The sequence below is a fragment of the Hevea brasiliensis genome, chromosome 12 (assembly GCF_030052815.1).
Source record: "Hevea brasiliensis isolate MT/VB/25A 57/8 chromosome 12, ASM3005281v1, whole genome shotgun sequence".
NCBI lineage: Eukaryota > Viridiplantae > Streptophyta > Magnoliopsida > Malpighiales > Euphorbiaceae > Hevea > Hevea brasiliensis.
Genome location: NC_079504.1, coordinates 5,924,205 through 5,985,152, shown reverse-complemented (window position 1 = coordinate 5,985,152; position 60,948 = coordinate 5,924,205). Strand labels below are relative to the sequence as shown.

Genomic DNA, 60,948 nt, shown 5'->3' with positions numbered 1-60,948 from the left:
AGCACCGGGTCCCAGCGAAGATCTCAAGCCGTATCTACCCGTCCTGTCCATAACCAACATCACCCCACACACACGCCAACTCACGCACACTGCTCTAAATTACCACAACAACATACATAGCACTTTAACAATTATGAATGCAACATAAAACATGCCTAGTGTTTAACTACATTGATACATATATTATAAGTGATGCATGGGTATACTTGAACATGTAATAATATCGAAATTACAATTAAAATTAATATTTTATTCACAGTACATCAATGACTATTATGGCTGCTGATGCAGAAAAATAACTGATCTCGATCACCTAATAATTAAATTATAAATTTATTAGTACTAAGTTAAGATAAAATTCTAAAAAGGCAACAGACAGCCTAATTCATGCCAGAAATCCAGCAGAATTTCCCCTATGCCTAAGACCTACCAAACCTGCAAAAAGTGTAACACCCTAGGCAAATCCCACATAGTAAAACACGGGAGAGATGCTGAGTTTATAAGTTGGTGGTTCGTAACCCCTAGTGACGCGTTTTAAAAACCGTGAGGGCTTCAGCCCAGAGCGAACAATATCACTAGTGGGCCGGGCCGTTACATTTGTGGTATCAGAGCGGACAATATCACTAATAAAATGTAACGGCCCGGCCCGGCCCACTAGTGATATTGTCCGCTCTGGTCAGCCCTAACGGTTTTAAAACGCGTCACTAGGGGTTACGAACCACCAACTTATAAACCCAGCATCTCTCCCGTGTTTTGCCGATGTGGGATTTGCCTAGGGTGTTACAATCCACCCCCCTTATGGGACTCAGCGTTCTCGTTGAGGTTTGCCCCACCATCGCTCAAGGTTGCATGCGGAGCGGCTCTGATACCACAAATGTAACGGCCCGGCCCACTAGTGATATTGTCCGCTCTGGACTGAAGCCCTCACGGTTTTTAAAACGCGTCACTAGGGGTTACGAACCACTAACTTATAAACCCAGCATCTCTCTCGTGTTTTACTGATGTGAGATTTGCCTAGGGTGTTGCAATCCACCCCCCTTATGGGACTCAGCGTCCTCGCTGAGGTTTGCCCCACCATCGTTCAAGGTTGCACGTGGAGTGACTCTGATACCACAAATGTAACGGCCCGGCCCACTAGTGATATTGTCCGCTCTGGGCTAAAGCCCTCACGGTTTTAAAAACGCGTCACTAGGGGTTACGAACCACCAACTTATAAACTCAGCATCTCTCCCGTGTTTTGCCGATGTGGGATTTGCCTAGGGTGTTACAATCCACCCCCCTTATGGGACTCAGCGTCCTCGCTGAGGTTTGCTTCACCATCGTTCAAGGTTGCACGCGGAGCGGCTTTGATACCACAAATGTAACGGCCTGGCCCACTAGTGATATTGTCCGCTCTGGGCCGAAGCCCTCACGGTTTTAAAACGCGTCACTAGGAGTTATGAACCACCAACTTATAAACCCAGCATCTCTCTTGTGTTTTGCCGATGTGAGATTTGCCTAGGGTGTTACAAAAAGGCTCAAATAACACTTCTAAATTCAACTCATATCTCATCATCATTATGTGGCCCCTCCTGGGCCCTTCAAACCAAGCAATACTCAAAACCTTAAAAATTAAGTTTTAGTCCATATAATTGACATTTTGTAAAAATCCACTCAAACAAGCTCTAAAAATTCTAAAATTTTGCCCTGTGGTCCTTAATAATATTATAAGGCTATTGCAAAATGAATTGTAATTTTTTGATCATTCACGAATATTTTATGAATTTTATTCTAAATCAATATTAGGCGAAAATGAGCAACTTGGAGTTCGGGTTTACCTATGCCAATTCTAACACTTGGAACGCGTCCAGAACGTTTGAAAATGCTAGGATTGACTGTAATATCGACCATGTTCTGAGACGGCGTGCCGGGCAGCTGGATCTAACTGAAAACGCAGTTTTGGCGCCAGTGAGCTATCCTCGATCCGATTGCACCTAAGTTAAGTCCAAATTGTATTAATAATTATTATAAAATTATTTTTAAACTTTGGGAATAGAAAAAGTTCAAAAATCTCACCAAGCGATCTGGATCGTTCGATTATCGCCCTTTTTCAAACGGTGTCCGATTGGAGAGAGACCAGTCCTATCTCGAATATCTCGTCGCCCTGAGTCCATCGGTGCCCTCGGATTTTCGATCCGACGGTCGGATCGTCGGAAAAGTGGCCGGAAAGCCACTGACGTCGCTTTCTCTCTCATCTTTCTCTCTCTTTGTTTCTTGCCGGAAAACTCCATTAAAACCGACGAGTCTTGGTCGAACAAGGAACTCAGTGCTGCCAGAAGCTCGTTGCTGGCGTCCCTTGTCTTCCCGTCATCGGAGATGGCCGGAAACGGCTTTGGATGGTCCTCACCGTCGCTCTCTCTCTCTCTTCGGTTCTCGTTGCCGCAGCCATCTTCCGTCGCCGTTTCCCATCCCTGGTGGTCACCCGGTCACGCTGAAGTCGCTAGGGTGGTCACCGGCAATCGGTCCCTTGCCGACAAGAAGAAAATGGGAGGGAGGAGGAGAGTCGGGGAGAAAGAGAAGGAGAGTTTGGGGGGGGGGGGGTCTGCTGCGTTTTTCAATTTCTAGGTTTTTTTTTTAATTACATTATTAGTCCCTCAACTTTTTAGGGATTTACAATTAGGTCCAAAATAACTTTTATTATGTTAAAATTTAATAAAATTCTAGAAATGATAAAAATAAATATAGTCTAGGAAAATTTAATTATTTTATTCTCATTTACTAAATTAACTTTAAATAATTTATTAATTATTACTTTATTATTATTATTTTTTAAAATTTTTGGGTTGTTACAATAAACAATTTTAGTAAAATTGATCTATTTTAGTTTTTAAACTTAGTTAATAAATAAATTTAATTAAAATTCAATAATGCTTAATTTATTAAAATTTACAAGTTCAATTAATTTTATATGTTTGTGAGTTAAGTTATTGAATATGTTAATATGCCGACTTGCGATTCTCATATGAATCGAAGCTCAAATTGATCTATTTGGTTTGCTCTCCTCTTACTTGGCCTCTCCTTTGCACATCTATGGTTTCTCAAAGAGAGTTTCAACTTGATTTAAATTATAGGGGTAATAAACGGTTATTTAATTTAAAATAAAGTAAAATTATTTTGTTATGAAAGATAAGGTGATTTAACAAAATTTTATAAATTTTTATAAAATAATTTTTTTCATAAAATAATTAATTATGAAAATTTTAATTAATTTAATAAAAAAATAAAATTTCTTTAATATATTTAATTATCATATTTTCCGTAATATTTTAAATTTTAATTAAAATAATAGATATTAAATGTGAAATATAAAATAAATATATCTTATTTAATTTTATTTATAAAATATTATATATGTTTTTTTTATGTGAAAAAATTTTATTTTTTTAAGTTAATAAATTTTTCATAATTAATTATTTAAAAAAATATTATTTTATAAAAATTTAATAAGATAAATTATAAAATATTTACTTTTTATTAAACCAAATAATAATAGAATTTACCTAAATTATACATCATGTTTCCTCATTCTACTTGCAAAGTATAAATTTCATAGTTTCTCTGTCAATGATCAATTTCTTGTAAGAATTTGATTGAAATCATACCCATTAATATTTGGTAATTATTTGAATTTGTTTAATTTTAAAATTGCTTTGGAGATAGAAAATTTGGAGAAAGAAAGCCATAGGAAAGAAACTAACATTAACTTACTAAGTCTAAAGTCAACTAAATATAAAAGTTAATTATATTAAAAAGTTTTAATTTTAGATTATATATTACAACCTTTAAAATAAATCAGATTTAATTGAATTTAAATCTCACAATCTTCCGATTTCTTTTATTACAACTGCATTGATTATTAACTTTTTTTTTTTTATTATTAATTATTGCTTCAAGTATGACAAATTTTAAAATTCCTCAAAATTTGAAAGACGGCGAAACTTACGCCCGTGGCTTTTAGCTCCCACCCACCCACCAGTAAAGTGAAGAACGCAGGTAACTGCAGACTCAGCTATATGGTACGATTCAGAATCCTCAATCTAATTCAAAATTAAATAACATTAACTTTAATCAGACTGAAATTAAAATCCGTTAAGAACTGTTCAGTTTAATTCCAAGCTAAAATGATTTTCTTTTTTAAATAAAAATTTTAAAAAGATTTAACCGTTAAATTGATTAAAATTAAACTAAATCGAAACTGAAATCAAACTAAAATACTAAAATAAGAAATGGAACTTGTGGTCTAATCTCACTCTCGGCTCTCCCTAGCCTTTTAACTGGATTCGGCCTGGTGGCCATCCTCAGATAAGGGAATAGGAGCCCACAGTGTAAATTGGACTTATGCATGCGCCCAATCCAACCTGAGTTCTTGCTTCTTGTACTCTGTGCCATTCTTTTTAATCGCTTCCTCTGAACTTCAATTTGAATAGGACTCTTTAACATTATTGAGCTAAAGCTTATAACTATTCTTCTGGGAGCCAGTATTAACTTCCCTGCTTATAATTGACATACAGCTAAGGCTTCATGCTCAGTTATGGTAACTATCTCTGGTTTCATTTGTTTCACTTCACCATTACCATTAATATCACCTGCAACTGGATGACCGATTTAACAGTATAAATAGCATCATGATCAGCTAAAAATCCTCTACAATAAAAAACTCAACGGGAATCATTTGTCATTTGAGCCAACTTCAAGCCCACTGCAATCTTTTATAATCAGCTAAACTATAATCAAAGCAGGGCATTGCATCCCTTGATTTGGTGGTGGTAGAGGACAAGCGGAGGATGTTGTCGATAAAATATATGGAGGTATATATATAAACAAGCTCCAAATTAAAGAGGATGAAAAATTCAAATTATCACACAATAACAACTTGGCTGGGAATTAGTAGAAAATTTTGGCAAAACACCAGCCTTATTGACAGTGGATTAATAAATAATGATTACACAATATGCAATTAGCCTAAAATCCACATTATCAGCTCCCACTACGTGAAACCAATGGAATTTATCAAAAGATCTTTAATATACACAAAGGGACAGAAAAGGGGTACCACTGATTCTATCCCACAAGCTCCAGCCCAATTGTCTCTCTGGACAACAGGAAAAAGATATGGCACAAATCAACAAGCTGGCATTTTCCTTCATTGTATCGTTTTAGTAAGCTTACACTTGGAAATGAAGATAGTAGATGAGTAATTTAGACTACACAATTTCAAGAGCTCAGCTGATCTCTGCTTCAGCACAGGATTACAACCACTTTGTATTACCAGAAGCAGCTTCGCCGCCAAACCTGCCTCCACAGCGAGTGCAGAGCATTCTTCTGGTGCAAGCTTGCAGACTGCCCACAATATCGATAAAGCAAGCTGAGTACAGCTCTCTGAAACTTTCATCAACAACTTCACCACATTCGGTATTGTGCCACTGCAATCCTTTAAAGCATTGCTTCCCTCTGGAATAGTTGAGACAACATCCAGAATATGAAGTGCTAACTCCAAACATTCATTATTCAAACTGGGCAATAGCTCCACTAATTGAGGAATTGCCCCAACGCTCACAATTGAGTTTCCAAGGGGTTCATGCGAACAAAGAGTCCTTAACAAACCAAGTCCAGCCAATACCCCATTTGCGTGTCTCTTATCTTTCACTAACCTCAACAATCCAACCACAAGACTCAAGCTTGACACATTTTCAAACTCGAAGTCTTTTCCTTCTATCAACATTTCAATCAATCTCGTACAATTAATCTTGGTCTCAATCGAACCTTCATTTAGTATATCCACCATTAAAGAAATTTTTGCAGGTTGTATCAAATTGGCTTTGGACACGAAATCAAGATCAAGATTCACAAGAATCCCAATTGCCTCGGACCCAACAGCATGAGTGGTGAAAGGACCCAACAAGTTGGAAACCAAGGCAACTCCACCATTATCTAGCACTGTTTTCTTCGCCGTGGCATATGCAGTGACAACCTGCCTAAGCTCTTTTAGAGCTTGAACTCTAGCTTGACCCTTAACCTTCTTCAGAGTGTCCAAAAGCTCAACAGCCCTCCCTTGCACGTCTTCGGCTCTCTTCTTCATAGCCAAATACTTCTGGGAGAACCAGCTATAAATCAGCTGCTGCAGAGTCCTATTTGGCGTTACCGTATCATCCCAGAGCTCTTGCATTGTCGTAGGGCAAGTATAGTGGCCAAGGGAGAACCATTTGAGGATGTTGGATCTCTCATATGTCTGGCCAGTGCAGAGCGTCACTGGGTCCTGCATTGGGTACAATGAGATCGGACATATAAACACGGATGGCACTTCCATCGATTCAAGTTCTTCAATCATCTTTTTAAGATCCAATTTCTCAGCGCCGGTTGTGGAAATCAACCCACCACCACTGCCACCTAAAATGCCATCTTTAACGGCAGTTTCCAGATCTAGCACTTGCCCACCACTAGCCAGAACATCTAGTTTAACATTTCCTTCTCTTCTACAACTATTAGGTAGATACATCGGCATTTTGGAATACCCTTGAGGAAGAAAGACTAGAACTACTAATTCTACTCAACCAGAATAGTTAAATCAAATCCAAAAAAGACCCTAAGACAGAAACGCTACCTTCTTCTGCAACAACAAAGCTCTCCTCTTTCTCACTCTTACTAGCAAGGAATTATCAACCCAGATCAGGAAAACAAAAAGAAGCAAGCAAGAAAGAAAGAACAATCAATATCGACAAAAGGACAATAATCACTCACAAACAAGCAATCCCGCTTCAGCTAAAATTTACCCAACAATGCACAGGATGAAAGAAGTATGAAAAGGGAAATTAGAAAAATATATGAAGAGAATTATTTGAACTGATAAGCGATAACCATTAACAATACCTACTTGTAGAGACACAGAATAGATTGGAAGAAGAAAACCCTTGTTTTTTTTTTCTCTCTCTCTCTCTCTCTCCCTCTACTGCTGTTTTCTTTCGGGGCAGGGTGGTGGAAGCCCCAAAAGAATAATTTCTTTGATAATTTCGCTTTAGTGGGTCACTCCTATACACTCCAACACGGCCAATCCAGTGAACTATTGCTCACTTTTTTCATCAGCCGAGTGATCCGTCAATTGAAAATACGATATTACCCACCTCAGATTGCCCCGACGAAGTTATAGATGCCCAAACTGACAAGGGTAAGACCGGAAATCTAGAATTTGACCGGCTAAAGTGATGATCGTAGAAATACGACTTGGGTTAAGTGGGACCCATTTTGTATGAAATACATTGAAATTTTAGGAGAAGGAGAAAGAAAGAGAGATTCAAGTATTTAACCGGATTGACCGGCTATAGCCCGTGGATGCATTCATTGTTAACTCTCATCGCCCTTTTATTTAAAAACTTTTATTTTATCCAATAAAAGGTGAAATTTCATCCTTCACGAGCCTGGTAGAATAATTATAATTAAAATATTTTAAATTAATTTATATACATTATATTTTTAAAAATTAAAAAATATTTATGGGCATAATTTAAAGGTTTATTTTAATCTTAACAATTTTTGTAGTTAAGGATAATGATAATGATTAAAAATAAAATACTGGGAGTAAAAAAGAGGCATATCTGGGAGAAAGAGGAGGCATGATTCCCCTGGGCACGTGTGAGCGAGGAGTTGGCAGAAGGAGCAAGCAAAGGTGCATCAAAGTAGTCAAACATAGACCTGAAAGGCAAAACCAATGCGTACGCATTTTCAAGAACCGAGAAAACTGGTCAAAAGATGAGCTGGCACTTTACGAAAGGCACGCTCTGCTGGGACCCCACCCCACGGGGCATCTAGTTTCCTCTCCATTAATTTATTCTTTTTATTTTTATTTTTTTCTCTTATTTTGGAATCATGGAATCTTTTCAAAGCATCTCTACTCAATGACTTAATAATAGTTGTATATATTAACATTTAATCATTTCTTTTCTAAAAGCATCCACCAATGAAAATTTAATTTATTAATATTTTTGTTTTTAATATTTTTATCCAGCCCAGATGTCATATACAGATTTATTTGGTTGACAGAGAGGTCCAGCACCCCAAAAAAAAGAGGTAAAAATAGATTTTAATTAAATTAAAATTTAAATAAACTAGAAAAAGTAGCAACCTTATGTGTAGTCTTGACTTCAAAGCCTCAATATCTATAAAGAGCCTCCTTGCGAAAAAGGATGTGCTTACGCCAAAAAAAAAAAAAAAAAAAAAAAAGAAAAGGAAAACAAATGGATTCCACGAAAACGATGCCGTGTACATCACCACACCTGCACCAACTTTACGCACACGAACAAACTTCACAACCTATGGATAAGGGAATTAGGTATTGTACAATGCACTTCACCTGTAACGCGATTCACGCCATACGATCGCAATGCAATTTTTAATTATCGTGCCAGCCGTTCGATAAAAAAAAATAATTATTTTATTTAATTGCGCTTGCTCTTGTGGGTGGGTTTAACCAATGGCATCACCAATTTCTGCTTTTTGACCATTTGACCGAGCTTGCGTGGTGCTTCGGTCTAAGGATGGGGTACCCACACCTAGGGGCTATTGATGCCCTAAAAGAGGTTTTTTTTTTTAAAAAAAAAAAATTTAAAATTTTAATAGGGAAAAATAATTTTCTGCAGTTTTTATCTCGAAAATCACTTATCCGATAACCGGATGTTAAGGGTGACTAAAGTTAATGACTGCACGTGTGACGCACGGTTGGCAAGGGTTGAATCACGGGCTCTAGCCGGTCATTCCACGTAAAAAACTTTTCTTTTCCTAAGTGGGTCCCCACCTTCTCGAATTCGTATGTCTACTCGTAGTAGGGTTTTATCACTTCAAACAATGGGACAAAATTTCTTATTCCTGTTTTGCCCCTTGTCTGTTGGGCCTGAATGTCAGCAAATACCTACGTGGGCCCCGACTTAAAAAGGGAATTCTGTAATTTTATACGTTGATCCACACAGATCAAATTAAATTTCTTTTGGTATTTCAAGGTTAAGGAAAATGTTGAAATAATTTTGTAAAAATAAAATAATTTGAGCAGCAATGGAGGAGGGTCATCTTCTTCCTCTCTCTTGTTCCCCTTCAGTGTGTGTCAATAACTACGTGGTTCTGAGTTAACCCTTTCATACATGTCTTTTTCTATTATCCCCTTTTTTTCATAATTATCTTTTCTTCAGTGCATTGCTTGGTAAATTTGGGCTGAAGAGCCAACTGTTCATGTACAAGTGGTCATTATCTGATTCCTGTCGCTTTTGATTGCTATTTCTTTCTGTCTTGGGTTTGCTTTTTAACCTGATCTGGGGTTGATCATTCCACTCTTTTCCTTTTGGAGCTTGAAGAGGAAGCTGTTAGTTAGTGTGCGTGAGAGGGAGACTTTGGTAATAGAGAAGAAGATTGCATCTTCATAATGTGTTGGCTGATGATGATGACGAAGATGGAGAAGAATGTAACTCTTTTGACTAGAGAAAGAGATCAGATAAAGAGCCAAAGTAAAGCACACAACGTAGAAAAGTTGTCCCCTTTGATAGTCATTGTTCCTTATTTTTGTCAATGAAAGAGAGAGGCCTTGTGACATCTTTTTTTCTCTTTTCCTTTCCCACACGTTTCTTGTCCCGTGGATGTGATTCCTCTTATTATTCTCTATTTTCTCTTTTGAAATCTCAGGCTCTTTCTTGGATTACATTTATATCTTCTTATTCTTCTTCTTTTGCTTCTTCTTCTTCGTCTGTTATAACTCGTCTCTGCTAGTACTGGTTTCTTCCAATAGAGAATTCCAAAATGCCCATGTATGTGCCAAATAGCCACAAAAGACTAGGAAACATGAAGCTAGATGTGAGTAGTGGAGGCCAAGTGCTAGATCTGGAAACCGCCGTTAAAGATGGCATTTTAGGTGGAAGCGGTGGTGGGTTGATTTCCGTCTCCGGCGCCGAGAAATTGGATCTGAAAAAGATCATTGAGGAGCTTGAATCAATGGAAGTGCCCTCGGTGTTCATATGTCCAATTTCATTGGACCCAATGCAAGACCCGGTCACTCTGTGCACTGGCCAGACTTATGAGAGATCCAACATCCTCAAATGGCTGTCTCTCGGCCACTATACTTGCCCTACTACAATGCAAGAACTCTGGGACGATGCGGTCACGCCAAACAAAACTCTGCAGCAGCTCATTTTTAGCTGGTTCTCCCAGATGTATTTGGCTGTGAAGAAGAGATCCGAGGACGTGCAAGGGAGGGTTATTGAGGTTTTGGAGACTCTAAAGAAGGTTAAGGGTCAAGCTAGAGTTCAATCTCTAAGAGAGCTTAGGCAGATTGTCACGGAACATGCCACTGCGAAGAAGGCAGTGCTAGATAATGGCGGCGTTGCCTTGGTTTCTTCCTTGTTGGGTCCTTTTACTACCCATGCTGTTGGGTCCGAGGCAATTGGGATTCTTGTGAATTTGGATCTTGATTTCACATCCAGGACAAATTTGTTGCAACCTGCCAAGATTTCTTTGATGGTGGATATGCTAAATGAGGGTTCGATTGAGACCAAGATTAACTGTACGAGATTGATTGCAATGCTGATAGAAGGGAAGGATTTCGACTCGGAAAACTTGTCAAGCTTGAGCCTTTTGGTTGGTTTGTTGAGGTTAGTGAAAGATAGGAGACATCCAAATGGGGTAGTGGTTGGCCTTGGTTTGTTAAAAACCCTTTGTTCTTTTGAATCTGTTAGGAACTCAGTTGTGAGCATTGGGGCAATTCCTCATTTAGTGGACCTATTGCCCAGTTTGAATAATGAATGTTTGGAGTTTGCACTTTGTATTTTGGAGTTTCTTTCAACCATATCAGAGGGAAGATTGGCTTTAAAGGATTGTGCCAATACAATGCCGAACATGGTGAAATTGTTGATGAAGGTATCTGAAAGGTGTACTCAGCTTGCATTATCCATACTATGGGTAGTTTGTCAGCTTGCACCAGAAGAATGTGCTGCACTTGCTGTGGAGGCAGGTTTGGCAGCGAAGCTGCTGCTTGTAATACAGAGTGGGTATAATCCTGAGCTGAAGCAGAGGTCAGCTGAGCTCTTAAAATTGTGTAGTCTAAATTACACAGCTACTATCTTCATTTCCAAGTGTAAGCTTACGAGAACAATACAATGAAGGAAAATGCCAGTTTGTTGATATATACATCATCCCTTTTCCTTTGTCCCAAGAAGCAAACGGACTAAAGCTTGTAAGACATGGTAGAATAGAGTCAATTGGGGTTTCTAAGGAACCCTTTTTTCTCTTCGTTGTGAATATCAGAGTTCTTTTGATACATCCTATTTGTTTCACTTTACAGAAGCTTCACACAATGTGGAATTGAGGTTAACAACATATGGTGTAGTTATTATTTGTTAATCCACTGTCTATAAGTTGGTGTTTTTCCCAATTCCCAGTCAAGTTGATACTGAACTGGTCTGCTCTTGTTTTCCATGGTGCTACTAGTTCTGGTCTGTGCATCTAAAATTGTTTCCACAGGCAAGAGCTTTGTAAAGCATCTGCAATGGTGATTAGAAGGGTTTGGATGATGAGAATACAAGCAATGTAGAGAGGGAAGTTCTTGTAAAAGCGTGTTTCTCAATTTTTCTGTCCTTAAGTTTTTAAGATTTCTTTTGGGAGGGAGCATATGTTTCAGTATCACCTTGTATCTACATCGTAGAGGCCTACATCCTATTGCCCTTATGACAATACACTGTGAAATCATGAATTCTTCACTTTCTTTATTTTGGAACTTTGTATATATTTTCAGACTTCATATCTAATTATGTTTCCTTTTTATTTCAATTCTTTTCTGATATCAAGTTGGACTAACTAAGTCCACTATAAGGAGCTTATCTTTTCTGGTCAATGGTTATCAGAATTTGTTTACAAATGGTAATGGAGGAGCTTAGCTTCTTTTGTTGCCATTGAATTTATCAATAACTTTACACTATTACTAAATAGCAATTTACATAAGAAACATTACTTAATTTATCAATTACTAAATTTTGTTTCAACAATATCATTATGTATAACAATCCTATAGCATAATAGTTAGTTAAGGAAAAATTTATTTGATTAAAATTTTTTTGTAATTTTGTGGGTACAAATTGAAATGCAAAGTTAAGGAGTGAAATTAACCTCCCTGCAGCAGAAATCCAAAGCAAATGAATCCTAGAATTAGGATCTGGTGGTGAAAGCCAATTCTAAGGAACCATCCAACCTAAAACTAGGCTTTCAACATCAATCAAATTTAGCTTTAACCTTGTTGGGTCTAGGTATATATGTGTCCATTCAAAATCGTGAAAGGCGTTTCAATGCATAGAAAAAGAATAGAAATAGATTCCAGGGGCCATGCATTCCACTTTTCTTGCCATGAATGCATTCACACGGACAAAAGAAGAATCAAAACAAATGAGTGGGGAAAGAAAAGCACAAGATCTTGTCAACTTGAAAAGCATAGCAGCCAACAAATCTTCATTCTTTAGAGGAATTGTCCAACCCCTTTCTTTTTATCAAACCCCAAATTACATCTCGCCAAAGTTCCAAAACATGATCTTCTAAGACTGATTTTTTTGGAAGTGAGAAAAAAAAAATATTAACCTTTAGATGTCTAAACATCATACTCTGTTTAGAGATCATGAATATGAGTCATGGTGCAGTGCTTTTTGTTAGCTTAATTAGTTTATTATGGGTAGAAAATTAATAGCTAGCTTTTGTGCCGTCTTCTTCCGATTGTTGTCATGAAATATGATTAAGACATGATATTGGGTCAGCAGAAGCAAGATTCCAAGAGTAATAGCTGTTCGATTTTCATGTCTAGTTGGATTCTCACTAGATAGACAGCACTACTGTACTTGGTTTCACGTCACACCTTTGTTTATATCTTTGAAGAATCTAGCACATTCATGTTGGTCTTGGTTCTATACTTTCTTCTTCTTATTCTTTTGGTGCATAAAGGGGAAAAAAAAAAGTAGCGTGGTGATTCTATAATTAATTCCATTGCAACTTCAATTTCTGCCTTTCTTTCTGCGAGAAGCCACTTGGTACCAGAGAGAAGAATGAAAGTAAGACTGTACTAGTAGAAATCCAAAGAGATTCTTTTCATTCTTGATTTCAATTCACTGAAGAGTTCATTTGCCAAATAAGTACTGTGTGGAGTAATAACAAGCTGTTCAGTTGTTCTGGCCACGTATTTTTGGATTAAAGCGAAGAAATGTTGCTCTCTCACCCTCGTTTTCTCTCCTCCTCCTCCTGGCAAAAATACCAACTAGGACACCCCTAGTTTATTCCCTGAAGTAAAAGCAATAATTACCTTCAGAGTGGATCATGAGGTAGAAAGAGTAACAGAATGGTTGATGCATTTTTTGCCTGAAGAAGGCTTTCAGCTGAGAAGTTGGAGGACGCCTCAACTGAGAAAGAACTACTGCCAGCTTTTTTCTTAGTATTTCATTGACAGTGCATGTATGCTTTGACATACCTGTAAGTTAAAAAGCAATTCCTAAAACTTGAGCACCATGTTCTATAACTGAGTAAACTACTTTCAGAAAATTGTTAATTATGTGTCTAGACTTATCATGTTTGCCTAATCCATGCTGTTGCATTCAAAATAACCTAATACGATAATGATGACACAACAAAGGATTAGTCCAAAAAAATTCCCCGAAGTTCTCCTTAAATTATACTTTGGTTCCTGCTGTTTCAAAAGTAACAATTTTGGTTCCTATACTACCATATGCGAAAAATACAAGATTTTGATGGACTGAAATGTTTAGCAATATAAAAATTTCAGGGACTAAAGTGTGGTCTAATTTAAAATGAAAGGGAGTAAAGTGCAATGAAAAATTCATAATTTTTTAATAATGGACCAGAGTGTAGAGTCATTAACAAACCATAGGGACCAAATAGCTAATTTTGAAATAGCAAGAACAAAAACACACAGGTTTTGTATTTAAAACTATAACAAATCATAATCCATTCCCAAAACTATAAAATCAAAATTTTAAAATATTCATAGCAGCTTATTTTAACTTTAATGGTTTGAATTTATCAAATATGATATGCCTAGAAGTTGCCAGCAAAAGGAGAGAATAATCATCTTTATATTATACCTGGAATGGAAAACCTGAGTTGCTCCCAAAAGTTGTTGGAAGACTAGCAGTCATTCATTTCTGTGGTGTGCTTGCAAACCTTGCAGTTGTCATGAAAACATTGGCCCTGCACATCTTTATTCATAAGTTCCAAACCTTCTTCAATCCTCTAGCATACAACAATAAATAGCATACTATTTTGTCAAGTCATTTCACCATTAAAACATTAAACATTGACATCCACCTTCTCATTGCAGGTCATGTCCATTTGCAAACTTCAGCTTTTACAACAATGAGCTAATTAGAACTTGCCCATGAAATCTTTTTTAGGAAACAAAGTTCAAAGAATAAATTCCAACAAAATTACATTGAATGCTAGAACCAAACAAATAGAGAAAGAGTCTTACTGGATATTAATGCCAAGGTAAAGAAGTTCAAATAATTTAAAAGGGTATTAACCAGAAAAGAAATATTTCAGAAAATGGGTTCAATAAAGCCTTGATAGCCTTTGCTAAATACCAGCTGTCTTAAGCATAACATGATACTGGTGATTGATTTATCTGATAAGTATATTCATAAGCTCAGATTATTTTCTTGAAATGCTTTGGCCTTCTGCACAGGCAAACAGGAAGCAGACAAGTTGGATGAGTTTTTTGCGTGTCAACTAGGACTAGAGGACAGATTGGCTCAGTTGAAATTTGAAACACCAAAGGAACTGTGTGAACAGTGACGATGAAGATAAGGAGGGGAGGAGAAAATGTTTGGGCTCTGTAGAAGAAGAGGAATTTACTTGATGAGGTTAGGCATAAGAATCATAAGAAGCAAATAACGATGCTTCAAATTCATCTCAATTTTACTGGTCCGTTTGTACCTAAGGATAAAAAAAGCTGTACTTGTTTTGTTTGTTGTTGTTGGGTATGGTAGCTGAAATTGCCAGAGGCGTTTGTGGCAGAGTCAACAGAGCAAATCACCTAGAGATGAGAGTTGCTGAAATACTCAATTTCATTTCAAAAGCTAATTGCGATCGAAGGATTCATAGACGAATAGAAAAGAGGAAAAAACAAACTAATTAGATGTTAGGATTTTCCTCTTTCTTTCATTTTTCCAGGCCTCCTCGCATCCTTTCCCAGTACTCTCACATTATGAACCTGCTAAACTCCTCTACAGATCCATATCTTACAGTTTACTCACAGAGCTCTCTTTTAAATGGGAACAATCACGGAAGCAGATAACATATCAATTCCATTTTGGCAAGAGAGAGCAGTCCAATTCAATAATAATCTGGCCAGGGATTATTGAAAATTTTGGCAAAACACAGCTTATAGATAGTGAGTGGATGAGAATAATTAATGACTGCACAATGTGCAATCAGGCTAAAATCCAAGTTATGATGCTGCTCTTATATATTATCTAAAACCAATAGAATGTATCAAAATTCAAACATGTTTTAATATACACAAGGGAGAGAAAAGAGTACCTTTGAAAATCTGACTGGCTCTATCACATCCGATTCCACTAGAACCAATGCCTTCACCTCTTGGGAACAGGAGTAAACGAGAAGGTTTGAATCAACAAATTGGCTTTTTCCTTCATTGAATTGTTTTGGAAAGCTTACACTTGGAAATAAAGATAGTAGCCATGTAATTTAGACTACACAATTTCAAGAGCTCAGCTGACCTCTGTTTCAGCTCAGGATTACAACCACTCTGCAGTACGAAAAGCAGCTTCGCTGCCAAACTAGCTTCCACAGCAAGTGCAGCACATTCTTCGGGTGCAAGCTGACAAACTGCCCATAATATGGATAATGCAAGCTGAGTACACCTCTCAGATACCTTTATCAACAATTTCACCATGTTCGGAATCGTATTGGCACAATCCTTCAAAGCCAATCTTCCCTCTGATATAGTTGAAAGAACCTCTAGAATATAAAGAGCAAACTACAAACAGTCATTATTCAAACTGGGCAATAGCTCCACTAAGTAAGGAATTGCTCCAATGCTCACAACTGAGTTCCTAACAGATTCAAAAGAACAAAGGGTTTTTAACAAACCAAGTCCAACCACCACCCCATCTGGATGTCTCTTATCTTTCACTAACCTCAACAAACCAAACAAAAGGCTCAAGCTTGACACGTTTTCAGAGTCGACACACTTCCTCTCTATTGGCATTGCAATCAATCTCGTACAGTTAATCTTGGTCTCGATCAAACCCTCACTAAGCATATCCACCATTAAAGCAATCTTGGCAGGTTCTAACAAATTTGCCCTGGATGTGAAATCAAGATCCAAATTCACAAGAATCCCAATTGCCTCAGACCCGACAGCATGCGTAGTAAAAGGACCCAACAAGGAAGAAACCAAGGCAACGACGCCATTATCTAGCACAGCCTTCTTCGCCGTGGCATGTTCAATAACAATCTGCCCAAGCTCTCTTAGAGCTTGAACTCTAGCTTGACCCTTAACCTTCTTTAGAGTCTCCAAAAGCTCAATAACCCTCCCTTGCACGTCCTCGGATCTCTTCTTCATAGCCAAATACTTCTGGGAGAACCAGCTAAAAATGAGCTGCTGCAGAGTATTGTTTGGAGTGAGCGTATCGTCCCAAAGCTCTTGCATTGTAGTAGGGCAAGTGTAGTGGCCAAGAGAAAGCCATTTGAGGATGTTGGATCTCTTATAAGTCTGGCCAGTGCAGAGAATGACTGGGTCTTGCATTGGGTCCAAAGAAATTGGACATATGAACACTGACGGCACTTCCATCGATTCAAGCTCATTAATCGTCTTCTTCAGTTCCAATTTCTCGGAGCCGGCAGCTGAAATCAACCCACCGCCAGCACTGCCTCCTAAAATGCCATCTTTAACGGCGGTTTCTAGATCTAGGACTTGGCCACCACTACCCACATCTAGCTTCATATTTAGTTAAGTTGCAGGGCTGCGACTAGACTAGTGGCGTGGCACCTATAGTCTACAGAAAAAAAGAGAAAAATGCAATCCACAACAGTAGATGAAAAGGTTCTCAGTCTCTCACCTCTCAGCTCGAAATTTATGGAAAGGGTTTTCTTTCTTGGGGAGGGACCGGCTGTAGCCCGTTCGGCAACCGTGCACCACACGTGCACTCATTACTGGATAAGCTTAGTGCTTACTGGATATGTTTCTTCCTTTTTACTTTTATAAGAAAAAAGATGAATTATTCTATTGCTATAAGGAAAAAAAGTGAACGATAGCTCTAGATGGGGACTGAGTGAGTCGAACAAACGAGAGAGCTCTACGCTCTGTTTGGACGGGGTAAGAGAATGATAATTAAGGAGAAGGTAAACGATAACAAGAAGGGAAAAGAATAAAGCGAGTCCTAATAAAAAAATTTTATATTTAAAAAGAAATTAATCAATAAAAATATAAGGGTAGGTGATATATATTTTTTATATTAAAAAAAATTAAATAAAAGTAAATAATTATTAAAATTATAAAAAATTATATTTTATTAAATAAAATTTATTTTTTTATTTTTTTAATATATAAATTAAGATATTTTATTTTTAATTTAATGGTCTATAATTTATATTTTTTATTATTTTTTATAAATAAATTATAAAATTAATAAATTAAAATAATAATAAATAAATTAAATAAGATTTAATAAAAAATAAATTATTTAAAAAAATAATAATTGAAGTATAATAATTACAATAAATTATTAAAAGAATAAATAATTTAATAATTAAAATTAAATAAAAAGATAAAATTAATTTTTTTTTTACAATAATTCAAAATTTATGAGAGAATGAACGAAAAAATTAGATATGATCATTTGACAAATTTTAATTAGGATTAGAGATTTATTCTTAAATTAAGAATTAAATCTCTTTTATTTTACACATTAAATTAAATTTATCTTTTTATGGTTCTTTAAAATGAAATTAAAAACTGAGAATGTACTAATTGATATTTTAAAATATATAAATTAATTAATAAATAATGACAATGTCTAAAGATATGAGAATAATTTATTATAAAAAAATTTTAAAAAAATTGCTTTTTTATTCAAATAAAATTTTAATTGAAATTAATTGAATCTAACATAGTATTATTATATAATTAGAAAAGATAAATATTCGACGATTATAATATAAATATTTAATGTTATAATGAAGTTAAATTTTTATATTTTTTAAGATATATTTAATAATTAAATTGTTAATTTAATGACCTTTCAAATAAATATTATTTATATAAAAAAATTAAATTATATCACCACTTTTTTAAGAAAATAAAAAAAGATATTTATATAAAGATTAGATTGTTAGGTTATAAAATGGGAAGGACAACGATTGATGAAGCAAGCTAAACTCATCATTAAGATTAATTTTTGTTACATTTTACTTAAATTTTAATTTTATTATTATTTTATTTTATTCCATGATTTTTATTAGAAGCATTATCATTTTAAAAGAATAAAAAAAAATAAAAGGAAAAAAATTGAAAAAAAAAAAAGTCTATAATAAGAGTTGAAATTAAAGAAAAGAAAATTTAAAACAAAAGGAAGAAAGAGATCATAGCCGTTTATTTTAGGTCTCTCTTCTAGACCGTTGGATCATACTATATAAATTTCTCTAATGCCACAACAGCAGCCGACGTCCAAGAGAGACCTTTCCTCTCCTCCCATCCTCTCCACCTGAAACCCTACATTAGATCATAGATCCAACGGATTCTTCTCTTTCGCCGGCCAGTTTTTTCACCAACGGTGAGATCGTCTCCTGTAAAATCCATCGCTAGAGACACCACACATTAGCTATCTTTCATCTATCTCAAGAGACCCAAGTCCAATTTCCTTTTCTCCCTTAATCTCCGATCATTACAGAACCCAAACACCTCCTCATCCATTTTTCCGGCCACGGCAAGATCATTTGTTGCGAAACCCATTTCCGAAGTCCCAATTTGTATGCTGTTTATTACTGCCCTGCTGCCGTATCTCTTCGCTGACGCATACAAAACCATTTTAGCTTGTTTTTGCCTTCGTAATCTCAAATTGGTCACGAAATCAGGTCACCGGTAATTGTTATCTGATTCGTCACCAGCTTAGTCACTATACTTTTGCTGTGCTTCCTCCTTACAACGGTAACAGAGAAGCTCAAGCTTCTCTCCTCCTTGACGAAGCTGCATTCTGCTGTTGCCATCGCAAGATCCACACCAGGTATCATTGCTGGCTTTCTTTCTGATCGGACCTTAAGAAGCTTCTATTCGGGTTTGTCGATCCTCTGAGATTGATTATATCTCATTTTGGACTGATTTTGAAGACTGGATTCATGCAGTTTTTAAGACAGACTTGTGGCTAGTAGAGGGGTTGTTATTTGAAGGTTATTTAGGATTGAGATTTGGAATGAGCAAAGTGTAAATCTTGTTGCATGGGAATGCAGACAATGGGATCTCAATGTGATGGTAGCAGTGATGGAAAGCAGACTCAGTTCCAGCCGCTGGCACGGCAAAATTCCATGTATGGTCTAACTTTGGATGAGGTTCAAGATCATTTAGGTGACCTTGGGAAACCTTTGAGCAGCATGAACCTGGATGAACTGCTCAAGAATGTATGGACAGTTGAGGCTAACCAATCCATGGGTATTGAAGTTGAGGGCACGCAATTGGCCAATCAAACTGCTTTGCAGCGTCAGGCAAGCTTATCATTAACTAGTGCTCTGAGCAAGAAGACTGTTGATGAGGTCTGGAGAGACATTCAACAAAGTAAAAACAATGGGGAAAAGAAGTCGAGGGAACGGCAGCCTACTTTGGGAGAGATGACTTTAGAGGATTTCTTGGTAAAAGCCGGAGTTGTTGCTGAAGCATCCTTGGAGAAAAAGGATGGTGATCCTGTTCTTGGGGTGGATACAAATATAGGACCACAGTTCCCACAACAACAAGGTCAATGGATGCAATACCCGCATCCGCAGTATCAGCATCCTCAACAAAATATGATGGGAGTTTATATGCCAGCTCAGCCAATGCCTCAACCACTTCATGTGGGGGCAGGTGCTGTAATGGATGTTTCGTACCCTGAGAATCAAGTGCCCTTACCTTTACCTTCACCTTTGATGGGAACATTATCGGATGTACAGACACTTACAAGGAAAAGAGGCACGCCAGAGGATATGATGGAGAAGACTGTGGAGAGGAGGCAGAAGAGGATGATCAAGAACCGGGAATCAGCTGCCCGTTCACGGGCAAGAAAGCAGGCTTACACAAATGAGCTTGAGAACAAAGTTTCTCGCCTGGAAGAAGAAAATGAAAGGCTGAGGAAACGAAAGGAGCTGGAAAAGATGTTGCCTTGTGTCCCCATTCCTGAACCAAAATATCAGCTTCGCAGAACAACTTCAGCCCCATTCTAACATCGCATCTATTTCCTGTCCTGTGTGGAAAATTTGTAGATGTAAATGTGTTTCTGGCTTGTGCTGGCAGCTGTTTATGGCTTGTGCTTCTCATGTGAGAAATTTCTTGTATCTACTCTAAAAAAAAAAAAAAAAATTTGTTTTAGAGTTTTTCTGGTACACTTGTGTAGCTCTCAGTGTCTTTTTTTCCTTTTTATAAAAATATCATTGCGAGTTGCGACATTTTATTGTGCCATCTCTATCTCTATCTCCACAAACAACATGGAGTACTCGACCTGCAGTGCTCATTCATTAACATTCATTGTGTTTAATGCGCAAGAAATTTCTCCAGTATTTACACAAGCTGGCCATCCTTACTATGTCCTTTCCATCTCCATAAACAACTTCGATTGCTCATCAAAAGCATTCCCCCTTGCAACGAAGTCTCTGCTGCAGCACACCACTACCAATTACAAATATTTATAGGAAACTCAGGAGCTATTACCCTTCGCTCTCAATTAAAGGGTGCAATGCGTCCCATGTTTTAGAAATTTCTCTATTTCATAAGCTGAATGACTACCATTTGTATCAATAAGTGGTTGTTTTGTACCAAATAGGGATCATTTTTTAAAAAATTGTAATTGTGAGACCGCAAAGGGAAATTTAAAGTTATCCGCTATCTTGTTGGAGATTTAAAACAATTGAGCTAATCTATATATATATATAACTAATTAAGTGATGTCTATGCAAATATTATTATAATAATTTTAAAAAATTATTAAAATTAGAAATTTAAAGATGTATTGATGAATGAAAAATAATGAGGGAGAAAATTAATATTCAACGTAAAAAATAATTATAGCTCAATAGAAATGTTTCATTCTAGTTTTAACATTTAAAATTATTATTATTTTTACTACTTAATTTAGATAAATATTAATTATTATTCAATACCAATAATTGATGGCGTTTAATATAATTAAAATTATAAAAAATATAAACAAATAAATATTTATATTTTAATAGATATTAAATATTTATAAATTAATAATAAACTATAGGTGATTTATCGTATATTATATAGTTTGGTGAATTTCATTAAAAAACTTTATTCATATTATACTATTCAGATTGATATTTAATTTTAGATTTAGATAATAACAGGTAAAAAAAAAAATTACAATAAAATAATGAATTAAAAAAGACACGAAAATTACATTAGAAAAACTAAAATTTTCAATTATTAAGATTACTAATTAACTGAAATTTCTTATCTTAGTAACAATGTAACACCCCTGATTTTTTATATATTATTATTGGGCTTCGTGTAGTATCCTCAATTCGCGGAAATTCGACAGTTGTCCGGATCTGTGAATTTCCGCCGATGCGAACTACCCACTGGAAAAGTCTCCGAATTGGATCGAGGTTTTGGCTACCCCACCATTGTCAGGCATCCCGAGCGCGTTCCCGAAGTCGGAATCGGCAAAGGTAAACCCGAACCTTATTTTTTCGTAATTTTCTAGTGCTTAAATATGATTAAAAATCCATAAAATATTCGTGGTAGCTTAGAAAATTACGATTCTTTTTGCAATAGCTTAGTAATATTTCTAAGGACCGCGGGGCAGAGTTTTATAATTTTTAGAGCTTATTTGAGCAGTTTTTGCAAAAATGATCCATTATAAGGACTAAATTGAAATTTTACATATTATGATGAATGATTGATTTGATGGGCCCAGGAGGGGCTGTGTGATGTGATTGAGTTGTGGATATATGGATTGTGGATATAGAAGTGTGTTTTGAGCCCTTTTGCAGGTTGGGTAGGTCCTAGGTATAGGGGAGATTCTGCCGGATTTTCGGCACGACTTAGGACGTATTGGGTCTTTTCTTGATTTGTATTGGGTCATTTGTATTAAATAATTGTAATATAATTGTCAGGTGAGCCGGGACAGCCTTCTTCCTCTGCCCAGCCGCCACAGTGATTGCCGTCAAGTCTGTGAATAAAATATTAATTTTAATTGTAATTTCGATATTATTATATGTTCAAGCATGCCCATGCATCACTTATATGCAAATATTTATGTAGTTAAACTCTAGGTACGATTTATGTTGCATTCATAACTGTTAGCGTGCCATGGATGTTGTTGTGGTAATTTGGAGCAGTGTGCGTTGGCGTGCGTGTGATGTGGTGTGGACTATGAATAGGAGGGGTAGACACGGCTTGAGATCTTCACTAGGACCCAGTCCTTCGGGGTAGACACGGCTTGAGTTCTTCGCTGGGACCCCGATTTGGTTATTAAGTGGAAGTCCGAAATGAGTTCTTCACGCACCGAGTTGGATTTAAGAGAGTCAGATAGGATCACTCCCATATATTATGATTGATGTTACAGTGCGTGAGTGCTTCAAATTACCTTTTGTTGTTATGATGTGAAAATATGGTTGTCGTTGCATTTCACTCCACAAAGTTGCATTAGTTCTAGATAGTTATAGAGATTATGGTTAAAATTGATATTTTACTCTCTGAGTCGAACGCTCACTCCTGTTCAATATTTTTTCTCAGGCTACAGGAGGATTTTATTGTGGTTAACCTGCTTTTCTCCTTCGCAGGTTGTTTATCAATAGTTTTGTAATTTTATTTACTCCTAGAATTTCCACATGTGTTAGAAATATTTAAATGATTCGGGTCTGTAATATAAATTGTCATGTGGACCTGTAAAATTATATGCATGTTTGATGGATTGGATAAGGGAGCTGAGCTCCCATTTATTTTTATGCCGATATGAGTATGTGGAGGGTGAGCTGAGCTCCCCAATTGATGATATATTTTGTTTACAGGTCGGGTGAGTCAAAAACTCCCCGTTGAAAGGTTCACTTTATGGCCGGACTCTGTCCGGTTGGTTTCTTGAAATTGGGCCCAAATGGGCCTTAGAGTTGGGTTAATGAACAGTTAGGCTTATTACGGGCCTCAGGGGCTTTAGGCTGGCCCAGGTCCTAGTGCCGGTCCGACCCATAGGTTGGGTCGTGACAAATGTGGTATCAGAGCTTAGGCTCTAGATTCATGGGAAAGAATATAATTGGGAGTGTAAAAAAGAGTCTTGTTAGGATGTTACATGCGGAGCATAGGATTCTGTTTTGTCTTTTCTGTAATTCTTTGTTTCTAGATTCTGCGTTATACCTCGGGAAATATAAAAGTACCTCAGTTAGTGTCTTGATTTTCGTGGAGTACATAGAAATGTGAAATAGAGTTAGCAGACATGTTGAGGTCTATCATGAGGATACGTACTCCAAGAAATGCTATGTTTCTGTCTGTATGGGTTTAAATGGTGTGCCTATTTCGTGCAAGGCACGAGTACATAAAGGTGAGTCTTGAAAGTACAGTTGCCCTAGATAAAGATGAGGATACCACTGCTGGCAGTCATCAGTGGGTGACCCAGTCAGAATAAGTTTATGATAATAGAAGATTCAAGAGAGATAAGAAATTAGGAGACCTAGTCGGTCAGGACGTATCGTAGTAACTATACAATGTTCTCGATGTCTGCTCTGTAAGCTGCAGATTACAGTACCGACATGAGATTATTGTGTAGAGCTACGTACTTCCCTGTAGTGCTTATGATGAGGATGTTGCAGGCAGTCTCTGTTTTGGTGTAGTAATACCAGAACAGAGTTTTATATCTGCAGAGGAGTTGGGAACTCCTGGTTAAGAGTCTAGAGCTAAAATATCGAAAGGTCACAGTTGGGTGGTAACTAGAGTCAGTGACTCAGTTACCCTAGCATGAGCTAGAGTTACAGTAAGAGTTGCCATCAGACCAGAGGTTTCAGACTAGTTGCAAAGTAAAGGTGACACCTATAGAGTAAGACCATCTAGTTTTCGGTATGGAATTTTGGATGATTTTTTGCAGTATGACAAACATTTTGCTTAGAGCTTAGTGAGAATAGTATACCTTGTGTGTATTAGTATGGAATAAAGTACAACCCTACTACCTAGGGAAGGTCGAAACTATGAATTAATGATTCACAGAGCTATAATATGATAGGAGAGTCATTAATTTGACATGGTTTGGGCAACGTGGTAAATGTAGTACCTTTGTTGCAGCAAGTTAGGGTATAGTCCTATCTTTTCAGAAGGGATCGAAAGTTATTATTAACAATGGGGACCAACAAAATAGTGCCCCAGATGGGACTGTAGAGTGTGGTAGAGAGTAGTTGGCTCGGGTATCCTGGAGAGGATACAAGTCCCATTATAGGAATCATATATAGTCAAGATCATGATGGATGTAAATCCTTTAAATTGGATGGCAGGTTTGGGTGCCCGGAATCTTAAGTATTGGCGAATTGAGTAAATATAGAAAAAAAAAATAATAATAATAACAAATAAATAAAATTACTGCAGAATCAGTTCTCGAGGTAGTAAGGATATTATGTAAGCTAAAGGATAAGAATAGAGATCCTACAATAAAAGTATGACTGTAATTTCCTGAGTTCCTTTCTAACTTCACATTATTCAAAACAATAGTATAATCTAATTATAATAGTGTTAAGAGAAATAAATTAGCGAAGATAAATTATAGAAGGCCAATGGATAGAGGAAGTGCAGAATGAAGGTTTGGATAATTGATTACAGATGCAATATAATCTAAATGCCAGTGGAAGTACTAGCTAGAGTGGTCAAAGGACCAAATCTGAGTAGCACAGATATGTGATAACGTGGTAGAGACTCAAAGATATAGTTAGCAGTGCACAATTTGTCATGTTAGGAAGAAGAATGGAACCAGGATAGAATAGTTAAGTTCTATTTTGGATAAGAAAAAGGAAATAAATGAAAGGACAACCTAAAGGGCGCGAATAAAAAGGAACGAAGTTAAGATATAGGGTAGGCTAAGTGTTATTCTTGGCAAGGAGAATGACAATGATGGAAAACCCAAAATGGGACCACATTAGTAAGAACAGTGATGGAGGTATGGAATACAATAATAATGAGTAAAAGCTAGAAGGTGTGCGATGATATTGTGGACTATCTAATTAGGCAGAGAAGAAGAAGTTAGTAAGTAGTAAATTTAATAAAAATTAATCTAAGGGATCAAAAGGTATGATGAGAGGAAAAGAATGATAGATAATGACACAGAGGCTTTAAGTTATACTTTTGAGATAGTGACAAGTTAGTTAGAGGTTCATTATGAATGTCAGGAAAACATTTTTAGTGTGATCAACAGAATCACTTTGTAGTGAAGCAATAACGACATGACAACAGTAGGGGTAGAACGAGAAGTGACAAGTCTGGGTGGTTATAAATCACTAGAAAGTTCAAGGATCAAACTAATGACCATAGATAAGATTAGAATTAGTGTTGGAAGAATCTATTAGTAAGAGAAATCTTTCAGGAATCAACAAAAGTTAAGGCACAATATAAACGATGATGGATATGAATCAGAGGTCGAGTATAAGTAAAGTTAATAAATTATTAAATATTATGTAAGTAAGGACAATTGTTCTGTAAAGATTTCATGCATATGACATCTTATAGGTAGAGCACAATTGTGCTAGGAGATGATGAAATTTTAAGAGAAAGACCAAGAAACATAGGTTAAATGTTGTTATATGGACAATCCGGTGTAGTTGAATATAAGAGGACATTTTTCTTTCTATCCAAGTTTAGCTTGTGCTATTGGTTCTAGAGAGCTGTATAAGGAACAAAAATTGAGGCAAGGAGACCTAGTTATTTGAGATTTTAATAGGCACCAATTCATATACAATTTCTGATATGAGAATGACAAGTAAGTGCATACCTAGTGTTAAGTATGAAAGGACGATCGAGTAATGACAGAGTTAAATTGAGTTAGCTACTAAGGTTTGCGACTGTTCTAAACTATGAGCTAGATGAAGTACTATTTATGGATGAGTTTCAATAGATGAAATTGTTACTAATGGGAAAAGTTGAGGCTGGAGTTTGGAAAGCTATGGGCAATATATGTGATTATATTAAGGAGAATGAACATGTGAAGTATCTTGTTTAGAATTAAGGCATGGCACACATTTTCCATAGCCGTGTTAGTTCAGATGGAACTTATAGTTCTGGGGCTCATATCCATCCAGGATAAGCAATTTCCTACTAAGGCTGGTAGGGAATGATAATATTCTGATAGTTAAGTTGGGAAAAGGGGTTACAAGGAAAATTTTCTATGGTTAATTACAAGTGTTACATAAGGTGAAGAATGTGCCGGTAGGAGTAAATCGTAAGGTTAGAATTCCTGAAGTAATAGAACTAGTAATCAAGATAAGACTAAGAAACAAAATGAAAGTTAAAGTTGATGATGGGATAGACATCTTTGAAGGAAAATGTGTAAGGATGAGATAGGACTAAAAATTAAGGAATAAGTACAAAGAGTTGAAAAGATATCAACAATACTAAAAATAGGAAAAGGGAAGTGGATAAGATCCAAAGGACAGAAGAGAGCTCGATAGAGTCGCTTATAATGATGAGGATAAGGAGTGTCTAACCACGCCCTCGTGTTAACACTACCTATGAGCGGTGAAGGATACACCGTGTAATCGTGGACGCCTTGAGTTGGCCTAGGGTGTGTTTTGATGCGGAATGGAAAAGTAGTGGCTTATGCTTCAAGGCACCAAGAGGCATGAGCGTAACTATCCCACCCATGATTTGGAAATGGCGGTGTAGTCTTTGCACTAAAAACTGGAGACACTACCTATATGGTGAAGTGTGCGAGATATACACCGACTATAAGAGTTTGAAGTACATCTTCCAACAGAGGGATTTAAACTTGAGACAGAGGGATTTAAACTTGAGACAGAGGAGATGGATGGAGCTCGAAGACTATGATTGCACCATCCAAGCACCACCTGGGAAGGCCAATGTAGTAGCAGATGCTTTAAGCGTAAAATCTTCTCGCGCTTGGCACATTTCAGCAGAGAAGAGACCGTTGATTCGTAAAGTACATGAGTTGATGGATCAAGGTTTAATCCTAGATCTTTCAGATGAGGGGTCTTGTTGGCTCATTTTTCAAAGGAGGCTAGACTTGCGAGATAGAGTTAGAGTTTCCCAACACGAGACCAACAATTAATGAAGATCATAGAAATAGTACAGGTGAAGGTGGTGAGTTTGGATTTGCCAATGATGGCGCCCTAGTGCAAGGTTCTAGGATATGTGTGCCCAATGTGGACAACCTCAGAATGAAATCATGCGAGAGGCACACTATACACTGCATGCTGTCCACCTGTGTTCCACCAAGATGTACCATGATGTGAGAGATAGCTATTGGTGGAATGGCATGAAGAGAGGCATATCAAACTTTGTGTCCAAGTGCTTGACTTGTCAGAAGGTAAAGTTTGAACACCAGAGACCGTCAGGGAAGTTGCAAGAGCTCCCTATCCCAGAATGGAAGTGGGAAATGATTTCTATGGATTTTGTGACTGGGTTGCCTCGTACCACGCGAGGATATGATTCGATATGGATAATTGTAGACCGCCTAACCAAATCAGCTCACTTCTTGCCTGTGAAGACTACATATTCGTGGCACAAGACGCCACTCTACATTCGAGAAATAGTCGATTGCATGGAGTTCCGCCCATAATATCTCATGAGGGCCCCGATTCACTTCTCGGTTTTGGAGAAAGTTGCAGAGGCACTTGGCACAAAGTTGAACTTCAAGACGGTTTTCCACCCTCGCATGCACGACAAATTGAAGGACAATCCAAACACTGGAAGACATGCTTCACATGAGTGTTTTGGATTTTGGAGATCAATGGGATGAGCAGCTAGCTTTGGTGGAGTTTGCCTACAACAATAGTTATCACTCCAGTATAGGGATGTCACCCTATGAGGCACTATATGGAACAAAGTATAGGTCTCCTCTGTGTTGGACTAAGTGGGGAAGCAAAGGTGCATGATGTAGACCTAGTGCAAGACACTTGTAGATAGTTCCTTTAATCGAGGAACGATCAAACTTTCAAGAGGCGTAAGAGTTATGCACTTGCACGGAGGGATGTGGAGTTTGCGATGGCGACTATGTATTCTCAAGATTTCTCCAATGAAGGGAGTCATGAGATTTGGAAAGAAGGGCAAGTTGGCACCTCGGTATATTGGACCTTTTGAGGTTACCGATAGAGTTGGAGCAGCTTGCTCACCGGTTGGAGCTACCACCCAACCTTTCTCACGCTCATCCCGTGTTTCACATCTCTATGCTCAGAAATACATTCCCGATCCTTCTCATGTACTACAATGGATGTAATAGAACTAAAGGAGAACTTGACATTTGAGGAGCAACTGTAGCCATAGTGGACTACCAAGTGAGACAGCTAAGATCAAAATAGATTCCTATGGTTAAGGTTTTGTGGAGGAGCCACAAGGGAAGAGTGCACTGGAGTCGAACGGGACATGCGTAGCAAGTACTTATCTGCTCAATGTGTAATCATGTACTTTATTCTCGCTTTGTGTAAAATTCGACGAATTTTTGTAAGGGGAAGAATGTAACACCCCGATTTTTATATATTATTATTGGGCTTCGTAGGTATCTTCAATTCGCGAAAATTCGACAGTTGTCCGGATCTGTGAATTTCCGGCCAGACAGACCAGCTACCGGAAAAGTCTCCGAATTGGATCGAGGTTTTGGCTACCCCACCATTGTCAGGCATCCCGAGCGTCCCGAAGTCGGAATCGGCAAAGGTAAACCCGAACCTTGTTTTTTCGTAATTTTCTAGTGCTTAAATAGGATTAAAAATCCATAAAATATTCGTGGTAGCTTAGAAAATTACGATTCTTTTTGCAATAGCTTAGTAATATTTCTAAGGACCGCATAGTTTTATAATTTTTAGAGCTTATTTGAGCAGTTTTTGCAAAAATGATCAATTATAAGGACTAAATTGAAATTTTACATATTGTGATGAATGATTGATTTGATGGGCCCAGGAGGGGCTGTGTGATGTGATTGAGTTGTGGATATATGGATTGTGGATATAGAAGTGTGTTTTGAGCCCTTTTGCAGGTTGGGTAGGTCCTATGTATAGGGGAGATTCACGATTTTCTACACGACTTAGGACGTATTGGGTCTTTTCTTGATTTGTATTGGGTCATTTGTATTAAATAATTGTAATATAATTGTCAGGTGAGCCGGGACAGCCTTCTTCCTCTGCCCAGCCGCCACAGTGATTGCCGTCAAGTCTGTGAGTAAAATATTAATTTTAATTGTAATTTCGATATTATTATATGTTCAAGCATGCCCATGCATCACTTATATGCAAATATTTATGTAGTTAAACTCTAGGTACGATTTATGTTGCATTCATAACTGTTAGCGTGCCATGGATGTTGTTGTGGTAATTTGGAGCAGTGTGCGTGCGTTGGCGTGCGTGTGATGTGGTGTGGACTATGGATAGGACGGGTAGACACGCTTGAGATCTTCGGGACCCTGGCCTTCGGGTAGACACGGCTTGAGTTCTTCGGGACCCCGATTTGGTTATTAAGTGGAAGTCCGAAATGAGTTCTTCACTGCACCGTGTTGGATTTAAGAGAGTCAGATAGGGATCACCCCATATATTATGATTGATGTTACAGGTGCGTGAGTGCTTCAAATTACCTTTTGTTGTTATGATGTGAAAATATGGTTGCTGTTGCATTTCACTCCACAAAGTTGCATTAGTTCTAGATAGTTATAGAGATTATGGTTAAAATTGATATTTTACTCTCTGAGTCGAACGCTCACTCCTGTTCAATATTTTTTCTCAAGCTACAGGAGGATTTTATTGTGGTTAACCTGCTTTTCTCCTTCGCAGGTTGTTTATCAATAGTTTTGTAATTTTATTTACTCCTAGAATTTCCGCATGTATTAGAAATATTTAAATGATTCGGGTCTGTAATATAAATTGTCATGTGGACCTGTAAAATTATATGCATGTTTGATGGATTGGATGAGGGAGCTGAGCTCCCATTTATTTTTATGCCGATATGAGTATGTGGAGGGTGAGCTGAGCTCCCCAATTGATGATATATTTTGTTTACAGGTCGGGTGAGTCAAAAACTCCCCGTTGAAAGGTTCATTTTTATGGCGGACTGTCCGGTTGGTTTCTTGAAATTGGGCCCAAATGGGCCTTAGAGTTGGGTTAATGAACAGTTAGGCTTACTACGGGCCTCGGGGGCTTTAGGCTGGCCCAGGTCCTAGTGCCGGTCCGACCCATAGGTTGGGTCGTGACAAACAATTAGAAATTTATTTATTGCAAACATTTTATATTATTATATAATAATTTTTAAGATTATCAATAATATAAAAAATTAAAAATATTTTATTCTTTCATTCATATTTCTAGATTAATATATTTTAAAATATTATATTTTAAAATAAAATAAAATTACAAATAAATTTGATAATGTTCAACTGGCATTTAAGGTTTATGATGCTTTTTTGTTTTTTTAACATTTTCATTTTTCTAATTTATATTTTTTTCTTTTTCTTTTTAACTAGAAGATCCTCATCGTTTATGGAGCCTTCATCTTCACTTATTCTCTTTTATTTATTTAGTTTATTTTTTTTTTATATACGAATAATGTATAGAATCCAGCTAAAACGATTTTATCGATACCCAATTCAAAATTCAATAAATTTTATATGCAAATCATGTTAGGAAATTGTATTTTTCAAAACTATAAATTGAGGTTTGATAAAGGAAATTTATCCTACAATACATATAGACAGTTATTTAATGGCCTGCTGCGAGAAGGTAAATATATTTTTTTTACAACTTTTTGGATTCTTAAGATAATATTTTACAACGTAATTATTACTTCTTTTGTTTTATTTTAATAGTTATTTCAATAATTATTTTTTATAATAGTAGTTTTGAGACAATTTAATAAGTTAAAAATAAAATAAAATAAAATAATTTTTTTTAATTAGCTCATGTGAAATGGAGAAAATCTTTCTAATTTATCTATTTTTTTATTATTTTTAATTGGATTTTAACTTTTATATAACTAGGTACAGAAAATGAATGAAATTTTTTTATTGCTATTTTTTAGTAGGTCATCATTGATTTATATTGGGATCAAAATATAAATTTTTTTTATATAAAACTAGTGAGATTATTTGATCCCACTTGTCTAGCGTTTGAATCTCTTTTTGGTATTGTGGTTGAGAATAAAATTATTTTTTTGAATAAAAATGTAATTTTAGATGTTGTTAAAAATAATTATTTAAAAAATTGTATTATAATTTTAATATTTTTATAATTAAAATTTATTAAAATTAATTTTAAATTAATTTTTAATATTATTTAAATAATATATTTAAAAAAAATAATAATTTTTTTAATAACAGTTTAATGATAACAATAATAATGTCGAAAAAGCTCTTTATTTTTTCCTTTCGATGGCTCGAACTCCTTTTCTGTTGTGAGTGCAGTTTCCCCTACTCAAGGCAAGGGGTGCTCGTGATGTCGTGGAGAAGGATATTTCAAGAGCCCTTATCGCCAATTGTTGCTTCTAGCCCGCCGGCTCTCTTAGGCCAAGAATGCTAAAAGAGCTTTATCCTTCGTCTCTTCTACAGCTTACAAAGAATGTTTTGCCGCTTGATGAATTTGTTGAGATTCCTTCTTGTATTTGGAAGACTGGGCTTAAAAATGGTGGTTTTTGGCTTTGAGTTTCTTATGTGTAGCTACCTTCTGCAAGCTAAATGTTTTGCTTCTTTACTGTTAGGCTAGTGGATTTGGGCCATTCTAGCTATGGGCCTCTTGTATGAGATGTTTTCTATGTAATGTGAGCTCATTTGTTGGGTTCGTTCGTTATTTTAAGTGTAGTGTTGTGCTGTAATCCACTTCTTTAAATCAATGAATTTACTACTGATTATATAAAGAAAAAAAAGAATCCCACTTTGCCGCCCCTATCCGCAGCGCCACCCCACGGGGCAGAAAGTGCAGCAAAGTGCTTGATAAATTTTTGTCGCCAAAAATGTGCGTCCCGGTTGAGAAGTAGAAGGACAAAAAGGCATCCTCTATTAAGTTCGCTTTCTATCTCTATTAAATATTTTAGGTCTTGCAAGAATTTTGAAGCAACCTTGCATGGCCATGGATAGCCTTCTAGAGCTAACCCATATCCAAAATCTTACGGAGCTCCAAACTGTGTTTCACCATCTCCATAGCCAACCTCTTCCGGAGATTCCACCATTGGGCTATAATGATGTCTCATGAGTCACGCCACCTAAAAAGAAATATATTTGAAATCAAATATAATTAGCAAAGTATTATTTTATTTATTTATTTGAGTGTCTAAAATTAGGCACGTCTACTATAACCGGAGAAAATGATTCTCGTTTATTATTAATAATTAATTATTATTTTAGTGTGTATTTTTTTTCCTTGTTATTTGCATATTCCTCCACACGCGTTGCCCTTTGGAGTCGCAGTTGATGTTTGACAACGATTGAATTTGAAAGAAACATCCTTCCTAATTGGGTTTCATCCAGTGGGCGCCTCTTGGATTATTAATCATTTCATATAATCACTGGTTAATAAAAATAATTGTTATCTAATCTAGCTCCGCCGTGTCATTCTTCTAGCAGCTTCAAATTAATCAATGCCTTTCCATCTTCTTCTAGCATACTTTCGTGGAAAATCAAAAGAAGACAAACACTACGCTACTGACCATTCTCAATTCAACTCTTCTTTTTCTACTAGTATCTACCTACAAATTTTCTACTTAATTTCCTATTAATAGCTTAATTCTCTCATTTTTATATAATTCAGTAATGGGGTAGTTGTAATTGCTGGAGATAAGGTTCCTATATTTATACGTAATTACTTTTTATTTATTTATAATTTTATATAAAATATTTCATATGAAATCACTTATAATTATCTTATTTTAAAACCTATTTATTTTTCTTTTTGTTAATCTCTCGTCTGCGTTTTTCTTTGACAATTGACAAAATGACGTGTAAAAAAATTTCAACCAAGCAATTAATGCAAAAGGCAAAAATAAATAAATAAAGTGTCACTTAATAGCTGTCTTTGAAAGTCTACTTTCCAGCTCATCTTGGTGTGACAAATTATTCATCTCTTTAATATATATATATATATATATATATATATATATATAAAGATAATCTTGTACTCTAAATTTATAAAAACATAAAATTCATTTAAAGTGTAAACAATATAATAAATATGATAATTATTTATTATGTTTAAAATTATTTATTATATTTAAAAATTAATAAAAGTTAATTATTTTTTTTATTTTTATTAAATATAATAAATATTTATATAACTTTTTAAAATTAATATTATTAATTTTTTTAATTAAATCAATTATTTATCATATTAATATTCATTTCTTCATATTTTTTAGAAAGAATAATTAAATAAATTATTAATATTTTTTATAAAAATGAGATTATTTAATTATTTTTTTAATTATTTATGAACATAAAAAATAATTAAAAATATTTTAGAAAAAAAAAATTGAAAGGTTATTGCACATGGCCTCAAACTTCCCACTACTAAATATATATGGATTTTAAAAATATCATTAAGCATAAAATTAAACAAATCATTAGCAATTGAAAAAATCATTCATATATTCAACGCAGATATTCCAACATCAGAATTTCTTTTAATTTGCCTCACTTAAAAGTTAAGCTTCGGCATAAACAATTATTACCAAAAAAAAAATTATGTATATATAGAGAGCAATAAGATGAGTCAGCAAAAGCAAACAGATAGGAGTGGATAGAAAAAAAAAATAAAAAAAAAATTTCAGTGTCAGCACAATTTGTTCATTTTTCTAATTAACTGAGCCTATTCGCACGTTGTTCTTATCTAAATCTTAAAGCTTTCCAATCCGGTGGGCTCTTGAAAAGTCTAAACCCACCACCCTTCTTTGTGAATGCTGCTTCTCAACCTTCTTCTTCATATTAATTGATTCTTAAACATGACCCAAACCCACATCCATTAACAAAACTTTACCTCGTCTGTCTTTCTCTCTCAAGGTTTGTCAACCAAGATTCTTTTGTAATTAGGATCTTGAATTCTTGATCAATTCATCTTCTTTCCAAATTTCAATCTTTTTCTTGTGTCATGGGGGCCAAAGGGCATAGCCAGAGCAGGTTCATGTGGATCGTAACGATCCCAATAAAAGTATTGGGCAAAGCCAGGGATCTCTACGTGAAGAGCATGACAGGGTGCGCTGCGAGAGCCAGTTATGGCCACTCCATGTCGATGCCACACGGTCAATTGCCCAAGAGTTATAGTATGGGGTCATCCATGTCCAACGACTATGACGATTACAGAGAGCTTATAAGGGCTGCATCCGTGAGGAGCCTTGGTCATAAAAATGAAATTGACATGTTAATGCAGCAATCGAAACAGTTGCCCAAGAGTTGCAGTGTTGGGATGGGATTCATGGGAAGGATTGACGAGGCAGCATCTGAAGAAGAAGGTAGTAGCCATGGTGCAAATAAGAAAGCAGCAAAGGCAGAGTTGTATCCTCGAAGCAGAAGCTATGCTGTAGCCAAAACAAGTGTTGCCTTTTGATTGATTTGATGAAAATTCGGATATGGGAAAAGCTGAAATTTGTAAAGAGCCTTGCCTGCCACCCCCTTTGGCGTCTGGTTTGGTTCTTCCTGACGCTAGAAGGCGTCTGGTTTGGTTCTTCCTGACGCTAGAAAGCGTCTGTGTAAACATTATTTTAAGCGTTGTGCAGCATTTGTTTCTTTTCCAATTCAAATCAACTCCCAGTTCAAAATAATAAACATTCAACTATGTCTACCTCTAAATTTAGACTATAGATTTAATCCCTTTGATAAAAATATTATGAATTTTATGTAAAAAATCATAAATATAAAATTTAACTATCATCTTAATAATTGAGAGAGACTCTTTAATTTAATAAATTAATTTTTCTCTCTTAATCTTTCTTGATTTACACACATAATTTTAATAATAAAAGACTTAATGATTCTAATATGTATAACCTTATGAGTAGAAAGAGGATCGGTGTATATATATCTAAGATTTAATATGATATATTCATATAGTATTCTTATGTAATTAGAATTAATATTTACTTTAATTAAAGTAATTTTTATATAATTAAAATTTATATTAATTAAAATAAATATTAATTAATATTAGGTCATATTAAAAAAATTAATTTTGACTTATATGATAATATTAGTTACTAGACAAAATTTTACATTTTAGACCTTAATAAAAGTATTACTAAACCTGACTATAATAGTAATAATAATAATAAAGATTTTAATTTAATAATATTTGAATCATTTCAAAATGAAAATTCCAATTATAGGAAGAACTAATTGAATGCTCAAGATAAAATTGGAGAAAATTTGACCATCTGACCGCGTCTGTAATCCTTGGACAGTGAAATCTAACCAAACCGCAGGCGGCCGAATTTTGAAGAAGCAAGCAACTAAGCCCCTTGTCATTTTGTAAAATATGAAAACAATTGCTTTCTTATTTGTTTTTCCCTCTTTCCTTTGAATGATTGTAGTTGAAATTGGCTCATAATGTGGAATGTCAAAATTAAGGATAATATGTGACTTAATTATTCAAAATCATTCATAAAAGCTACGACTTGTGAAATGTGAATTTAAATCTCATATTAATTTAAATTTGCAATAAAACTTACCCATTAGCATTTTCTTTCCTTATTCATCATAAACTTAATGTGGTAAGTAAACATAAAATAAAATAAATAAAATCTAATAAATATTGTATGCATTTAATATAAATTTGAATTCATATGAGTACGAGTTTAATAATCGTTACATTAAATATTTTTATATCGACATGTGTATAAAATTAATTAAAATATGTATATAGAGTATACAAATATATCTATCTATATAAATGTACAAAGGAGAGGAAAACATTGGCTTTGTCAAAATTATTCTTTATTCTTAAAATTAATTATAATATATTTTATTATTTAAATTAATTTTAAAAATTATATAAAATTAAAATTCTTAATTTTAGAGTTAATATAAATTTGAAATTCTTAGCCTTATTTATGTTTAATTTCAATTAAATATAAAATTCTATAAAAAGTAATTAATTAAAATAAAAATTTAATAAATAAAAAATATTATTAATCTATCTATTATTTACAAAAATATAAAAAATAGTATTTATAGCAATAGATAAATTATTCATTGCTAATTTTTCATCGCCAATATGCATATCAAAGATGTTAATCATATAAATTCGTCATTAATACTATTTAGTGATAAAAATACGTGTCACTAATAATTTTAGTAATTAGTGCCTTCAAACATTATCATCGCTAATATTTTAGCAACAGAAAAATTGTCATTAAATTCATTATGATGTCAATTTTATAATATTTTATATTGCTTCTAATAACTTTTAACAACGAATTATTTGTTGCTAAATATCTAACAATTTTATTTTTTTAATATTACAATAATTAGTATAAATTAAAATTTTAATATTATTCTAATAGTAATTCTATTTATACTAGAAAAAATTATAATTTTTAACATAATAATTCTATAATTATAATCCTATAAGTATTATTAATTTATTTTAATAAAATTAATATATATATTTATAAATATATTATAATTCTATATATATATTTAATTAAATAAAAATTTAGCATCAACTATATATTAAAATAAAAAAAATTAAATTTTTAATCGAATTTAAGTAGATAAACTATGTTATTGGTCATAAATTTATAATCTTTTTTTAATTATTTATATTGATAAAAATATATCTTTAATCAAACTTAAAATTATTTTATATAATAACAAATTTTATTTATTTCATTTTTATTAACAATAAAAATAAATAATTTTATATTCTCAAATTATTCTCCAATATAATAAACTAAAAAAATAAATTTTATTGAAAACTTTAATAAAATTATTATAATTGCAATGCAATTTTACTAATTTAGGTAAATAGAATAAAACTAACACTAATTTTATAATTTTAATAAAATCAACCGAAATTTTAAATAAAACAAAATATTGCTTAGAGTTTTTTTTATTAATTAGCCCTATTTCCAAATTAATTTTATTCTTTATATTAATAAAATATTATAATTTATAAATATATTAAAAACTTTTAAAAATACTATTCATAAAACTATATAAACTTTATTTGGATAATTAATTATTTAAAAAATAAAATTTAATTTTATGTTAAAATATGATAAAAAAAAGTCATAATATCAAAATTAAATGCCTATTCATTTCAAATAAATATGACCCCAGGAGTTACAGCATGGGGTCATCCATGTCCAACGACTATGACGACTGCAGAGAGCTTATAAGGGCTGCATCCATGAGGAGCCTTGGTCATGAGAATGAAATCGACATGTTAATGCAGCACATGTAATGAGGAGCCACCAGAACCACTTTCATTGTTCAGAGGTCCCATTACTAGAGCAAGGGCAAGGGAACTTCAAAATCTAGTCATTGAGCATTGGAGGCACCAGGAGACAAATGCCAATCACATTGAACCATCATGTTTACTATTGGAGACCAAGTGGATCGTTCTTACCCAAATAGACAATATGCAGCACGGCGCCACGTTATCATCCAGGTGAGCCACGCATCACCCAAGTGCGTGCACTGTAGGGGTGGGGGGCGTGAGGCGTGAGGCGAAATATCATTCATTAAAATTATATAAAATGTACCAGGTAATGCCTAGGAAAGATGGTGGAGTCACAATGGTCTCACTTAAGTACCACCTCCTCAGACAGCATTTCCTAGACATGCACTTTATACAATCCTAATAGAATCAAACCACTGGTAAGTACCGTCTTCCCATAACACTACCACGGTACTAAGGATTTATACCACGAAGGCATAGATAGACAGGAGTCGCCACCCGGGTAATAACCGGGACATATTCAGTGTTTCTTCCGAGGGTCATGGATGGCAACTTACTCCTTGCAGAGTTTCCACAACCGTCATTACCATAGCCCAATGTCTAGGTTCGGGATAGTAGGTACGTAAGGGGAAGGTGTTAGGCACCCCTTACGCCTGGTCTAACCTCGTTAATTCGAGTGCCAGTCCTCTACTAATGTTTCTAGAAGTCTTGTTTATTATTCTTTTATTAAACTTTATCCTAAAAATGCAATTATAATCCTACACACGCAAGTAATTCACAAAAAGATTGTTGTTTACACACAATTTTCATGCACAAGTAATTCCTATCTATGGGGTTGCTAATTATTTAAATGATATTTACCAGATGACTAAAATTAATTTTTTATTGAGAATTTAATTTATAAACAAATTCAATTTCAAATAACCCTATGTTTCTATTTAACCTAATTAATTAATTTTCACCAAGTTACCCTAAGGATAATTGAACTAAGTTAATTATGTACATGTGTAATTTATTATAATATCACATAAGGCCCAAACAATCACAACCTAATAAAGATTTCTAACATGCAAATTCATTTTACAATTATCAAGTATTAAATTAAATTTATTTACATGCCAATGTTAGTTTAATTTACAAACAAGATTAATTTTAATGTACAAAGTATTTATTTAAATTAATTACATGCAAAAGTCAGTTAAATTAAAAACAAAGTTAATTTTAATTTACCAAATAAAAGTTCTATTATTACTACAATTTCATGCCAATGGTTATTCGATAAGTTTAGAGTTACTTACCTGTTGGTAAATGCAGTTGCCATTGGGGCAAGCTACCCTTAAAAAAGGGTCTTCTCTTCTAGTATGGCAATGATATCCCTGGCTTACTCCCGTTTAGCTCCATATAAGCTCCGCACAAATACCCTCTTTGGTACTTACCTTAGGGCTCCTTACCAATTTTTGTTTGTAATAAAAAATAAAGAAAACAAAGAAAAATAACAAAAGTACGAGAGACATAAACTAAACATGTGCAGAGTTGTGTATCCCCTCAAATTAAACATGATTACATGATCTATATGAACATATAAAATAAATTGAAGACAAAGAGTATAGAATTAAAATATTGTGTGGCATAGATCTTAAAAAGAAAACAATAAAAACTGACCTTCCAGAAATCTTGTATGAAAATCTTCTTGAAGAAAAGAAAAAAATAAAGAAGAACTCAAAGAGTCTTGAATATCTCTAAATTTCTTATAGCTCTGAATTTTCTCTTCCTCTTTCCTCTCATCCCCCCTTCTTCCCTTCTCTAGTAGGGTATTTATAGGGTTTTGGGAGAGAGGTGTGATAGGGTTTGGAGTCTTAGGGTGATAAAGTTTTAGATGACTTAAACAACTACGATTGCAGAATTCGAATAAGACTAGGATATGGGTAAGGTGTTTCAACCAATAGGAAGACAGGAAAAAATGACAGGCACCAATAGGGAGTGAGGAAGAGGTGTGGTAGGGTTTGGAGTCTTAGGGTGATAAAGTTTAGATGACTTAAACAACTACGATTGCAGAATTCGAATAAGACTGGGATATGGGTGAGGTGTTTCAACCAATAGGAAGACAGGAAAAAATGGAAGGCACCAATAGGGAGTGAGGAAGAGAGTGGGGCCAAAGAGGAAAGAGATATTTTGTTATTTTAATTTTTAGAAAATAATTAAATGGGTCCCATTTAAAATTCCTAACTAGGCTTTCTTAGGCCCATGGAGCCCAATTAAACTTAGTTAGATTCATTTAAGAACTACCCATATTAAATTTAAACAAAATAAAATTTTATTTAAATTTAATTAAATTAATTTCCCCAAAACTTTATTATTATTAGTATTATTTTCAAGATCATGCCACAAAATTAATAATTCAGCTCCATGCCTCCAATTACATCTTACAGTCATATAATTTTTCATCATCGGGTTTCCCACGGCCTCAATGCACATACTCATCACAAAATAAGGGTCTACATTTTGCCCCCCACTTTGGTGAAAGTTGAAATCAATGTGAAAGCATTGCTCAAGTTTCGTCAAAGTGAAACTCAAATTTCTAATAACTATGAAACATTGGCTTTGAGGATCAAGTATATCTTGCTCGGTCGACATACTCTATGTTATGAGACTAGCTATGGTCTCATAACAGTAATAACTGTGTCATGTGAAAAATGAGTGTATCTTGCTCTGTCGATACACTCTGCGTCATGAGACTAGCTACGGTCTCATAACAGTGATAACTGTGTCATGTGAGAATTGAGTGCATCTTGCTCTGTCGATACACTCTGTGTCATGAGACTAGCTACGGTCTCATGACAATAGCAACTGTGTGATTTGAAATGTTGTGGATTCGTATTTAGGACCGTGGTCCTAAACTACCTACGTATCCCCCTCATTATCCTGAGGAAGAATCAGACCCACTCGTAGTTCGACACTTAAAACTGTGGTGATGCATGTTCTACTACGCCTTACACACCTACAGGTGACATGTTGATGCGTGTTCTTCTACGCCTTACACAACTATGCCATATGCCCTAAACAACGTCTAAGGACTTACCAAAAAATATCTGTCATGAAATGTTGTGGGTTCGTATTTAGGACCGCGGTCCTAAACTACCTACGTATCCCCCTCGCTATCCTGAGGAAGAATCAGACCCCCTCGTAGTTCGACAATTGAAACTGTGGTGATGCATGTTATTCTATGCCTTACACACCCACAGGTGACATGTTGATGCATGTTCTTCTATGCCTTACACAACTATGTCATGCGCCCTAAACAACGTCTAAGGACTTACCAAAAAATATCTAATTCATGATTTGAAAAATTAGGATGACTAGGTCTCATAACTCTTTTTGTGATTTTTGTGCTTCTTGTATGCTACTTCCTATCATGGGCATGCTGATTTTGCTAGAGATTCTAAAAAAACTTAGTCCTCTGAGGGACCTCTTTTTACAAAAACTTTCTTTTAGCCTCCAAGTTTTTTAGAAGAATTGTTCACCAAAAAGACTTCCTTAAGGTCACAATACAATTTCTCTCGATTTTTCTTTTCTTCTCCCCTCATGGTTTCTGCCTTGACTCATTTCTCTTCCATGAACTCCATTCTCTGTGCCCTAACTTTTGCCTGAAATGTCCTTTCGGATTTTCATCTCAGCGGGCTTGTTCTAACTTTTGCCTAAGTGGCCATTCCGGGTTTTCCACCTAGCAAGCTCCCCCTTTTTTTTTTTTTTTGAAATTAGACAATTACCAGGACATTCATATCAAGCACCTATCTTGTCATGCTCAGAAGAAATAGATTAAATCAAAACAACGCAGTTCAATTACTTAATCATTTGATGTATCCCTCAAGACACAGACATTCACGATCATAATTAAATAAAACCCATTCCTAGTCAATGCAATAAAAATTTCTTTATTTATTCAGGTACACCATTACTCCCTCTTACATTTAGTTTTGCCAAATTTCTAACCTTCCAAAGTTAGAAATAAGCTTTATAACCTGTCGAATGGCCTTTTTAGGTTTTCCATCCAAATCTTCTCTCATCTCTCCTTTTGCCTAGACTGCCTTTTGCAGGTTTTCAATCTAGCTTTTTTTTTTCTTTTCTTTTCTTTTTTTTTTCTTTGACCCTTATTTTTGCCTAGACCGTCTTTTGTAAATTTTCAGCCTAGCGGGCCTATCTCACACAAAGTACCGTTTGAGCTTGTCTAAGTTGACTGGTTCTTGAAATTCATTCCCATCCAGGTCTGATATTCTTACAGCACCTCCTGACAAGATCTTTTTGACTATGTATGGACCATCCCAGTTTGGCTTAAACTTTCCTCTTGGATCAAAAGGGATGGGCCGAGCTTGTTTCAAAACCATGTCTCCCTCTTTGATCTTTCTTGGCTTCACCTTCTTATTAAAGGCCCTTGCTATCTTCCTTTGATAAGCCTGCATATGATACAAGGCTCGCATCCTCTTCTCATCAATCAAAGCTAGTTCTTCATATCTTTTCTGGGCCCACTCATTTTCCGAAATCTTAGCTTCTAGTATCACTCTCAAGGATTTGACCTCTAGCTCAATGGGTAGCACTGCTTCAGTCCCATACACTAAAGAGAATGGAGTTGCCTCTGTGGATGTTCTTGTAGTAGTGCGATAACCCCAAAGAGCATAAGGGAGTTTCTCGTGCCAATCCTTATAGGTTTCAACCATTTTTCTCGTAATGGTTTTCACATTCTTATTTGTCTTTCTATCGCTCCATTAGTCTGTGGCCTATATGGTGAGGACTTGTGATGCTTAATCTTAAATTCGTAATTAATTCTAAGAAATCACCTTTGAACCGGCCGTTATCTCGATACTATCTCATGGGGTACCCCAAACCTGCAAATCAAGTTCTTTCGCACAAACTTACTTATCCGCTTAGCCCCTACTACTTTATAAGATTCACTTCAACCCACTTGGTGAAATAGTCAATTGCCACAATGATAAATCTATGGCCATTAGAAGTCGTGGGAGAAATCTTCCCAATAATGTCTATGCCCCATATTGAGAATGGCCACGGTGAAGTCATGTCAGAGAGTTCATCGGACGGTAGGTGATTCAAATTCCCATGGATTTGGCACTCATGGCATCTTTTCACAAATTTAGCGCAATCGGTATCCATGGTAGACCAAGAATAGCCCAATCTTAAAATTTTGCTCGCTAATACCCTTCCGCTCATGTGAGGACCACACACTCGCATGTACTTCCTCCATTATCCGCTCGCATCGCTTTTCGTCACACACAAGAGCAATAGTCCTTCAAGAACCTTTGTAGAGTTGTCCCCACCAAAGTGAATCGAGTGGCTAATCTACGAATTGTAGCTCTATCCCTATTATTGGTATTGTGGGTATTCTCTTACCTCTAAATATCTTCTTATGTCCTCATACCATTTCATCTCATCTTCTAGATCTAAATGTGCTATTATTAACCCTTCATAGCATGGGATTCTACTCCTCATCAAGATAATCGGTGGGTCCGATCACCCTTCTCCCATAAGGATGCCAGTGTGGCTAGAGCATCAGCTATCTGGTTCTGAGCTCTAGGCATGTGCTTCATTGTCACTTTCTCAAAGCTAAATAATAGTTTCTTAGCATACTCCAGGTATGGCCTTAACTTTTCTTCTTTCAATTCCCATTCACCTTTAACATGTGAAACCACTAGCATTGAATCTCCGAACACATCCACTTTTTAGCCCCAATGACTATTAATGCCTCCAGGCCACAAATGCAAGCCTCATATTCTGCAATATTATTAGTGGTTGGGAAACATAGCCTTTTTGACATTAACAATTGTTCTCAATTCGGTGCTTCCAAAACTACCCCTATACCGGCTCCGCTCTTATTCATGGCCCCATCAAAGTACATTTTCTATGGCTGGACCTCTACTAGCTTGAGACTCTCATCCGGGAAGGCTGTTTCGACTTCTTCCCCTTCATTAACTGGATTTTCAGAAAGAAATTCGGCCACTACACGCCCTTTAATGGTTTTTCAAGTCTCATACACAATATCAAATTCAGACAGTAGGATCAACCATTTGGCCAATTTTCCAACTAGCGTCTGTACTTCAAATAGGTACTTTAAAGGATCCATCCGGGATACTACAATAACTCGATGGGTCTGAAAGTAGTGCCTTAACTTCTTAGTTGCCCATACTACAGCTAAATAGGTTCTTTCTATTAGTGAATAATTCTCCTCATAAGCAAGGAGTTTCTTACTGATGTAATAGATGGCTCTCTCCAGATTCTCTACTTCTTGTGCCAACATTGCCCCCAGGGCCATGTTTTCCACTGATAGGTAGAGGATTAGAGGGATGCTAGGTATGGGTGGTGACAAAATTGGTGGATTGCTCAGGTACTGCTTTATCTTTTCAAATGCCTCTTGACATTGCTCATTCCACACCACTGGCTGATTCTTTCTTAGTAGCTTAAAAATTGGTTCACAGGTAGTTGTGAGCCTAGCTATGAACCTACTGATGTACTGTAATTTGCCTAAGAAACCTCTAATCTCTTTTTCTGTTCTCGGGGCTGGCATCTCCTGGATTGCCTTCACCTTATCTGGGTCAACCTCAATCCCTTTCCTACTGATCATATGCCCTAACAGTTTGCCTGAAGTGACCCCAAACACACACTTGCTAGGGTTCAGTCTCAATTTATACTTGATGACTCTCTGAAAGAACTTCTCTAATGCCTCAAAATGTCTCTCCCTAGTTGGGGATTTTACTACCATGTCATCCACATATACTTCAACTTCTTTGTGCATCATGTCATGAAACAACATAGTAGCCATTCTCTGATAAGTCGCACCAGCATTTTTTAGCCCAAAAGGCATGACCTTATAACAATAAGTCCCCCATTCAGTGATAAAAGCTGTCTTTGCTTTATCTATCAAATCCATGAGGATCTGATTATATCCCGAAAAACCATCCATGAAAGAGTACATGGCCATGCAAGCAAAGATCACAACAAGCACATCGATGTGAGGCAATGGGAAATCATCCTTAGGAGTAGCCTTATTCAGGTCCCTATAATCTACACACATCCGAACTCGCCCATCCTTCTTGGGGACTGGCACAATGTTGGCTAACCACTCGGGATACTCGATTACTTCAATGAAATCAGCCTCAATGAGCTTTTTCACCTCTTGAGCTATCTTTTTTTCCCATTCTGGCCTAAGGCGACGCTTCTTTTGTTTTACTGGCCTCATGTCAGGGTCTGTGGGGATCTTGTGTTGTACTATGTCTCTATCAATTCCCGGCATATCTTTATAAGACCAGGCAAATGCTTCTTGGTACTTTATTAATAAGGCTATAAATTTATCTCTTTCTTTTTGGGTTAAAACTTCAGCAAACATAATGACTATAGGATCAATAGGTGTACCCAAATTAAAAGAGATAGATTATAATGCATTAACAGAAATAGATTCTAAATGATTATGAATGCCATGCGTGTAGCCATTAGGATGAACATCAAACAAGTAAGCAAAAGGACTAGTCATATTATTTATTTTTGCCTCAAAATTGTCATCAAGTACATCAGAAATAACAATATCGATTACCATCGTGAGCATTACAAAAGACAGACTCAAACTTAGGGGTGTAGGTCCAAGTGCTTGGCTTCCATGCAGACCTTAACTTGATGGCACTGACCTCTTGTTCTAATTCCTCAACATGCGGCAGCTCCTGGTCATCAGTCCATGCAATTGCGCCCTCCCTGATAAACTTGGTGGGCTTGAGTCCCTCTTCATCTTCAGTTGGCTGATAGCCCAGCCCATATCTAGTGATTTGTCCTTTTATTTCTGGAAAAGTCACTAAGCCATTAGCTCGTTTTCCCAAACCCATGCCAGGAAAAACCTTCATCTCTTTCATCATAGTGGCCACCCTAGGGTCCATCCAGTCTCCATAGATCCCAGCAACTTGGAAACCAGACAATAGTGGTACCGAACCACCCACTTGCAGCATAGCTACTTCCCCATCTCTTTCAGCATTGACAGTGATTACACCATCTTGGTGCGGGATCTTGATCTTTTGGTGGAGTGTAGAGGGGACTCCACCTAAGGGATGGAACCAGATTCTACCCAACAGTAAGGAGAATGTCATGGGGATGTCTAGCACAGTGAACTCAACTTCAGTCTCTATAGGCCCCACCTTAACCATAGTCTTGAATACCCCTATCACGTTTCTCTTTGAATCATCATAGGCCCTGATAACCAGATCAGAACCAGTTAGTTCAGACATAGAAATTCCTAATTTTGGCAAAATCTTCAGAGGGCATACGTTGATGGCTGACCCATCATCTATCATCACACAAGGCACTTTCCACCCTCCAACCTCGGCGGTCACGAACAAAGGCCTACTATGGTTTCTCCCCTCAGCTGGGAGATCATGATCAGAGAAAGTAATATGACCCCCATCTTCTATAAGCACAACTTTGGTAATCTCTTCTGGAGTTATCTCCGTGGAGACCTTGAGTACACTCAGGGCCTTGGTCAGTGCGGTTCTGTGTTTTTCTGATGCCAATAGCAATTCCCAGACCGTTACACTAGCCTGAGTCCTCTTCAATTGCCTAAGGAACTGATCATCCTCTTCATCTGTGTCCTCTTCAGCCAACACCTTGGCTTTCCCTCTCACATTGTCCTTCTCCATGGGTGGATCAGGATAATATCCACCACTCTTGGTCATGTGGCTCACCCTACTCTTTTCCTCTCCGTCAGAGTCAACCCAAACATCTAACAAACCTTCCTCATCACTGGAACTATCCCAAATATCAATTGTCATTACAGATCGAGGTTCATCAAGCTTTTGGATAGGTTGGATAAGGTTGAGAATTTGGTCAGGGTCAATTGAGGTGGTGGAAATCATGTAAAGTCCTGGTGGAGGTGGAACATTATGGTTGGGCATTGGGTTGGTGCGTGTGTTGGGTCGATTTTCTGGTCACTATTTTCTTAGCATCGATCAAGTCCGAACTTCGTGTTTTAGCCAAAACATCTATCGCTGTCATGGCCATGAGTTTGATGGAATTGGCAATATAGGTTAGCATTGTAATTGGGTGGCAGTGGGTTTGGTGGTGGTCTAGGTGCCAAGGGTTGGAGGAGACCCTGAGCTTTGAGTCGCTCGAAGACTTTAGATAGAGGTTGGTTGAATTGAGAGAACTTTCTAGGGGTGCGGGACATGGTTTGAACCTCAATGACTTTGTTTTCCCCAGTAATATTGCTAGCTGACTGGTATCCTCCCCTCTTGGGCTGATAAATCTTCTTTTCATTATTCAATACATCCTCCACTAATACCCCAGCATCATATAGCTGTTCAAAGGTAGCCAAGGGATAATAACAAAGTTTCTCATAATAACTAGGCTGCAGACTTTTCACTACCAATCGCACTTGATCCTTTTCAGCAGGCCTATTGGTCATCTTCATGGCCTTTTTCCTCCATCTCAATAGATACTCTGAAAAGGTTTCATTTGGTTTTTGCCTAGTGGTCTCTAAGTCTCTCAGGGTAACATCTAAAGCTGTATTATAGGAGTATTGTTGCACAAATCTCCTAACTAGCTCCTCCCAATCTTTTCTCACAGTGGCTTCTAGCCCATGATACCATGAAGATGCAACCCCTTCTAGTGACATAGAAAAGAACTGAGTGACTTGGTTCTTAGTCAAACCAGTTGTTTTCATGACTATAAGATAAGACCTGAGGTGGGTTTTTGGGTCACCAGTACCATCGAATTTAGCCAAATCAGGCATCTTGAATTTTTCAGGTAGATTTCCATCCAACTGGATGTCAAAGTCATTTGCATCTAATGACCCCATTCCAAAGAATTCAGCTTGCTTTTTCACACCGCCTCAAGTTTTTCCATCATCTCAAGAATAACTCTAATCTCCTCACTTGTCCCCTTTTCTTTCTTTTTGGCCTTGTCTTGCAGATAATCTTCTTCATCCCAAACATCATCAAAGGCCTTCTTTTTACTAGTCTCTTCTTCAGGCCTTTTCACCTGAACATCACTAGGCCCACCCATCTCTAACTTCTTCTCAAAGTTGGCCATGATTTTTCCTTCAAGCTCAGCCATCTTGGCATTCAAAGCTTCTTCAAGCATCTGTTTAAACATGACCTTAGTGTCTTCCATTTTAGCTTGTGCAGGTGTAACTCTTACCAATCTCTTTCCCTCCCTAACCCAAGTGACCTGATTAGAAGTCTTCCTGATGTGTTCTAAAGCTATGTTTACTACAAGAGACAAAAAATACAAGGTTTTAACATCTTATGCTATGTACAAATGCAATGCATGAATGCATGAATATGCACTTTCATTTTTATCTTTGCCTTTACAAAGCCAAAACCGAACCATACTAATACGACCAAAACTGAACCAAAACCGAACTGTATAAACCGAACTAAAATCGGACCAAAGACTAAATGATAAACCGAAAAGAATGTCTCCAGAACTGAATCTTCACCCCCTTATACCTTCAACTCTCACGTGCATAGTAAGAAAAAATTCTATCCTAGGCTCTGGTACACTGGACACACCAATAGGGGGTGGTCCAAGACGATCCTTCCCTCACAAACAAAGGATTTATATCCTTAAAGTTTAACCATAAGTAAGCATCCTCTTGCTTAACATGGGTTTTGAAATGGACTTGGGCCTATACACGCATTGGGTTTATGCATAGGCCTAGGTTCATCTCAACTACCACTAGAACTTATGGTTTGAACAGTAAGGATACGAATCCAGCACAACAAAAATCTATGGGGTACCTAGGGTTGAAATATATGGCTCATGGGCTTCATTGGGTAGGAAAAGGGTCACCCATGCGAGAGCTTGTCCATTAAGCACAACGGCCGGAGCTATGGCTCTTTTATATACGCGAAGGTACAGGCATGGGGTGCTAGCATTCACCAATTCGTCATAGCTCGAGTAGAGCTATGGTTTCCTTGGCTAGTACTAACGGGGCTAAAAAGGGTAAGAGTGATCCGTGTGATAGTGTAGTGCAATGCAAAAAGTTTAACAGAGGAATAATATTAGACTAATAGAAACATGTTGGAGTAACTATCCATTTAATCCCCAGTGGAGTCGCCAAACTGTAGGGGTGGGGGGCGTGAGACGTGAGGCGTGAGGCGAAATATCATCCATTAAAATTATATAAAATGTACCAGGTAATGCCCAGGAAAGATAGTGGAGTCACAATGGTCTCACTTAAGTACCACCTCCTCAGACAGCATTTCCTAGACATGCACTTTATACAATCCTAATAGAATCAAACCACTGGTAAGTACCGTCTTCCCATAACACTACCACGGTACTAAGGATTTATACCACGAAGGCATAGATAGACAGGAGTCGCCACCCGGGTAATAACCGGGACATATTCAGTGTTTCTTCCGAGGGTCATGGATGGCAACTTACTCCTTGCAGAGTTTCCACAACCGTCATTACCATAGCCCAATGTCTAGGTTCGGGATAGTAGGTACGTAAGGGGAAGGTGTTAGGCACCCCTTACGCCTGGTCTAACCTCGTTAATTCGAGTGCCAGTCCTCTACTAATGTTTCTAGAAGTCTTGTTTATTATTCTTTTATTAAACTTTATCCTAAAAATGCAATTATAATCCTACACATGCAAGTAATTTACAAAAAGATTGTTGTTTACACACAATTTTCATGCACAAGTAATTCCTATCTATGGGGTTGCTAATTATTTAAATGATATTTACCAGATGACTAAAATTAATTTTTTATTGAGAATTTAATTTATAAACAAATTCAATTTCAAATAACCCTATGTTTCTATTTAACCTAATTAATTAATTTTCACCAAGTTACCTTAAGGATAATTGAACTAAGTTAATTATATACATGTGTAATTTATTATAATATCACATAAGGCCCAAACAATCACAACCTAATAAAGATTTCTAACATGCAAATTCATTTTACAATTATCAAGTATTAAATTAAATTTATTTACATGCCAATGTTAGTTTAATTTACAAACAAGATTAATTTTAATGTACAAAGTATTTATTTAAATTAATTACATGCAAAAGTCAGTTAAATTAAAAACAAAGTTAATTTTAATTTACCAAATAAAAGTTCTATTATTACTACAATTTCATGCCAATGGTTATTCGATAAGTTTAGAGTTACTTACCTGTTGGTAAATGCAGTTGCCATTGGGACAAGCTACCCTTAAAAAAGGGTCTTCTCTTCTAGTATGGCAATGATATCCCTGGCTTACTCCCGTTTAGCTTCATATAAGCTCCGCGCAAATACCCTCTTTGGTACTTACCTTAGGGCTCCTTACCAATTTTTGTTTGTAATAAAAAATAAAGAAAACAAAGAAAAATAACAAAAGTACGAGAGACAGAAACTAAACATGTGCAGAGTTGTGTATCCCCTCAAATTAAACATGATTACATGATCTATATGAACATATAAAATAAATTGAAGACAAAGAGTATAGAATTAAAATATTGTGTGGCATAGATCTTAAAAAGAAAATAATAAAAACTGACCTTCCAGAAATCTTGTATGAAAATCTTCTTGAAGAAAAGAAAAAAATAAAGAAGAACTCAAAGAGTCTTGAATATCTCTAAATTTCTTATAGCTCTGAATTTTCTCTTCCTCTTTCCTCTCATCCCCCCTTCTTCCCTTCTTTAGTAGGGTATTTATAGGGTTTTGGGAGAGAGGTGTGATAGGGTTTGGAGTCTTAGGGTGATAAAGTTTTAGATGACTTAAACAACTACGATTACAGAATTCGAATAAGACTAGGATATGGGTAAGGTGTTTCAACCAATAGGAAGACAGGAAAAAATGACAGGCACCAATAGGGAGTGAGGAAGAGGTGTGGTAGGGTTTGGAGTCTTAGGGTGATAAAGTTTAGATGACTTAAACAACTACGATTGCAGAATTCGAATAAGACTGGGATATGGGTGAGGTGTTTCAACCAATAGGAAGACAGGAAAAAATGGAAGGCACCAATAGGGAGTGAGGAAGAGAGTGGGGCCAAAGAGGAAAGAGATATTTTGTTATTTTAATTTTTAGAAAATAATTAAATGGGTCCCATTTAAAATTCCTAACTAGGCTTTCTTAGGCCCATGGAGCCCAATTAAACTTAGTTAGATTCATTTAAGAACTACCCATATTAAATTTAAACAAAATAAAATTTTATTTAAATTTAATTAAATTAATTTCCCCAAAACTTTATTATTATTAGTATTATTTTCAAGATCATGCCACAAAATTAATAATTCAGCTCCATGCCTCCAATTACATCTTACAGTCATATAATTTTTCATCATCGGGTTTTCCACGGCCTCAATGCACATACTCATCACAAAATAAGGGTCTACATGCACATCATCACCCGAATGCGCCATGTCAGCACTCAAGTGGTGACATGTCATCACCCAAGTGTGCCACATCATCACCCACAAGGTGACATGTCACTCCCACATTCCGCCAGCCTGGCATTTGGAGATTAATTGGCTGCCATCTTACTAGTACACATGGCTTTAGATGATTTGGCCAATTGAGCAAATCTGGAATGTTCTTCCCATGACAGCCATCCCAAATCTGGAATATTCTTTCCCATACCAAATGCCACATTTTAAGGAGGATATTTTCATTTCTTTTGTCTTCTAGTGCCATGTAGGCAGCATTCTATTGGTGCCCCATCTATATATACCTGTCTTCTTTATTTTTTTTTAGGCAACTTAAAGAGTAATTTTTGAGAGAAAATACTGCAGAGAATTCTACCGCCATTGTTGAATGAGTGAGCTTGTATTTTCTTCCTTATTTCTTGTAAGAACTTGGATTCAAGCAATCTGATCACATTGCTTGTCTTATTTTGATGATCAATGTGCTCTTAGACAGGTTCTAATTGTATCTTGACACTTGATCAATACATTTTCTTCTGCATTTCTTTTTAATGCCTTATCACATTGGTTGATGTTGTGTTGAGTGGATGCAAAATCTGCCTTGTTGGATGGATGAACTTGGGTGCTGTTTGTGAGTGCCCCATCATCTTGGTATCAGAGCATAGGACGTCCAAGCAAGGTATTTATAGCTGTTACTATTGTCTATCCTCTGTTTGCTTCTTCTTCCATACTTGCCGGCTGGTTCTGATTGTTAAAATCTAATCGGTTCTGTTATATTCTGCCTAGGGGTCATCTTGTGCCTAGTTTTGTTGTTGGTCCTTATTTTGTTTCTTAGTGTGTCTTTTTATTCATGTTTTGTTTATATTATGCTTGACCAAAACCAACTCTTGGGGTTTAGTATGATTTTGCTTCTGTTTCTTTAATATCTGTTTTGTTGAGTTTGTCTGATGGTCTTAGGTTAATCAAGCTGTAGCCATCTTTCTAGCTATCTTATTTTATTTCTTTGAGTTTGATATGAAGCATGAGGGGTTGTTTGGAAATAAGTTACTGATTGGGATGAGTTTGTGCTTTAGATATGCATTAATTTTTTTATTGGTGATATTAGACCTGTTGCTATACCAGATATGATTGGTAACTTGTTTGGGTCATTGAAGTTAGACTTATCCATTTCACCTAAAACTGTACCAGCATTATTTAGGTGTGTTTAGGACATTCTGTGTCAATTTTGGGAGCTATTTGACATTATTTGGCTATTGAACTAAAATTTTACGGCAGACCTAATCAAATGTAGTTCACATAACAAACCAGCCCAAAAAGCACTAAAAATTTACAGGCTGATTATACTCCATTTTAATAGTGTCTGTGTCAATTTTGGGGGTTGATTGACATTGTTTGCCTACCGAACTAAAATTTTATTGTAGACCTGATTAAATTTAGTTCACATAACAAATCAACCCGAAAAATTGTGAAAATTTACAGGCTGATTATATTACATTTCTGTAGTTATTGTGTCAATTTTGCGGGTTTTTTTGAGATTGTTTGCCTACCGAACCAAAATTTTATGATAGACTGGATTAAATTTAGTTCACATAACAAACCAACCCAGAAAACTTTGAAAATTTACAGGCTGATTATTATCCATTTCAGTAGTTTCTGTGTCAATTTTGGGGGTCGTGTGATATTGTTTGCCTATCGAACAAAAATTTTGCGGCAGACCTAACCAAATTTAGTTCATATAGTAAACCTACCCAGAAACTCCTAAAATTTTACCAGTAGTTAATCAGTATTAGGTTGCCTATGTCTACCAAATTTCAGATCAAAATACATTAGTTTGTGTGGTGAACCAAAATTGGTGTATATCTTTAGTGAATTGTATGAACTGCTGGTATCTGTGCTAAGTTGGTTGTGAAATTCTATATTTGAGCTTGATATCACTTCCTTAGGTTGTCTATTTTTCTATTTACAAAATCTTTCCATTTGGTGTCTATCTTTTATCTTTGACTCCAGTGTCACATTGCTTGTTCTTGCGTCACGTCTTGTTTCTTGTCATTCTTGATCATTTGATAACTTTGCAAGTGTTTTGATTGTTTTGTGTTTGAGTTCCCTAAAGAAACAAAGGAAGGAAAACTGAGCGGTAAAAGGCAGGAGTGTTAAGAGCAATTGAAAGGTAAGAGCCTAATTGTGTGCTAAACACTTGAGAGGGTGAGCCATTTATCTACTAACCTTGTTTCTTTGAAGTTTAAATGGATCCAAATATTAGTAGTAGTAGTGGTGCCGAGGGTGAGGAAAGGAACTTTGGAGATGAAAGACTATATAAGGAAGCCTTGACACAACAATTTGAAAGGCTTTCCTTGTTGACAGCCAATCATGATGAAGAATTGAAGGGAATAAGGGCTGATTTGAATAGGATGATGGAGTATTTAATGAGGAACGAAAGGGAGCCTAGGAAGAGAAGGGAGGAAGAGGAAGTGAATATGGGAAGTGAAGGTAGAGGTAGAGGAGCTGTAAGGGCAAAACCTAAGATGGAAGAGTATGCTGATCCAGTTTGGGATGAAGATGAGTTTGAAGAAGCTTATGAGCATGGGAATTATCAATTTGGTGGTAGGGGATTTCGGCCACCAAGGGGTAGAGGAGCTAGAGGCAGATTTGATGGGAGAAATTTCAGGTATGATGACTACGAAAATAGGGGAGTACATATGTAACACCCTCCCAGTAGCAATTCCGTATATTCTACTATTCCGGTGACCGGTGTCGGTCTGGACAGCTAGAACATCTAGAAAAATATTTAAACTAAAGTGAGGAACCATAATTAACTCAAATATTAATAAGAAAAATTTAGGAAAAATTTTAGAAATAAAATACAACCAAGTTGTCGGTGCCCTAGTAATGGGAAACCCAGTAGAAAGTTGCGGTTCTCGCAACTAGGAGCCCTAGACCCGGGGAAAAATTCATAAAATAATTTTTGAGAGCTCTATGGCATTAAAATGCCAAGAAAAGGCTTAAAAAAATTTTTCAATTGGTACAGACAATTTTAGTCTGTTAAGCCAAACGGATGGCATTTTGGTCATTTCGTTTTCAGAGATGATTTTTGGCCGACTTGTCCAATTAAATAAATAATTATTATGACATAAAATGTGAATAAATATTGCTAAAAGTTAAATTGAAATTGAGTAGAAAAGAAAAGAAAATAAAAATGAAAGAAATTGGAATTATGACATCATTATGATGTCATTAAAATCCTCCACCCAATCAAACTTTGACACATGGCACTAACTTATTTAAAATGACTTAATGGGCAGAAAAAAAAGAAAAAAAATTAGTTGCTTCTTCTCTTTCCTTCAACCAGCCGTTTCCTCTCCTCCATACCCAACCTCCATTAAAGCTTATCAAAGCTTTAAACCTCACAAAATCTCACTTGAAATCCTTACCTAGCTTCACAAAAAATTAACCTAGTAACTTGAACATCCTCTAAGCAGCCAAAAGAGGAAGAAAAAAGAGAGTTTAGTTGGCTTGAAATTCTGCTCCAACAAGGTTAGTGTCCAATTCTTATTCCTTTTGCATTAATTCATGTTCAATGGCATGAATTGTGTAGGAAATATAAGAAAATAAAATAAATAAGTGTGTGTGTACACCTTACAAATTATGGCATCTAGGGTTAGCTAGGGTTTGATGATTTTGCTTAGTAGAAAAATGCTTATGAGCAGCCTTTGGTAGTGGATGAGGGATTGAACATAATTAAGTAAATGAAATGCAAGAATTGTGCATATATGAAATAAAAAAAATTGGACACTTGAACAATTCTAGGGTTTTGCTCTTGTGATGATTTATTAACCTTGTAATGGTCAATTAGTGACCATTTGAATGTGTGTGAGGAGGAAAAGAAGTGGGTTGTGGATTGGTATTTGAGTTTGGGTGAGCTGCCTTGGCTGACCTGCAGAACTGAGTATGAGTCCAGCAGGTTTGGGCAGTTATAAATGGAGTTGTAGAGGTTCAATTGGTGCAAGGCCAATTGGATATGAAACTAGACGCATAATGACACAACTTTGATGAAGAAACCTGCCCAGAAAAACAAACCAAATTGACCTAAAAATTGCCCTAATCCGGGTAACTTGCATTCTGCCTAGGCAAAATGACCAAATGAATAGTGTCTATTCATTTGGTCATAACTCAGTGTAGAAAGGTCCAATTGACCTAAAATTGTACCAGTAGAAATCTGAGACATAGATCTGCAACTTTCATGAAGAAACCAAACCCAAATTTTGATCATAACATGTTCAAAAACTGACCTGCAGTCAGTGCACAAAACCTGCAGAATTGGTTCTATCCAGAAAAATCTGGAAAATTGCAATCCAGCTAGTTATGGTTTTTAGGCCATAACTTGAGTTACAAAACTCCAAATGGAGTAATTCAAAAAATGAAATATAACTAGACACAATAAGGAACAACTTTCATGAAGACAACTTTGCCAAATTCCTACTGTACAAATGACTAATGGAACAATAAACACAATACTTGAAATCTGAAAATTTTGAATAACTAACACTAAGCTTAGAAATGGTATTGGCAACCAATACCAACAACTTTAGAGTGCAAAATGTGGTATGTTGGGAGTTATTAGAACCAATGTACCTATTGTCTATGCAAAAGTCAACATTTTAGTTGACTAATAAAATGAATAGTAACACCTAAACTTAAATTTCAAGAATAGTAAAATTTAAAAGTGTAACATGCCCTAGTACACCTAACAAGATTGGTTTGGATAGGTTGACATGCCAATAGGGTTCAGTTAGCAGTACTGCACATGAAATTATGCCATTCTGTGATTTTATGGCTTTTAGCCATTCTGACATTGTGATGATACTTGGCCTTGTGCCTAATGTTTATTACAGCTTATTAGCTATTCTGTTGCACACCGGGAGATACACATGTGACCGATAGTGTGACGGCCCGAGGTACATGATACCCAGTACCAGTTTACCCGTTTATCCAATCCAGTCATCCAGTATAGGTTACGTGGGTAACCAAAAATGAAAGTGGATAAATTTAATGAAATTATGAATATAACAAGTACATAATAAATAAGATTACCAATAATGATCGAAAAATGGTCTGCATAAGACATCAGAACATGCACTGCATATTTATTTTATATTATTTCTTTTTATTCTATTATTGGCACCACTAAGCATTATTACTTAGCGTGTTGCTTTTGCCACGCGTAGGTTCTGGAGAGCCTAATAGACCATAGACTGGGTGAGATCATCTGCAACTCTGCATAGTATCCGTGTCACCTCACCGACGTCATTGTATTAGTAGGACACTAGATTTCATTTTGGGTATTTTGTAATTAACTTTTATTGTCTCATATGTAATTAAAACTTATGTAATGTATTTTGATAATAATGTAAATAGTGAAAATTGTGTTTATGAATGAGAAATGGAAATGTTGTTGAAAAAAATATTGAGATTTTGTTAATGAAATAGAGTTTGGGAATGATTGAAAACATATTGGAAGTGTTTTTTACAGGTTCCGAAGAACTGTTTTCTTCATTTTTATACGGTACTCTGCCGAATTTTCTATAAAATTTACGGAACCTCAAATAAATTTATGATTTTAATAAATGACTGAAATGAATTATATTTCTCAAATTGTATTTCATAACTATGAAAAAAATATAAATTAGGAAGAATAAAAATTATTGAAATAAAATATGGTATTTCGATACACTGTGTGGCATATCTTGCTCGGCTACACTGTAGACGAGTAAGGGGTGTCACAGCGTAATGGGGCAATTGATGCAAATGTGGGTAGCATAAAAATGAAAATACCAGCTTTCTATGGTAAGAAGGATCTGGATGCATATATTGAGTGGAAAAGGCAGATTGAAATGGTTTTTGAGTGTCATAACTATAGTGAAGAGAAGAAAGTAAAATTGATAACAGTAGAGTTCAAGGTTTATGCATTAGTATGATGGGACCAATTGATTGCAAGGAGAAGGAGAAATGGCTAGAGGGGAATTAGGACATGGGCTGAAATGAAGGAATAATGAGGGAAAGATTTGTGCTACCACATTATAGTAGAGAAGTGAAGTTGAGATTGCAGCAACTTACACAAGGAGCTAAGAGTGTGGAGGAGTATTACAAAGCCATGCAAATTGTAATGATTAGAGCTGAAGTGGAGGAGGATGAAGAGTCTACCATGGTTAGGTTCTTAAATGGCTTAAATCCAGACTTCAGGTTTATGGTGGATTTGCAAAATTACAGAACAGTGGAGCAAATGATGCAGGTTGCCATTAAGACCGAAAATGATATGAGAAGGAAGCGGGCTGCCAAGAACACTCAAACCACATACAATCCAACCTCCAAGCCACCATGGAAACCAAATTGGAGTGTAGCTTCCAAAATAGAGAAAGAGGAGCCTAAATTCAAGAATGAAGAATGGAAGGGCAAAAGTAAGTTAGAAGGGAAACCAAAAGAAAATATTAAGAAGGGGGAGACCCGAGCTAGAGATGTGAAATGCTTTAAATGCTTGGGGAGAGGACATTATACCAATGAGTGTTCTAACAAAAGAGTGATGTTTATGAGAGATAATGGAGAATAGGAAAGTTGTGGAGAGGGTGTTGTGGAAAATGAGCATGATGATAGTGATGTTGAGTTTGTAGATGAGGGAGACCAAGCGTCCATGGAGGGTCATGCTCCTGTCACCATGCGCACACTTAGTGCACAAGCTGAATTGGAGGATAATGATGCTATATAAAGGGAGACAATCTTTCATACAAGGTGTTTGGTGAATGACAAGGTGTGTAGTGTGATTATTGATGGAGGGAGTTGCTGTAATGTTGCTAGTTCTCTTATGGTTAAAAAGTTGAGATTGCGCACTACCAAATAGGGGTGGCCACGGTTCAGGAACCGCCGGTTACGGTTCCTGAACCGCCGGTTTAGGTTCAGAGAAATATTGAACCTGAACCGAACCGCTAAGAGACGGTTTGAAGGGCGGTTCGTGAACCGTCGGTTTCGGTTCGAGCCCCGATTTAAAACGGTTTAATAGGCGGTTTAGAGTTGGGCGGTTTGGAGCGGTTCAAGAGGCAGTTTAGGGCGGTTCGGGGGATGGTTTATGACGGTTTGATAAAAAAATGGGAGAAAAAAATTTGGTAAAATAAATATTTCAAAAAAAAAGAAGAAAATGATATTATTTGTATTTGTAATAAAAATTAATAAGAAATGTATAGAGTTAATTTAAAAAAATTATTGAAATGAAAAGAGATTAAATTAATTTTAGTTAAAAAAAAAAGGAAAAAGGGCTTGAACTTAATTTTGTAGAAATTAAGTTGCCTACGTATCCTCTTGGGGTTTAGAGGAATCAAAGCCCACGTAACTAGTTCTCTTACCTTCTATTTAGAGTTAGATAACCCCCTTACCCTAATCACTTCCACAACCGCTCAATTCCGTTGTTGTTCCATCAGTTCCTATGTCATATAAATCTTCATTTCCTTCACGTGTGATCTCTTGTTGCCTTAAGGCTGCCTTAATCCAATCATCTAAACATGTTTGAGCTTCTAATGATTCAGGAACCATATTAGATCGTGTCTCATCTAATATACTACCACCTGCACTAAAAGCTTGTTCAACTGCAACTGTGGAGACTGGTGCTGCTAAAATTTGTTTAGCAATTAGTGCAAGGGTGGGAAAAGTATTTGCATGTCGACGCCACCAATCAAGTACTGAAAATTCTTTACCTGCACTATTATCACCAAACTCGAAAATAGTGGTTAAATAAATATCAAATTCAGAATTATTACCAAGGGATCCTCTAGGCCTTTTTTGCCTTTGTAATAAGGCACGATCACCCATGCTTATTCTAGAGGTTGGCTTATTCTGAACTTGACTAGAAGGCTGAGATTGAGAAACTAATTGTTGACTAGAAGAACAAAATTCACTATATAAATCAAAAATTAATTTTCTAATTTCAACAATTATTGCATGAATATCAAAATCAATCTCATCATCAAGATTTAAACATGAATAATAAAGAGACAAATAATCATTTAAACCATCTAATTTACATATAGGATCAAAAACACAAGCAACAAGATAAAGTGGAGGAATATTTTTGAAATAATTTAACCATTTTTTTTTTCATGTTAGAAATGCAATCTTTTAAATTAACATCATTTTCATGGTCTTGCAATGCATCAATAATATTAAGACATTCAATTATAAATAAATGAGATGTAGGATAATAAACACCACTCAATGTATATGTAGCATCATTAAAAACTTTTAAAATATCCAAAAGTTTTGTACAAATGTCCCAATTTTGTGGATATAGTTGAACTTGTGGCACATTATTGCTAATAAATGTGCACAATAAATCTCTATATCCAAATGACTCGTTTAGTAATTCATATGTTGAATTCCAATGAGTGGGAACATCTCTTGGAAATCTTTTTGGTCTTTTATTATTTATTTTACAAAATTTCACCCATTCTTTCATAATTTGATGATGTCCCCATAAAAATGAAATTGCTTTTTTGATGAGAGAAATAAATTTATCTAGGGTTCTTAAACGATCTTGCACACACAAATTTAATACATGACATGCACCCCTAATATGAAAAAATTTTCCCCCAAAATTGGGTTGGCAAATTTTTTTAAGGTCATTAATTGATGCAGAATTTGCAGCAGCATTATCAAAACCAATTGACAAAATTTTATAAACTAATCTATATTCTTCTAAAATATTTTTAATCATCCTATAAATATTATCAGCAGTATGTCTCTCATCAAAAACACGAAATGCAATTATTCTTTTTTACATGATCCAATCATCACTAATCCAATGACATGTTATGCCCATATATGAATGTATTTGCCAATGATCACTCCAAATATCACTACAAATAGAAACTTGTGCACTCATATTTAAAAAAATTTCTTGTAATTCTTTTTTTCCTTTTTTAAATAAAGAAAAAAACACTTCGTTTCAAAGTATTTCTAGGAATACGTTTTGCATTAGGATTTAAAGCATTTTGACAATAATTAATAAAACCAAGTATTTCACCAAAATTAAATGATAAATGCTCAACACAAATCATTTTTGCTAATTCTTCTTTATTTTTTTGATCAGAATATTGAAATAAAGATTGAGATTTAGAATTTGTGTACCCGGATATTTGAGTTTGAGACTTATCATACCCAATTTTGGTCAGATGCTTTTACTCCAAATGCCTATTGAATGTGCCATATCCACCTCCCATTTTGAACTTGTAGACTTGACCACAGTAATTGCAAATTACATCAAATGTATTTTCAGATCTTCATTTTTTTGTAAAGTGGACTTTGAAAATATCGGACGTGAGTGCTTTTTTTACTTCAACTTTCTCAGCTTGTTGATTTTGGCTTTCTTGAGTGTGGTGGAATAACTCTTGAACTTCAACATCATTATCATCATCCCCAATTTGCTCCATTATGTTGTCTAAATCAACTGCAGTAAGCTCATTTGGATTTGGGTATGTTGATTCACCAACCTTACTTTTCCCCTTGCTACTTGATGAACTTCCAAATCCACTACTTGCCATTTTCTCAAAAAAAAAAAAAAAGGAATGATACTATGATAAAATTTGAAAAAAAAAATAGTATAGAGATAACAAAAAATAGAAGGTACTAGAAATTTGAAAAAAGAAGTGTAGAAGATAAAAAAA

General features: G+C 35.8%; 4 protein-coding genes, 1 long non-coding RNA gene and 1 pseudogene across 5 annotated transcripts; 4 read left to right on the top strand and 2 right to left on the bottom strand.

Moving 5' to 3' along the window:
• Positions 1-4,934: 4,934 nt before the first annotated feature.
• LOC110669782 (U-box domain-containing protein 30) lies at positions 4,935-7,053 on the bottom strand. Its single transcript, XM_021831556.2, has one exon. It carries the CDS (start codon positions 6,539-6,541, stop codon positions 5,183-5,185), a length of 1,359 nt encoding a protein of 452 aa, XP_021687248.2. The 5' UTR covers positions 6,542-7,053; the 3' UTR covers positions 4,935-5,182.
• A 2,282-nt stretch (positions 7,054-9,335) lies between these two features.
• LOC110669855 (U-box domain-containing protein 30-like) lies at positions 9,336-11,835 on the top strand. Its single transcript, XM_021831691.2, has one exon. The coding sequence runs from the start codon at positions 9,814-9,816 to the stop codon at positions 11,167-11,169; it is 1,356 nt and encodes a 451-aa protein (XP_021687383.2). The 5' UTR covers positions 9,336-9,813; the 3' UTR covers positions 11,170-11,835.
• Positions 11,836-13,109: 1,274 nt separating this feature from the next.
• Positions 13,110-17,158, bottom strand: LOC110669789 (U-box domain-containing protein 30-like; annotated as a pseudogene).
• Positions 17,159-18,728: 1,570 nt separating this feature from the next.
• LOC110669809 (ABSCISIC ACID-INSENSITIVE 5-like protein 2) lies at positions 18,729-20,712 on the top strand. Its single transcript, XM_021831599.2, has 2 exons — positions 18,729-19,304; positions 19,423-20,712. Exon 2 carries the CDS (start codon positions 19,516-19,518, stop codon positions 20,488-20,490), a length of 975 nt encoding a protein of 324 aa, XP_021687291.2. The 5' UTR covers positions 18,729-19,304; positions 19,423-19,515; the 3' UTR covers positions 20,491-20,712.
• Positions 20,713-21,869: 1,157 nt separating this feature from the next.
• Positions 21,870-23,214, top strand: LOC131171062 (uncharacterized). The gene is made up of 3 exons (XR_009141811.1): positions 21,870-21,957; positions 22,405-22,462; positions 23,027-23,214. It is a non-coding gene; the product is annotated as an uncharacterized LOC131171062 (long non-coding RNA).
• An 11,099-nt stretch (positions 23,215-34,313) lies between these two features.
• LOC110669765 (uncharacterized) lies at positions 34,314-35,191 on the top strand. The gene is made up of 2 exons (XM_058130914.1): positions 34,314-35,068; positions 35,101-35,191. The coding sequence occupies exon 1, from the start codon at positions 34,543-34,545 to the stop codon at positions 34,996-34,998; it is 456 nt and encodes a 151-aa protein (XP_057986897.1). The 5' UTR covers positions 34,314-34,542; the 3' UTR covers positions 34,999-35,068; positions 35,101-35,191.
• The last annotated feature ends 25,757 nt before the right edge of the window (positions 35,192-60,948 follow it).

Coding starts and splice junctions, on each gene's coding strand:
- LOC110669765 (XM_058130914.1), top strand. CDS start 34,543: ATGGGGGCCAAAGGGCATAGCCAGAGCAGGTTCATGTGGATCGTAACG.
- LOC110669809 (XM_021831599.2), top strand. CDS start 19,516: ATGGGAATGCAGACAATGGGATCTCAATGTGATGGTAGCAGTGATGGA.
- LOC110669855 (XM_021831691.2), top strand. CDS start 9,814: ATGCCCATGTATGTGCCAAATAGCCACAAAAGACTAGGAAACATGAAG.
- LOC110669782 (XM_021831556.2), bottom strand. CDS start 6,541: ATGCCGATGTATCTACCTAATAGTTGTAGAAGAGAAGGAAATGTTAAA.